This window comes from Oncorhynchus kisutch, linkage group LG2 (genome assembly GCF_002021735.2).
Source record: "Oncorhynchus kisutch isolate 150728-3 linkage group LG2, Okis_V2, whole genome shotgun sequence".
Taxonomy (NCBI): Eukaryota; Metazoa; Chordata; class Actinopteri; order Salmoniformes; family Salmonidae; genus Oncorhynchus; species Oncorhynchus kisutch.
In genome coordinates, this window is record NC_034175.2 from 17,592,752 (window position 1) to 17,658,284 (window position 65,533).

The 65,533-nt window shown below is 42.2% G+C and overlaps 1 protein-coding gene and 1 long non-coding RNA gene across 3 annotated transcripts; both read right to left on the reverse strand.

Annotated features, from left to right (window-relative positions):
* Positions 1-5,638: 5,638 nt before the first annotated feature.
* LOC109908340 (fucolectin-6) lies at positions 5,639-25,917 on the reverse strand. Of its 2 annotated transcripts, XM_031789254.1 has the most exons (7): positions 25,798-25,917; positions 22,164-22,350; positions 21,487-21,563; positions 14,037-14,331; positions 13,561-13,715; positions 10,044-10,326; positions 5,639-9,454 (listed from the first exon to the last, which is right to left on the reverse strand). In XM_031789254.1, the coding sequence occupies exons 3-7, from the start codon at positions 21,560-21,562 to the stop codon at positions 9,283-9,285; spliced, it is 981 nt and encodes a 326-aa protein (XP_031645114.1). In that variant the 5' UTR covers position 21,563; positions 22,164-22,350; positions 25,798-25,917; the 3' UTR covers positions 5,639-9,282. The 2 variants fall into 2 exon arrangements, with proteins under 2 accessions (XP_031645114.1, XP_020362574.2); XM_020506985.2 differs by lacking the exon at positions 22,164-22,350 and having other exon boundaries at positions 25,798-25,902.
* Positions 25,918-42,520: 16,603 nt separating this feature from the next.
* LOC116353485 (uncharacterized) lies at positions 42,521-58,095 on the reverse strand. The gene is made up of 3 exons (XR_004202919.1): positions 57,951-58,095; positions 52,740-52,816; positions 42,521-43,064 (listed from the first exon to the last, which is right to left on the reverse strand). It is a non-coding gene; the product is annotated as an uncharacterized LOC116353485 (long non-coding RNA).
* Positions 58,096-65,533: the final 7,438 nt, after the last annotated feature.

A 65,533-nucleotide genomic window follows, 5' to 3' on the forward strand; every position in this document is an offset into this window, starting at 1 on the left:
GAAGAAGAAGAAATCGACAACTTTAAAATGGGGACAGCCCTCTGGTGCTGTCCATGCTCTCACAGAAGTGGCCATTGCAAAGAAAGGGGATGAGCTCTCTAGTACATCTCTATGAATTTACCCCAATTCTAATCCATCATATACCCACCAAGCACGGGTTGAAGCAGCCCAGGCGGATGATGTCCCTCCATCCCGTGGCACTGGAACGTGACAGAGTCCCCAGCCCATATTTACTTTCTATCTCTTTTGACTTTTAATTTGTTTATACCTTCCGGAAACCTGCCTCACCCAATGTGATACGGAATCGCTATTATTTTTTTATTTATTTTTAGAACACACTCAAGAACCTCCAGAAGCTAACCAGCTAACTAGCTACAAGCTATTTAGTCATTGTTAGTTTTTTTTACCTGGATAACACTTGCCAGGCCAGCTTAACTGCCCCATCCACCGCTGCCCCCTGGACACTGATCTCTTGGCTACATAGCTGATGCACGCTGGACTGTCCATTAATCACGGTACTCCATTCTGCTTGTTTGTTCTATCTGTTGGCCCCGTTGCCTAGTCTACGCCATTTTACCTGCTGTTGTTGTGCTAGCTGATTAGCTGTTGTCTCACCTACTGTTTTAGCTAGCTTTCCCAATTCAACACCTGTGATTACTGTATGCCTCGCTGTATGTCTCTCTCAAATGTCAATATGCCTTGTATACTGTTGTTCAGGTTAGTTATCATTGTTTTAGTTCACAATGGAGCCCCTAGTTCCACTCTTCACGCCCCTGATAACTCCTTTGTCCCACCTCCCACACATGCGGTGACCTCACCCATTACTACCAGCATGTCCAGAGATACAACCTCCCTCATCATCACCCAGTGCCTGGGCTTACCTCCGCTGTACCCGCACCCCACCATACCCCTGTCTGCGCATTATGCCCTGAATATATTCTACCATGCCCAGAAACCTGCTCCTCTTATTCTCTGTCCCCAACGCTCTAGGCGACCAGTTTTGATAGCCTTTAGCCGCACCCTCATACTACTCCTTCTCTGTTCCGCGGGTGATGTGGAGGTAAACCCAGGCCCTGCATGTCCCCAGGCACCCTCATTTGTTGACTTCTGTGATCGAAAAAGCCTTGGTTTCATGCATGTCAACATCAGAAGCCTCCTCCCTAAGTTTGTTTTACTCACTGCTTTAGCACACTCTGCTAACCCTGATGTCCTTGCTGTGTCTGAATCCTGGCTCAGGAAGGCCACCAACAATTCAGAGATTTCCATACCCAACTATAACATCTTCCGTCAAGATAGAACTGCCAAAGGGGGCGGAGTTGCAGTTTACTGCAGAGATAGCCTGCAAAGTAATGTCATACTTTCCAGGTCCATACCCAAACAGTTCGAACTACTAATTTTGAAAATTACTCTCTCCAGAAATAAGTCTCTCACGGTTGCCGCCTGCTACCGACCCCCCTCAGCTCCCAGCTGTGCCCTGGACACCATTTGTGAATTGATCGCCCCCCATCTAGCTTCAGAGTTTGTTCTGTTAGGTGACCTAAACTGGGATATGCTTAACACCTCGCCAGTCCCACAATCTAAGCTAGATGCCCTCAATCTCACACAAATCATCAAGGAACCCACCAGGTACAACCCTAACTCTGTAAACAAGGGCACCCTCATAGACGTCATCCTGACCAACTGGCCCTCCAAATACACCTCCGCTGTCTTCAACCAGGATCTCAGCGATCACTGCCTCATTGCCTGTATCCGCTACGGAGCCGCAGTCAAACGACCACCCCTCATCACTGTCAAACGCTCCCTAAAACACTTCTGTGAGCAGGCCTTTCTAATCGACCTGGCCCGGGTATCCTGGAAGGACATCGACCTCATCCCGTCAGTTGAGGATGCCTGGTCATTCTTTAAAAGTAACTTCCTCACCATTTTAGATAAGCATGCTCCGTTCAAAAAATGCAGAACTAAGAACAGATACAGCCCTTGGTTCACCCCAGACCTGACTGCCCTCGACCAGCACAAAAACATCCTGTGGCGGACTGCAATAGCATCGAATAGTCCCCGTGATATGCAACTGTTCAGGGAAGTCCGGAACCAATACACGCAGTCAGTCAGGAAAGCTAAGGCCAGCTTCTTCAGGCAGAAGTTTGCATCCTGTAGCTCCAACTCCAAAAAGTTCTGGGACACCGTGAAGTCCATGGAGAACAAGAGCACCTCCTCCCAGCTGCCCACTGCACTGAGGCTAGGTAACACGGTCACCACTGATAAATCCATGATTATCGAAAACTTCAATAAGCATTTCTCAACGGCTGGCCATGCCTTCCGCCTGGCTACTTCAACCTCGGCCAACAGCTCCGCCCCCCCCCCGCAGCTCCTCGCCCAAGCCTCTCCAGGTTCTCCTTTAACCAAATCCAGATAGCAGATGTTCTGAAAGAGCTGCAAAACCTGGACCCGTACAAATCAGCTGGGCTTGACAATCTGGACCCTCTATTTCTGAAACTATCTGCCACCATTGTCGCAACCCCTATTACCAGCCTGTTCAACCTCTCTTTCATATCGTCTGAGATCCCCAAGGATTGGAAAGCTGCCGCAGTCATCCCCCTCTTCAAAGGGGGAGACACCCTGGACCCAAACTGTTACAGACCTATATCCATCCTGCCCTGCCTATCTAAGGTCTTCGAAAGCCAAGTCAACAAACAGGTCACTGACCATCTCGAATCCCACCGCACCTTCTCCGCTGTGCAATCTGGTTTCCGAGCCGGTCACGGGTGCACCTCAGCCACACTCAAGGTACTCAACGATATCATAACCGCCATCGATAAAAGACAGTACTGTGCAGCCGTCTTCATCGACCTTGCCAAGGCTTTCGACTCTGTCAATCACCATATTCTTATCGGCAGACTCAGGAGCCTCGGTTTTTCGGATGACTGCCTTGCCTGGTTCACCAATTACTTTGCAGACAGAGTTCAGTGCGTCAAATCGGAGGGCATGCTGTCTGGTCCTCTGGCAGTCTCTATGGGGGTGCCACAGGGTTCAATTCTCGGGCCGACTCTTTTCTCTGTGTATATCAATGATGTTGCTCTTGCTGCGGGCGATTCCCTGATCCACCTCTACGCAGACGACACCATTCTATATACCTTCGGCCCGTCTTTGGACACTGTGCTATCTAACCTCCAAACAAGCTTCAATGCCATACAACACTCCTTCCGTGGCCTCCAACTGCTCTTAAACGCTAGTAAAACCAAATGCATGCTTTTCAACCGGTCGCTGCCTGCACCCGCATGCCCGACTAGCATCACCACCCTGGATGGTTCCGACCTAGAATATGTGGACGTCTACAAGTACCTAGGTGTCTGGCTAGACTGCAAACTCTCCTTCCAGACTCATATCAAACATCTCCAATCGAAAATCAAATCAAGAGTCGGCTTTCTATTCCGCAACAAAGCCTCCTTCACTCACGCCGACAAGCTTACCCTAGTAAAACTGACTATCCTACCGATCCTCGACTTCGGCGATGTCATCTACAAAATGGCTTCCAACACTCTACTCAGCAAACTGGATGCAGTCTATCACAGTGCCATCCGTTTCGTCACTAAAGCACCTTATACCACCCACCTCTGCGACTTGTATGCTCTAGTCGGCTGGCCCTCGCTACATATTCGTCGCCAGACCCACTGGCTCCAGGTCATCTACAAGTCCATGCTAGGTAAAGCTCCGCCTTATCTCAGCTCACTGGTCACGATGGCAACACCCATCCGTAGCACGCGCTCCAGCAGGTGTATCTCACTGATCATCCCTAAAGCCAACACCTCATTTGGCCGCCTTTCGTTCCAGTACTCTGCTGCCTGTGACTGGAACGAATTGCAAAAATCGCTGAAGTTGGAGACTTTTATCTCCCTCACCAACTTCAAACATCAGCTATCTGAGCGGCTAACCGATCGCTGCAGCTGTACATAGTCTATTGGTAAATAGCCCACCCTTTCTCACCTACCTCATCCCCATACTGTTTTTATTTATTTACTTTTCTGCTCTTTTGCACACCAATATCTCTACCTGTACATGACCATCTGATCATTCATCACTCCAGTGTTAATCTGCAAAATTGTAATTATTTGCCTACCTCCTCATGCCTTTTGCACACATTGTATATAGACTCCCCCTTTGGTTTCTACTGTGTTATTGACTTGTTAATTGTTTACTCCATGTGTAACTCTTTGTTGTCTGCTCACACTGCTATGCTTTATCTTGGCCAGGTCGCAGTTGCAAATGAGAACTTGTTCTCAACTAGCCTACCTGGTTAAATAAAGGTGAAATAAAAAAATAAAAAAATAAAATATGGATGAGATCACAGCACACCTGCCAGGTAGATTAGGAGTCATTCATACAATAGCCTACAGGATTTATGTATCCTTTATTTAGGTGATCCCATTGGTTCTGAAATAGTACTGCTACAGTAACTACTCAGTAGCAGTGTGGCAATTATAGTAGTACTTTAGTACTGTGTTAGTAGTACTCTTTGGTTGCATTGTGCTTTTCATGTACTAGTACTTTAGTAGAACTGAGTTGTGAGTCGTTTATTGTAAACATATTTGCTCACTTAGGGTTACTGTTGCCATTGTTCTTCAGGTAGCAATAAATGAGGAAAATCCAGAGAAGTGGGGTTCCCACAAGGAAAAACCCTATTTTAGGTTTAGTGGTTAGGTTCAGGGACACAGTTAGGATTCGAATTAGGGTTATGGGTTAGATTTAGGAGTTAGGTTTAGGGAAAGTAGGAGTTTGAATGGGAATACATTGTTTGGTCCCCACAAGGATAGTAAAACAAACGTGTATGTGTGCGCCCATGTTTGTGCATGCACACGTGTGTAGATGACCAAGATTGGGGCTCTGCTTGGCATGTCCACCGCCTACATTGTCCAACTGAAGAACTACTCATCTGAGCTGGACATGGAGGAGAACACGGACATCCTTCTGCTCAGTGCAGTGGACCACATCCTGCAATATGTGAACCTGTACTTCCAGGAGAGTGCAGCAACAGAGCCTAAAATGGTTTCTTTAAAACAAAACTGTAAAATGCAGTATAACATAAATATGCATTACATATGCTTATCATGTTATATTCATTGTTTTAACTATTGTTACCTTGTTAGTCATTGACAGCAGTCTCGCATTGAGAAAAACTAATATGTAGGAGATATTTCAGGCCTGTGTATATGCTGTCTAATAAGGTTTAACCTGTTTTGTCTACTAGACGTACTCTCACAGTGTTATGGGTCACTGGCTACATGTACACTGAGTGGACAAACTAGGAACACCTTCCCAATAATGAGTTTCACCCCCTTTCCCCCTCAAAACAGCCTCAATTCGTTGGGGCATGGACTCTCCAATAATTTCATATGTTTATGGTTCTTCAAAACTTGTTCGCAATGTGCCATGATATGAGGCCGGTAAGTAAGAAAGTTGCATGCAATAAAATAATCTTCAGTAATCCCGACCATAACTTCGGGCCCTAATAGAAGATAAGGTTACAACTTCAGAGGGAACAGACTGTGGCAAAGGGAGGATTGTTGTTCAAAGGATTAAGGCATATTGCCCGATTATTGACCTATTTACATACCAGAAACACAAACAACCAAATACACAAATACACAATGGAAACATTCCAGATTTATTAATTAAGTTTATTCATGAATTTGGTCCCACTTTAAATGACGTGCAGCTTATAAAGGCTTCCTAAAACCTTCATAAACACTACAGAAATGTGTTACACATCATCTATAACCGTATGCCATGCTTTATAAAGGGTTCATAACTGTGGCATAAATGTTCGTCATAACCACCAATGTCTAAGGGGACAAAACCCACTATGTTGAAAATGATACAAACCTGTGCTTTATAAAGGGTGGCATGAGCACCGCTTAATAAAGAGCTTATAAATCATATTCAATTGTGGCTTCACAAAGCATTTATAACCCTGTCATACATCTTGGTAGAGCATTGCAATGGCAGGATATTGGGTTCGATTCGATTCAACACCCTATAATACGTAAAAATGTATTCACGTATGACTGTAAGTCGCTTTGGATAAAAGTGTCTGCAAAATGTTATATATTATATTTCACTAAAACATTTCTAGATTGGCCCATCCTCTTTCCCTCTTGGGTGCATAGTCAATATTGGACTTGACTTCAGCTTCCCCCAACATGCTGTGCTGCAGGAGAACACAGACTCTAAAGTGCAGTCATGCAAAGCAAAAAACCTTGGTAGGGCCTTTTACAATCGTTAGTCTGTTTGTTGTAGTTGCCTACTTCTTTTTCCACACCAAATTCCGTTTTCTTGGTTTTGTTTTTCCGGGTTTCAGATTTTCCCCATTCTTTCTAGTTTTCCCCCAGTGTTTTCACACTTTCTTAATAGAAAAACAACATTTAATTTTCTGTGTTCACAACAATTCTTAAACCACATCAGACTTTTGAGGTCTGTGAAAAATCAAAGAAACGTATATTTGTAAGTGTAGTTGCTCTTTAATTCAGTGAGCATGCTCTGCACTGTTGTTTTGTTAGCAGGTTTTCTGTAGTGCAGTAAGCACACATGATGTGATCTGGCCGCCAATGGAATGGGTGGAGTAAAAGGCCGGCCACATTCCGTATTATTTTGAGCCCCATGAAATGACACCATATATACAGTTTTCTGATGTATCAAATACTTATGTCATGCAATAAGATGCAAATGAATTACTTAAAAATCATACAATGTGATTTTCTGGATTTTTATTTTAGATTCCATCTCTCACAGTTGAAGTGTACCTACAGACCTCTACGTGCTTTGTAAGTAGGAAAACCTGCAAAATCGTCAGTGTATCAAATACTTGTTCTCCCCACTGTACATTCATTCTACAGACCCTATTGAGTATTCCCTGCAATACTTGTACTGCTGCACCCAGAATAGTTATTGCTCTAAGCCAATATCTATTCTATATATGGTGATTTGCATTGGGAGCATTTATTTGACCTTGGAACATGTTTTAAAACCCAAATTTAATACATATGTCACTTAAAAATCTATGTTTAATGTTTAGACAATTATTTTTCATATATCATGAATGTGTTTTTGAGACTTTTCTGCTATTACGTGGGGGACTTTATTTGGAACATTTCCAAAATTCTGTGACACGGAAGTACTTTTTTAGTGTTGCTGATGAGACGCAGATGATGTTCTCAAATCCAAAAACAAGTAAGTTAACCTTTATTTATTGTGATTTAAATGTGTTGGTAGTAGTTAAGTGTTGAGTTAGATTACATACTGTAGCTACCTCAATCATTATTTCAAATCATTTCGGTGACTTCACAGCAAATACTAGCTAGACAAAATTTAGTTAGCTAGCAGGCTCAGCTAAATACATATATATCCCCTACATACATACATGTCTTATAGCTGTATTGTAACAATAGGAATTGAATGGAGTTTCCCATCTTCCCGTTTAGAGTTTCTTGTGCAGCACAGGAATGCCCTTATCTAGATGGTGTGACAAACGACCTTTCCTAACAGACCTGCTCACTTTGTTGTTCATTTAGGTTGGAACCAACACCCAGTACCTCCAGCAAGAAGGGAGGCAAGAACCGTTCTCCTGCCAGCTCAGGGACAAGCTGGACTATTCACAGCCCTGTGTAATGTTCAATGTAATGGCATTGCTGGACTGTTTGAAATGTCATGTATTTGTATTGTTTTGAAAATGTACAAATAACAAAAAACATTTCTTTAATGTTTTCTTGTTTTATCATTTAATGCCAATTCCCTAAGTGTTAATACAGTTGTGTTAACATCATTAAGCCATTATGCATGTGTTAGGAATGACCAAAGGTGTCTGACCTTATATTAAGTACAGCGTCATATGATATAAGGCATTTATGCATGTGTCATAAATGACCAAAGTAGACAGACTTTAAATGAAGTACAGCGTCATGCGAAGGTGTCTCATTTCAAACGAAGTATTACTGGACACTACGTGAAGTGTTAATAAGTAGGCGATTAACGTTCCTCTGATTTATTAAGTTTCTCTCATGATCCACAGGTTACAGTAGGGTGTGAGAGGTATTAAATGGGTTGATGGACCTGCAAAGCTTGTGTTTATGTGTCAGAACCAAGATGATTTGGAGTAGTCCAACCTGAGACTACCGCACCAGATATTCCTCTTCTGTTCCCATGCTGGGGACCAGGGCTTGATTACAACATGTTACAATGGTGGCCACATTTTGTGGCTGATCTTTCAGTGGGGAAATGGGTGAATGTGTCAAAGACTTGACAGGGCCCAGCACCGTCCGTATGGCTCGTTTTTGTTGTTTTCATGTTTGTGTACTGAGGAACATGTAACTTGGTTCCAGAAGAAAGACACTTTCAATTTCTTTAGATTGGGGACTTTCATCAAGGTAAGGGTTTCTTGGTGTAATGTTGTTCTCAGGCTATTGCTCACACAGCACATTGACGCCTGGGATATCAACCATTCAAAATTGGGCATAGTGGGAGTGACTATACAATTCTATAGCAGTGACCTTACTGAGTAAAGTATTTGTCATTGTCACTACTTAACAAAAAAAAAGTCATAATTTTGGCTAAACCCTGCCCATTTCCACACTTTTATCTTGTTAAAATGTGATTTGAAACCTAACCCTGACTAATGAAGGCCAAGTTTGATGCATTGGTCCATCAGACCTTCTGAGCATTTGGGCGAAAGGGAACGAGATTAGGTGTAATGTGACTAAGATGACATCCCTTTAGAGCTTTTTCCATCAGCACATCACCCTTTATAAAGCACAAGTTTATATCATAATTTGACTTAGTGGGTTATATCACATTTGATATAGATGATTATGTCACACAGTTATGCCACATTTATGAACCCTTTATAAAGCATGACATATGGTTATAGATGCTTTGTAAACATTTCTGTACTGCTTATGAAGGCATTATTAAGGCTTTATGAAGCCTTTATAATCTGAATGTCATTTAAAGCGGGACCATTCATTCTAACATAATAGCATTACTTTACAGCATTACATGCATTTCATGGTATGAATGATAACTGTCTAACCAATAATTAGGCTACATAATAATTCATGAAAGTTGTTCTTAAAAAGTGTTACAAAAAGTGATCGTCAATTTATACCCAAACATCCAAAAACAGTGTGCAAGACGAACTTACAGAATAGTGATAGTATACTAAAAAGTTGAATTGTTTTCGTAAGACAATACATTCCCCAAACATTGCAGGGTGCTGTTAAGAATTAATGATCTGATTTAGTTACATGTAGGCCCAGTCCCATCCAGGGGTGATCCGTACACCTCCACCTCACACAAGGTCAGGTACTCCTTCCTCCCTGGAATGACCACGATGACATATCGACCCTCCATGCCCGGACACTGGAAGGTGCTTGAATTGCCAGCTGGGATAGAGGAGATCACAGCACACCTGCAGGATCAAACAGAAACAAACTACTATAGCAACTTCTGATCAATTTCAAATTGATATCTAGCCACTATCTCTAGCCGCCCGTCTGCAGTTCAAACAATAAAAAAGCAGCCACCCCGCTATTGTTTTGGTAAAAAGCTGAGGGATGAGGCTGCATTCATGTGACCTCTTTCCAATTCCTATGGATGCAAGGACTGACCAACCATGATATCAAAAGGATAGTTTTCACAATGTTTTGAGACAACACAGTATTTATTTCAATCTACATTGTTTAAAATATTGGAGTAAAACAAGTTTATATTTTGGGTTCTGATGAACGTTGAACTAAGTGCATGAGGTATTTATGAGCTACATATTTCAAGAATCAATTGGTATAAAATCGTTCATTTAAAAGTCCAAAAATGGATGTACCAAACGCAGATTACCCCTTTAAGGTACCCGGTAAGTAAAGTAGGCAGGATAAATGTATTAATATGGTCATAGCTCCACCTAGCTTTCTGATAGGTTAGGCTGGTTTTCCATCGTTTTCTTGCATTAACTAATCTTTAAAACGTATAAAAAGGACCTCAACTCTCCTACAGTAATTCACCTAGGATTATTGATGCCGTTGTCTTTCAGGGAATCTCCAATGCGAATCTCAGCTCCATTGAGTCTGCTGGGAACACCGTCGACTGTGTTGGTGATGATGATGGAGAACACTTTGTAGGTCTTCAGAAGGTCCACCCTCCACCAGGCGTTGATGTCCTGTAGAGTGTGGGTGCAGGACCCTCCTATCCAAATAGCGTTGCGATTCCCGTCAATAGCATTGCCTGGAATGCCAAACTCATTCAAAGACGACTGGGTGGCCTTTCCATATAGAGCTACATTATCTCCTGCACAAAATAGAGCATAATGCGCATTAACTATCATCTTATCAAACAATTGTTGGAACTTGTGTAAGCATATTCATGCACTGTAATCGTAGAGATTAATGTTTAGACTACAATTACAGAGAATATAACAAAAGTTGTACTCATAACACACTGTTCATAATCTATATATACATATATATATACACACTACTAGTCAAAAGTTTGGACACACCTACTCATTCAAGGGTTTTTCTTAATTTTTTACTATTTTCTACATTGTAGAATAATAGTGAAGACATCAAACTATGAAATAACACATATGGAATCATGTAGTAACCAAAAAAGTGTTAAATAAATCCAAATATATTTTAGATTTTAAATTCTTCAAAGTAGCCACCTTTTGCCTTGATGACAGCTTTGCATTCTCTCCACCAGCTACATGACGTAGTCACCTGGAATTATTTTCCCGTCTTGAAGGAGTTCCTACATATGCTGAGCACTTGATATCTGCTTTTCCTTCACTCTGTGGTCCAACTCATCTCAAACCATCTCAATTGTGTCTAGGTCGGGTGATTGTGGAGGCCAGGTCATCTCATGCAGCACTCCGTCACTTTCCTTTTTGGTCAAATAGCCCTCACACAGCCTGGAGGTGTGTTTTTGGGTCATTGTCCTGTTGAAAAACAAATGATAGTCCCACAAGAGCAAACCAGATGGGATGGCGTATCGCTGCAGAATTCTGTGGTAGACATGCTGGTTAAGTGTGCCTTGAATTCTAAATAAATCACAGACAGTGTCACCAGAAAAGCACCCCCACACCATCACACCTCCTCCTCCATGCTTCACGGTGGGAACTACACATGCAGAGATCATCCGTTCACCTACTATGAGTCTCACAAAGACACAGCGTATGGAACCAAAAATCTCACATTTGGACTCATCAGACCAAAGGACAGAATTCCACCGGTCTAATGTCCATTGCTCTTGTTTCTTGGCCAAGCAAGTCTCTTCTTCTTATTGGTGTCCTTTAGTAGTGGTTTCTTTGCAGCAATTCGACCATGAAGGCCTGATTCACTCAGTCTCCTCTGAACAGTTGATGTTGAGATGTGTCTGTTACTTGAACTCTGTGAAGCATTTAATTAGGCTGCAATTTCTGAGGTAACTCTAATTAACTTATCCTCTGCAACAGAGTTAACTCTGGGTCTTCCTTTCCTGTAGCGGTCCTCATGAGAGCCAGTTTCATCATAGCGCTTGATGGTTTTTGTGACTCCCCTTGAAAAAACATTTTCCGTATTGACTGACCTTCATGTCTTAAAAGTAATGATGGATTGTCGTTTCTCTTTACTTATTTGAGCTGTTATTGCCATAATATGGACTTGGTATTTAAGCAAATAGGGCTATCTTCTGTATACCACCCCTACCTTGTCACAACACAACTGATCGGCTCAAACGCATTAAGAAGGAAAGAAATTCCACAAAATAACCTGGTGACTACCTCATGAAGCTGGTTGAGAGAATGCCAAGAGTGTGCAAAGCTGTCATCAAGGCAAACAGTTGCTACTTTGAAGAATACCAAATATAAAATCTATTTTTATTTAACACCTTTTGGTTACTACATGATTCCATATGTTGTTTCATAGTTTTGATGTCTTCTCTATTATTCTACAATGTAGAAAATAGTACAAATAAAGAAAAACCCTGGAATGAGTTGGTGTGTCATGAGCTGGCGAACACCCAGAGAAATTATTGTATGTAGAGGTGCTGACTAACGGCGAATAAACTATAAGCTCTAAAAAATAATAAAGAGAGTCACACACTCTGTTTGTAGCATATTGAATATATTAGGCAATTGTTATCATACGTGTTGAGCCACTGAGGTATCAGGCAGCAGCGGTGAGAGAGGCACTGATTTAGTTGAGGGATCTAACCAAAGACCCTATGATAAAGATTGAGGCCCAGTCCTTGTCAGAGGACCGCTTCAGCATCTGTACAGTGGTGTGGTATGACATCTTGAGACAGATCCAACATGTGAGCAAGCTGATCCCAGTATGCATGTGGATGTTGCAGTCATTCTTCTCAGAAAGACAGAGGTCTCAGCAACTGCAGGGCAACAGGCTTTATGACTGCACAAACGTCAGCCAAGGATATTTGCGAGGGTATGAATGGATATTTGCGAGGGTATGGCTGTTCTACAACAAAAAAGGCTGAGGTCCATAAAGCGGCACTTTTCATACAAATCATTTGATGAGCCTTTGAGTGATGCCCTGAAGAAGCTGGTGGTGACATTTTTCAATGTTGTTGTTGATGCTGGAACCTCAGTCCTTCAGGAAAGTTTTTCCACATAAGAAAATGTGGGAGAGAAGTTTGGAGTGCTGTCATCCTTCCAAAGTCTCTCAAATGAGGAGTTGACATAGCAATGTGAGGCCCTTAGTATGACAATGCACTATAACGAACACTCAGACTTGGATGGCAGAGAGCTTGCACAGGAACTGAAGAACTTGCCTGACTTCCCATCGAAGACCATGACCCTGTTTAAGTTGCTGATATTTATACACGAAAGGGAGCTCTCAGAAATGTATCCACATTTTTGGACTGCTCTCATATTTTGTCTTACTCTTCCAGTGACCGTAGCTGAAGCAGAGAGGATCTTTTCAAAGCAGAAGCTCATCAACTCCTACTTGAGGTCCACCATGCCACAGGAACACCTTAGTGGCCTTCATGTCATCATTATTAACCATGCAATTGTTGGGCAGATTTCTTATGAGGATGTAATTAATGACTTTGCATCAAGGAAGGCAAGAAAGGTCAGGGTTTAGATGGCAGTTGTGCAATTTAGTTTGTGTGTTTCTTGTTTGAAGTGCAATAGTGTAATAATCAGGTTCTCTTCTTTATAAGTGTATAATTCTATTTGTATATTTGTGTGATAAAGGATTTGTGCAATATAGTTTTATTTGTGTGTTTTTTGTTAGCAATAGGGTAATAGTGTAATAATTTGATTATCTTTTTTAAAATGTATTTATATACTACAATTTGTTTATTTGTCTTTGTTGCCTCTTTTTGATATTATTGAGTCTTATTTTTGTAAATAGTTTAATATTTATATAGTTTTAAATTGTATGATTATGTATTTGTGTTGTTCCAAATGTCTGAATAAAAATGACAGTTAAGGTGAAGGGAAGGTTCGCCCAGGGAACCATACAAGCTAGAACCGCCACTGTTGGTACAGTATATATAAAATATATGAATATAAGTTCTGACCAGTTGGGGCAAGGTATCCGTAAACCTCCACTTCACAGAGTGTCAGAAGTCTATTCTGGCCTGGTAGAACCACAATCACATAACGTCCTTCGAAACTTGGGTCAAAAGCAAGGGTGAGAGAACTGCCGGCTGGAACAGAGGGAATTGTTTTAACCCTGGAGAGAGAAATGGGTTTTACTGACCACTGTCAAGATACTGCATCATATGCTATCTAACGTTATTTAAACTAAAGTAACAAGGCACGGGAAATGATATGCTGATATCTATAACTGTGCCTGTGGTCTGGTGGTAACCTGTGAGTAGGGTTGAAACTTTTCACCAGCATTGCTTGTTTCTATCTGTCTTGCCTGCATGGGTTTTTATGTACAGTATGTCCACTATGTATATTCTGGTCACTCTAATTGAGTTCTTCATGGACATAAACAGTAACAACACATTGTAAATACAATTTCAAAAACCACAGTATCTTGACTCACAGAGGGTTATGAATGCCATTGTCCACTAAAGAATTTCCTATTCGTATCTCAGCCCCGTTAAGCCTCTCAGGAACAGCATCCCCTCTGTTGGTGACAGTGATGGAGGTGACTATGTAGGTATCAAGCAGGTCCACTCTCCACCAGGGGTTAGTGGTTTCGTCAGTGGCAGTGCAGGACCCATGATGGAAATGTGAATCGCGGTTCCCATCAATGGCATTGGAGGCATGACTCCAACCGTGCCATGGGTTCTCGATGAGGTCTGACTGTGTTGCTTTTCCACGCAAGGCAAGATTTCCTGCAGGGAAACACATCATTGAGTGAGTATAGAGGAGCAATTTAAAGATGCAGTCAAAACAGAATAAACATGTGTTCTAATCTGCTGATAGTCCTCTTTAGCAAAAAAAACCAAATGTTTGTATATATTGTTAATTTATTAACCAGATTGCTAGCTTAATGATGACGGAAGTGAGTGCTACGGGGCGGTAGTCGTTTAGCTCAGTTACCTTAGCTTTCTTGGGAACAGGAAAAATGGTGGCCCTCTTGAAGCATGTGTGAACAACAGACTGAGATAGGGATTGATTCAATATGTCCGTAAACACGCCAGCCAGCTGGTCTGCGCATGCTCTGAGGGCGCGGCTGGGGTTGCCGTCTGGGCCTGCAGCCTTGCGAGGGTTAACACGTTTAAATGTTTTCCTCACATCGTGTCAGTGGCACTGTATTGTCCTCAAAGCGGGCCAAAAAGTTATTTAGTCTTCCTGGGAGCAAGACATCCTGGTTCGTGACGGGGCTGGTTTTCTTTTTGTAATCCGTGATTGACTGTAGACCCTGCCACATACCTCTTGTGTCTGAGCCATTGAATTGAGATTCTACTTTGTCTCTATACTGACGCTTAGCTTGTTTGATTGCCTTGCGGAGGGAATAGCTACACTGTTTGTATTCGGTCATGTTTCCGGTCACCTTGCCCTGATTAAAAGCAGTGGTTTGCGCTTTCAGTTTCACGCGAATGCTGCCATCAATCCACGGTTTCTGGTTTGGGAATGTTTTAATCGTTGCTATGGGAACGACATCTTCAACGCAGGTTCTAATGAACTCGCTCACCGAATCAGCGTATTCGTCAATGTTGTTGTTTGTTGCAATACGAAACATATCCCAGTCCACGTGATGGAAGCAGTCTTGGAGTGTGGAATCAGATTGGTCGGACCAGCATTGAACAGACCTCAGTGCGGGAGCTTCTTGTTTTAGTTTCTGTCTGTACGCAGGGAGCAACAAAATGGAGTCGTGGTCAGCTTTTCCGAAAGGAGAGCGGGGCAGGGCCTTATATGCGTGCGGAAGTTAGAATAGCAATGATCCAAGGTTTTTCCAGCCCTGGTTGCGCAATCGATATGCTGATACAATTTGGGGAGTCTTGTTTTCAGATTAGCCTTGTTAAAATCCCCAGCTACAATGAATGCAGCCTCAGGATATATGGATTCCAGTTTGCAAAGAGTCAAATAAAGTTCGTTCAGAGCCATCGATGTGTCTGCTTGGGGGGAATATATACGGCTGTGATTATAATCGAAGAGAATTCCCTTGGTAGATAATGCGGTCGACATTTTATTGTGAGGAATTCTTAATCAGGTGAACAGAAGGACTTGAGTTCCTGTATGTTGTTGTGACCACACCACGTCTCGTTAACCATGAATCATACGCCCCCGCCCCTCTTCTTACCAGAAAGATGTTTGTTTCTGTCGGCGCGATGAGTGGAGAAACCAGCTGGCTGCACCGACTCCGATAGCGTCTCTCCAGTGAGCCATGTTTCCGTGAAGCAAAGAACGTTACAGTCTCTGATGTCCCTCTGGAATGCTACCCTTGCTCGGATTTCATCAACCTTGTTGTCAAGAGACTGGACATTGGCGAGAAATATGCTAGGGAGTGGTGCACGATGTGCCTGTCTCTGGAGTCTGACCAGAAGACCGCTTCGTTTCCCTCGTTTCCCTCTTTTTCGAAGTCCTTTTTTTGGGTCGCCGGCTGGGATCCATTCCGTTGTCCTGGGTGAAAGGCAGAACACAGGATCCGCTTTGCGAAAGTCATATTCTTGGTCGTACTGATGGTGAGTTGATGCTGCTCTTATATTCAGTAGTTCTTCTCGACTGTATGTAATGAAACCTAAGATGACCTGGGGTACCAATGTAAGAAATAACACGTAAAAAAAATGGGTAGTTTCCTAGGAACGCGACGCGAGGCGGCCATCTCTGTCGGCGCCGGAAGTTGGAGTCTGCTGTTTCTGAAGTTGGCAACCCCAGCATGGGCAGCATGGGCATACTGTACCCACTGTACCCAGCACCCTGTTGGTCCCTTGTTGGTCCCTTACCATTTTTCCTCAGGACATATTTTTTTATCTGAATAACTAGATATAATTTATATTGAATGTAGGCTGTTGTACATAGCCTGAGGGTGCTTCAGCAGCCCCTAAAACAGCTGAATAAAAAATATATAAAGATGTATTTTTTTCACAAAGTAGTGCACTGGGCCTTTACAACTCTTGCATTTAATATTGCAGCAACTCAAAACTAAAATTGTCCCAGTAATCAAAATAACATAAAATACATATTTTCCAGACATTGTAGTTAGGTTAAATTTTTGGTTCTGAATGAAAGGTGGAAATATGTATTTTCCGGACAATGAAATCAGGTTCATTTTTAGTTCTAAATTAAAGTTGAAAATATGTAGTTTATAGACGTCTATGTTTGGACCAAGTCAAGGCCGGTCCAGACTGGACAAAACCTGAACCAAACAGTAATCTATGATTGGTTTAGATTTAGTCCGGACCCGACCAAAAATCTATGTCCATGGACGTTGAAATCAAAGCTGGCCTGTACCAAAAAAGGCTGCCGTCCTGTATTTAGGAAATGTTGTTTGTTGTGGCGTACAAGCAGGTCAGCCACAAAGGGGAGAATTGTCGTGAACTGGTGACAACTCCCTCTGCTGGACGTGCCAGGTCTAGGTGTTAGGTTAGGCTCAACACTGGAGCCCCACAAGGGTGTGTGCTCAGCCCCCTCATGTACTCCCTGTTCACCCACGACTGCGTGGCCATGCATGCCTCCAACTCAATCATCAAGTTTGCAGATCACACAACAGTAATGGGCTTGATTACCAACAACGACGAGACAACCTACAGGAAGGAGGTGAGGGCACTCGGAGTGTGGTGTCAGGAAAACAACCTCTTCTTCATTATCAACGAAACAAAGGAGATGATCATGGACTTCAGGAAACAGCAGAGGGAGCACCCCCCCCCCCTCCTATCCACATCGAAGGGGCAGCAGTGGAGAAAGTGGAATGCTTTAAGTCCCTAGGTGTACACATAAACAACAAACTGAAATGGTCCACCCACACAGACAGTGTGGTGAAGAAGGCGCAACAGTGCCTCTTCAACCTCAGGAGGCTGAAGAAATGTGTTTTGTCACCCAAAACCCTCACTAACTTTACAGATCCACATTCGAGAGCATCCTGTCGGGCTGTATCACAGCCTGCTACGGCAACTGCTCCGCCCTCAACCGCAAGGCTCTCCAGGGAGGGGTGCAGTCTGCACAACGCATCACCGGGGGCAAAGTACCTGCCCTCCATGACACCTATAGCACCCGATGTCACAGGAAGGCAAAAAAGATCATCAAAGACAACAACCACCCGAGCCACTGCCTGTTCACACCGCTACCGGCCAGAAGGCGAGGTCAGTACAAGCTGGGACCAAGAGACTGAAGAACAGCTTCTATCTCAGGGCCATCAGACTGCTAAACAGCAAACACTAACTCAGAAAGGCTGCTGCCTACATGGAGACCCAATCGCTGGCCACTTTAACAAATTGATCACTAGTCACTTTAAACAATGCCACTTTAAATAATGCCACTTTAATAATGTTTACATATCTTACATTACTCATATCATATGTATATACTGTATTTTATACCATCTATTGCACCTTGTCCTTGCCCGCTCGGCAATCACTCATCATGTACATATTCCCATTCAACCCTTTTAGATTTGTGTGTATTAGGTAGTTGGGGAACTGTTAGATTACTTGTTAGATAATACTGTACTGTCGGAACCAGAAGCACAAGCATTTGGCTACACTCTCATTAACATCTGCTAACCATGTGTATGTGACAAATAAAATTTGATTTGATTTATTAACGGACCAGTACAGCCCTCTGCAGTGCGGGAAACTTTTTTTCTCTCATAAAGGTAGTTCACTTGGCCTTTACTAGTCCTGCATTAGCGGCCCGATACAGATTTCTGCAGTGCTGTGAGAAATTATTTTAGCTATATCAATTAGCTACATAATGTAACTCCTAGGGTGTATTGGCAATTTTTTAAGATGATAACACTATATATTTTTTTTACATTTTGACATTTGTTCCAGTGATTCTTGTAGTAGTTCAACAACATTTGAGTGGTTTCCAGGTTGTTAGGAGGTGTTTCCAGGCCATTTCTGACACTTTAGGCAGCTTGGTTATGAAATATAATAGCACATTGTTGAAGACTAGTCCACTACTTACAAATACACAAGATTTGGCTACAAAAAATGAACAATAATATCACATTTCCAAAATCTTATTCTGTATTGGCGGCCATATTGGATTATGTAAAAAATAAATAAATTGTGGTTTTGTGCCCCACTTTTTGGGCACCTCTTCTAATATCAGCAAGGCAACAGTAACCATGTCTTCCCCCACAAAGGATGCAATGCAAATTGAGCCAATTGAGATATCGTGTGTGACAAACAAATGTAATTTATCTTGTATGACCACAGATTATCCCTTATATTGACCAGATACTCAAGTGACCCCTATGAAAATAAATGTCTTCAAAAATGGAAGGCTGTTAGCTTTCATACCAGTATCTTTAGCTAATCAACTCCCTGTACTCCATTTCATGTGCCAAAGAAAAAATGCCACCTAGTGCAGAAAAATGATATTGGTCCTATTTATCCTCCTCATTTCGCTCTCAATGACTATATCTCCCTCCTTGGGGCAATGATCTCTATGGCATGACGCTTCATTCACCAAAGTTTCGTCATAATCGGCCCAATGTCTCTGAGATATGGACGGACAGACGGACAGATAGAGACCAATCCACAGTCCCCTCCCTGATTTCATTGTGAGGGACAAGTAATACATCCCAATGAGCATCTCTATTAAATTGTACGCTTTAATCGGCTCTGTAACGCTTTCATCACTTTCTGACGGTAAGGCCCTGGACAATGATCCTAGTACATACAGTACATTCGGAAAGTATTCAGACCACTTCACTTTTTCCACATTTTGTTACGTTACAGACAAAAATGTATAAAATAAAAAAAATCATCATCAATCTACACACAATACCCCATAATGACAAAGCGAAACTAGATTTCTGTTTAAAAACATAAGTATTGAAACAAAAGGGTTTCAATACTTATACATAAGTACCTGTCTGTACAGTTGAAAGTGCATGTTAGAGCAAAAATCAAGCCATGAGGTCGAAGGAATTGTCCGTAGAGCTCTGAGACAGGAATGTGTCAAGGCACAGATCTGGAGAAGGGTACCAAAACATCAAAGGGCCTCAAGAACACAATTGCCTCCATCATTCTTAAGTGGAAGAAGTTTGGAATCACCAAGACTCTTCCTAGAACTGGCCACCCGGCCAAACTGAGTATTCGGGTGAGAAGGGCCTTGGTCAGGGAGGTGACCAAGAAACTGATGGTTGCACTGACAGAGCTCAAGAATTGCTTTGTGGAGACGGAAGAACCTTCCAGAAAGACAACCATCTCTGCAGCACTCCAACTATCAGGCCTTTATGGTTGAGTGGCCAGACAGAAGCCACTCCTCAGTAAAAGGCACATGACAGTCCACTTGGAGTTTGCCAAAAGGCAACTAAAGGCCTTTCAGACCATGAGAAACAAGATTCGCTGGTCTGATGAAACCAAGATTGAACTTTTGGAGTAAACCAGGCACTGCCCATCACCTTGCCAATACCATCCCTATGGTGACACATGGTGGTGGCAGCATCATGCTGTGGGGATGTTTTTCAGAGGCAGGAAGACCCTGCCTCTGAAAAAATGAGGATCGAGGAAAAGATGAACGGAGCGAAGTACAGAGAGATCATTGATGAAAACCTGCTCCAGAGCGCTCAGGCCCTCAGACTGGGGTGAAGGTTCACTTCAGGACAAGGACCCTAAGCACACAGCCAAGACAATACAGGAGTTGCTTCGGTGTGCAGCGACGCTGTGCAGCGACGCTCCCCATCCAACCTGACAGAGCTTGAGAGGATCTGCAGAAAATAATGGGAGAAACTCCCCAAATATAGGTGTGCCAAACTTGTACTGTACAAGTGCCAAATGTGCTTCAATAAAGTACAGAGTAAACGGTCTGAATACTTATGTAATTGTAATATTTCAGTTTCTTAAGTTTAAAATATTTGCACAAATGTCTAAAAACCTGTTTTTGCTTTGTCATTATGGGGTATTGTGTGTAGATGAATTTAATCAATTTTAGAACGAGGCTGTAATGTAACAAATGTGGAAAACGTCAAGGGGTCTGAATACTTTCCGAAGACACTGTAAATTTGCCTGTTGATGTCATAAATACATTGAGATATAATATAGCCTCACTTTTCATAGTAAGAGATCTAGCCCTGTTAATCTAAAGGGCATAATATCTCAACATAATCTCAGAGCATTTCGTATTATTCTGTATGTAAATTCGTGACAATTAGTTTAGTATGATATGTTACGTTTCGTATGGTATGTATTCATTTGTGGATGTCCATCACCCATTTCATATGATATGTTACAATTCGTATTATATGTTACGGATTTGCAAAACGTACAATACGTTACAAATTTGCAAAACGTATTATATGTTACAAATTTGATAAATGTATGTGATATGTTATGAATTTGCAAAATGTATGATATGTTACGAATTTGCAAAGCATATATTACGTTTTCAAATTCTAGCTAGGTGGCTAACATTAGCTAGCTCGCTGACATTAGCTAGACTAGGGTTTAGGGTTAAGGTTATAGTTTAGGAGTTAGGTTAAAGGGTTAAGGTTAGGGTTACGGGATGTGTTAGCTAAAAGGTTAGGGTTTGGAGAAGGGTTAGCTAATGTGCAAAGTATTTGCAAAGTTGCTAAAAAGTAGTATGTTGAAAAGTTGCTAATTAGCTAAAATGCTAGAGTTGTCCATTAAGAGATTCGAACGCGCAAGCTTTGGCTTGTTAGACGTTCATGTTATACACCCATCCATCCACCACAACCAACCACCCTACTTTCGTTTTTGCGATACATAACCGTGTCTTATGCAAACATACCAAACATAACATATCATACTAAATGGAGTGTCTCAGATTTATGTACAGAATAATACGAAATGCTCTGTGACCAGCTCGGTATCTATCTAGTTAACAGGAGGAAAGGGAATAAAAAATGTGATTACTTGGGACTGTAGGGCCAATAGAGCATGCCAGTCCCAGGAGAGTCAACAAGAGGAACATCGTGGTCGATCTCATCATCCTGGAGGAAGAGCCCAGAGCAAGTCAACAGGTCTGATAGGAACCAGTCCACAGAAACATTGGCACAAACACTGAAACAATCTGTTAGGCTGCAATTCAATCACAATTTATATTTTTTATCAATTCAGCTCACATGAACAAAGAAAAACATTTCAAATATTGTTTTACTCACTTCGTAAGAAGAACAATAAACACAAAGAGAGTGCATTTTGGGTAGTGTCATTTAAAAAATGTTTTACTGTTCTTTTAAACTCATTTTAACACTGTTATAAAGAGCAAATGTTCAACTTCAAAATGTATATAATATTTTTACATTTCTAGCCTGTCATCTATGTGTAACAGGGCTGATGTGTTTTGCTCAACCCTCTCAGTTTTCCATGTCTTTATTAATAAAAAAGTAATCACCACATTAAAACGAAATGGCGCCGGAGCAGAAGGCAGATGTTTTATGTGCCCCCAACTGATTGTTTTTTGTTTGTTTATCTGTGTTGTTTGTAACTTATTGTTTTACTATTTTTGTACATAATGTAGCATAATTTGTACATAATGTACATAATTTGACCGAAAATAACTTCTAGATATCAGCACTGCGATTACTCACCACGGACTAGCAGGATCCTTTTTTTTCTTTCATGATATACGGCTCCCTCGGGAACAGGCCCCGACCCCAGTGATCTGCGTGAAGAGGAGGCGGAGAAAGAGAGGCCGGAGGGCGGGCTGCCTTCTGAGGAGTAGGATGTGATCGCATAAACCCCCACTCCCCTCAATTCTGCTTGCAAACATGCAATCTTTGGACAATAAAATGGGCGAGTTATTGGGAAGATTAAACTACCAACGGGACATTAAAACGTGTAACATCTTATGCTTCACGGAGTCGTGGCTGAACGACTACAATAACGACGTACAGCTGGCTGGTTACGCGATGTACCGGCAGGAAAGAACAGCGTCGTCTGGTAAGACAAGGGGCGGCGGTCTGTGTATTTTTGTTAACAACAGCTGGTACATGATATCTAAGGAAGTCTTGAGCCATTGCTCACCTGAGGTAGAGTTTCTCATGATAAGCTGCAGACTACATTACCTACCAAGAGAGTTCTCATCTATATTCTTTGTAGCTTTTTTTACCTCCTTTTCCTCCCCAATTTCGTAGTATCCAATTGTCAGTAGTTAACTGTCTTGTCTCATCGCTACAACTCCCGTACAGGCTAGGGAGAGACGAAGGTCGAGAGCTATGCATCCTCCAAAACACAACCCAACCAAGCCGCACTGCTTCTTAACACAGCGCTCATCCAACCCAGAAGCCAGCCGCACCAATGTGTCGGAGGAAACACCTTGCACCTAGCGACCACACTAAAAGACTGTGTGATCACGCTCTCCGCAGCCAATATGAGTAAAACCTTTAGACAGGTCAACATTCAGGCCGCAGAGCCAGACGGATTACCCTGACATGTACTGCGAGCATGTGCTGACCAACTGGTTGGCCAGCAGCATACCACCCTGCATCCCACTGCTGGCTTGCTTCTGTAGCTAAGCAGGGTTGGACCTGGTCAGTCCCTGGATAGGATACCAGATTCTGCTGGAAGTGGTGTTGGAGGGACAGTAGGAGGTACTCTTTCCTCTGGTCTAAAAAAATTATAATCCCAATGCCCCAGGGTGGTGATTGGGGACACTGCCCTGTGTAGGGTGCCGTCTTTTGTATGGGACATTAAACGGGTGTCCTGACTCTCTGAGGTCATTAAAGATCCCATGGCACTTATTGTAAGAGTAGGGGTGTTAACCCCGGTGTCCTGGCTAAATTCCCAAGCTGTCCCTCATACCATAATGGTCACCTGATCATTCCCAGCTTACAATTGGCTCATTCATCCCCTTCCTCTCGCCTATAACTATTCCCCAGGTCGTTGCTGTAAATGAGAACGTGTTCTCAGTCAACTTACCTGGTAAAATAACGGAAAAATAAAAATAAACTAAAAACTAGCAAGTGTCTTCACTGATATTTTCAACCTCTCCCTGTCCGAGTCTGTAATACCAACATGTTTTAAGCAGACCACCATAGTGCCTGTGCCCAAGAACACTAAGATAACCTGCCTAAATGACTACCGACCCGTAGCACTCACATCTGTAGCCATGAAGTGCTTTGAAAGGCTGGTCATGGCTCACATCAACACCATCATCCCAGAAACCCTAGTCCCACTCCAATTTGCGTACCGCCCCAGCAGTCTCTATTGCACTCCACACTGCCTTTTCCCACCTGGACAAAAGGAACACCTATATGAGAATGCTATTCATTGACTACAGCTCAGCGTTCAACAACATCAATAAACTCATCAATAAGCTAAGGACCCTGGGACTAAACACCTCTCTCTGCAACTGGATCCTGGACCTCCTGACGGGCCGCCCCCAGTTGGTAAGGGTAGGTAACAACACATCCGCCACGCTGATCCTTAACACTGGAGCCCCTCAGGGGTGCGTGCTCAGCCCCCTCCTGTACTCCCTGTTCACTCATGACTGCACAGCCTTGCACGACTCCAACACCATCATTAAATTTGCTGACGACACAACAGTGGTAGGCTTGATCACCGACAACAATGAGACCGCCCATAGGGAGGTCAGAGACCTGGCCGTGTGGTGCCAGGACAACAACCTCTCCCTCAACATGATCAAGACAAAGGAGTTGATTGTGGACTTCAGGAATAAGAGTACAGAGCATGCCTCCATTCTCACAGGGCTGCAGTGGAGCAGGTTGAGATCTTGGAGAGCTTGGAGTTCCTTGGTGTCCACATCACCAACAAACTAATATGGTCCAAGCACACCATGACAGTCGTGAAGCGGGCACGACAGAACCTATTCCCCCTCAGGAGACTGAACAGATTTGGCATGGCTCCTCAGATCCTCAAAAGGTTCTACAGCTGCACCACCGAGAGCTTCCTGACTGGTTTCCTGGTATGGCAACTGCTCGGCCTCCGACCACAAGGCACTACAGAGGGTAGTGCGACCGGCCCAGTACATCACTGGGGCCAAGCTTCCTGCCATCCAGGACCTCTATACCAGGCGGTGTCAGAGGAAGGCCCTGAAAATTGTCAAAGTCTCCAACAACCCTAACCATAGACTGTTCTCTCTGCTACCACACGGCAAGCGGTACCGTAGCGCCAAGTCTAGGTCAAGGAGGCATCTATACAGCTTCTACCCCCAAGCCATAAGACTCCTGAACATCTAGTCATATGTCTACCCAGACTATCCACATTGCCCCCCCTCCCTACACACCACTGCCATTCTATTTTGTCATCTATTCATAGTCACTTTAATTAACTCTACCTACATGTACATACTACCTCAACTAACCGGTGCCCCCGTACATTGACTCTGTACCGCCACCCCCCTGTATATATTATGTTTTACTGCTCCTCTTTAATTACTTGTTACTTTTATCTCTTATTATTATCCGGATTTAAAAAAAATGCTCTGTCGGTTAGGGGCTCGTAAGTGAGCGTTTCACTGTAAGGTCTACTACACCTGTTGTATTCGGCGCATGTGACTAATAACATTTGATTTGATTTGATTTGAAAGTTCAATTCCCTTAACAGGGTTGACCTTGAAAATGAGAGTCAAATGTAAATTAATCATTATTCTCGTGAAATTAATAATAGTCTTCGGAAATTATATTGTCAAAGCAACAAAGTAACAAGGGCTTTACAATGATAGCATTTTCAGGTTAAAATCTTCCTCAGAAAAGGGACATGTCAAAATGCTGATTTTAGACTGCTTAGAAATAATTTATTCATATATTGAATTTTCCATGCAATCTTTAAAGGGCACTTATTTTATTATAACAGTCTTTTACATTTCTGCACAATTTCTACTTAATAAGGAACGTAATTCAAGAGAGTATAGTATTAGCGGAGAGAACAATGAGAGGTGCTGCGTTACTCTTAGCATTATCCTTTCTTGACCTTGCTACTTTTTAAAAATAGAATACAAGTCTTTCAGTATAAAATACAGTCCAGCTTGCTGTCTCTTTGCAATCACAGCCTCCTTGCAAACACAATAGCATACATTTAAGTAAAGGATTGGATTATGGGAACATCACGCCCATCTGAATTCAACCCACTGCTGAATTAAGACATTATTATTATGAAATAACTGTTATTTAAATCAACAGTTAATGTGTGGTTGTGTAAGGCAGAACATATAACGTAATAGAAGACAATTCCAAATAGTATGAGATTGTAATATCCTCTTACCTTAAAATAAACAAGGTCACTGTTGATGCTGATGTAGGTAAAAGCTCTGTAGACAACTGAATCTGACTGATTCATTTATACACCAGTCACAAAGTCAATGACCCTGCCAACCCCCCTCGTCTCCAAGGACATCCTCCTAACAATTTACCATACCATGATAACTAGTCACCGGCACTACTGTTCCATAGTTTGACTTCCAGCCCCACATCAGTGCGATAAGACAGGTCACAACCATCTCCAGTTAATCATCAACAGGGCTGCTTGTATCATGACCGGGCATTCATGGAGGGAACACAACAGATACTTCTGTAAAATGCTGGAATCTAACCACTGACGGACAGGATCCTTTTCAACATCCTAGTGACATTTCTTTGGGACCATTATAGACATCCTGACAACTGATACACTGAATGTCCTGAGAACGTCCTAAATACTCATCTAGTCCTCATTGACGTCCCAGGACCATAGAGGGAACTAGAGAAAAGCAGACTAAAAGAACTAGAAGACTACAAGAACGGCTCTGGCTGCACAAGGACACCATGTGGGAGAGCTTCTGGCAGGTATTGGAGGACTTTATGCTCAAGGGGACTTTGTTGTTTGCTATGAGTGGGTTTATTTATTTTTGTGTGAAACATTTGCTTTCGGTGGATCCTTGCTGCGACCTGCCTGCTGGCCTACGGTGACGACTGTAAACCATGATGTATTAATATACATGTTAAAAATATACTTTTTCCCTCTGCTTCACTGCTCAACTCACTTTTCCACCCTGTGACATAATCATTGAGATAAATAACTAAAACATGATTCCAACTTATGGCGAAATACAGACAGTATAACTGATTGATCAGGATATCGTGATATGGAAGGGAATAACAGGAAACATCTACACATATTTAACGTGTTACAGAGTAGTTGTATACTTTGCTACTTATAGAATCTCAAGAGCATGTACAAAAGCAGGCAACATATTGCTTGTACACTTACTCCACATCAGATATTTTACTGCAGTTGATGACTACATTCAATTAGATAAAAGTAAACTAAAAGTGTCTTATTATAAAATTACTTCAATGTTTACTCATGGTCCTGGTACAATTACAATCCACACTCTTATACATGACCAAGTGAATGTGTATACAGTATGTGTGTGTGTGTGTGTGTGTGTGTGTGTGCATGCTTGTGTGCGTGCGCAGGTGACTTAGCTAAATGTCTTGGTTTTGAGAATTTAAAAACATAGGTTTAGGCTATAATATTCCAATCCAAATATCTTTGATAACTGCATTCTAGGTGAAACCAAGAAATGCTTCCGAAACGTTGGTGTTGTGTTACACTTTACCTTCTCTGAATACATTAACATACAATACAGTACAATGATAGGAGACATTACAGTACGGTTTCAATAAAACAGATGTAAATTAATGTACTCAATATAACAACATTTACAGTGTGACATTAGAATGAATTTTAACATGGATTTATCCTACACATACACTCTTAGAAGAAAAGGAGCTATCTAGAACATTAAAGGGTTCTTCGGCTGTCCCCGTAGGAGAACACATTGAAGAACCCTTTTTGTTTCCAGGTAGAACTATTTTGGGTTCAATGTGAACCCTTTTAGGTTCCATGTAGAACCCTGTTCCACATGGAACCCAAATGGGATGGGTTCTACCAGGAACTTAAAAGGGTTCTCCTATGGGTACAGATGAAGAACCCTTTTGGAACCCTTTTTTTCTAAGAGTGTGGAGAATGTTACCTACAATATAACTTAGGGTGGCAGGTAGCCTAGTGGTTAGAGCGTTGTGCCAGTAACCAAAGGGTTGCTGAACCGAATCTCTGAGCTGACAAGCTAAACATCTGTCATTCAAATCAAAAATCAAATCAAATGTTATTTGTCACATACACATGGTTAGCAGATGTTAATGCGAGTGTAGCGAAATGCTTGTGCTTCTAGTTCCGACAATGCAGTAATAACGAACAAGTAACCTAACTAACAATTCCAAAAAACTACTGTCTTATACACAGTGTAAGGGGATAAAGAATATGTACATAAGGATATATGAATGAGTGATGGTACAGAGCAGCATAGGCAAGATACAGTAGATGATATCGAGTACAGTATATACATATGAGATGAGTATGTAAACAAAGTGGCATAGTTAAAGTGGCTAGTGATACATGTATTACATAAGGATGCAGTCGATGATATAGAGTACAGTATATACGTATGCATATGAGATGAATAATGTAGGGTAAGCAACATTATATAAGGTAGCATTGTTTAAAGTGGCTAGTGATATATTTACATCATTTCCCATCAATTCCCATTATTAAAGTGGCTGGAGTTGAGTCAGTGTCATTGACAGTGTGTTGGCAGCAGCCACTCAATGTTAGTGGTGGCTGTTTAACAGTCTGATGGCCTTGAGATAGAAGCTGTTTTTCAGTCTCTCGGTCCCAGCTTTGATGCACCTGTACTGACCTCGCCTTCTGGATGACAGCGGGGTGAACAGGCAGTGGCTCGGGTGGTTGATGTCCTTGATGATCTTTATGGCCTTCCTGTAGCATCGGGTGGTGTAGGTGTCCTGGAGGGCAGGTAGTTTTCCCCCGGTGATGCGTTGTGCAGACCTCACTACCCTCTGGAGAGCCTTACGGTTGAGGGCGGTGCAGTTGCCGTACCAGGCGGTCATACAGCCCGCCAGGATGCTCTCGATTGTGCATCTGTAGAAGTTTGTGAGTGCTTTTGGTGACAAGCCGAATTTCTTCAGCCTCCTGAGGTTGAAGAGGCGCTGCTGCGCCTTCTTCACGATGCTGTCTGTGTGAGTGGACCAATTCAGTTTGTCTGTGATGTGTATGCCGAGGAACTTAAAACTTGCTACCCTCTCCACTACTGTTCCATCGATGTGTTCCCTCTGCTGTTTCCTGAAGTCCACAATCATCTCCTTAGTTTTGTTGACGTTGAGTGTGAGGTTATTTTCCTGACACCACACTCCGAGGGCCCTCACCTCCTCCCTGTAGGCCATCTCGTCGTTGTTGGTAATCAAGCCTACCACTGTTGTGTCGTCCGCAAACTTGATGATTGAGTTGGAGGCGTGCGTGGCCACGCAGTCGTGGGTGAACAGGGAGTACAGGAGAGGGCTCAGAACGCACCCTTGTGGGGCCCCAGTGTTGAGGATCAGCGGGGTGGAGATGTTTTTGCCTACCCTCACCACCTGGGGGCGGCCCGTCAGGAAGTCCAGTACCCAGTTGCACAGGGCGGGGTCGAGACCCAGGGTCTCGAGCTTGATGACGAGCTTGGAGGGTACTATGGTGTTGAATGCCGAGCTGTAGTCGATGAACAGCATTCTCACATAGGTATTCCTCTTGTCCAGATGGGTTAGGGCAGTGTGCAGTGTGGTTGAGATTGCATCGTCTGTGGACCTATTTGGGCGGTAAGCAAATTGGAGTGGGTCTAGGGTGTCAGGTAGGGTGGAGGTGATATGGTCCTTGACTAGTCTCTCAAAGCACTTCATGATGACGGATGTGAGTGCTACGGGGCGGTAGTCGTTTAGCTCAGTTACCTTAGCTTTCTTGGGAACAGGAACAATGGTGGCCCTCTTGAAGCATGTGGGAACAGCAGACTGGTATAGGGATTGATTGAATATGTCCCTAAACACACCGGCCAGCTGGTCTGCGCATGCTCTGAGGGCGCGGCTGGGGATGCCGTCTGGGCCTGCAGCCTTGCGAGGGTTAACACGTTTAAATGTCTTACTCACCTCGGCTGCAGTGAAGGAGAGACCGCATGTTTTCGTTGCAGGCCGTGTCAGTGGCACTGTATTGTCCTCAAAGCGGGCAAAAAAGTTATTTAGTCTGCCTGGGAGCAAGACATCCTGGTCCGTGACTGGGCTGGATTTCTTCCTGTAGTCCGTGATTGACTGTAGACCCTGCCACATGCCTCTTGTGTCTGAGCCGTTGAATTGAGATTCTACTTTGTCTCTGTACTGGCGCTTAGCTTGTTTGATAGCCTTGCGGAGGGAATAGCTGCACTGTTTGTATTCGGTCATGGTACCAGACACCTTGCCCTGATTAAAAGCAGTGGTTCGCGCTTTCAGTTTCACACGAATGCTGCCATCAATCCACGGTTTCTGGTTAGGGAATGTTTTAATCGTTGCTATGGGAACGACATCTTCAACGCACGTTCTAATGAACTCGCACACCGAATCAGCGTATTCGTCAATGTTGTTATCTGACGCAATACGAAACATCTCCCAGTCCACGTGATGGAAGCAGTCTTGGAGTGTGGAGTCAGCTTGGTCGGACCAGCGTTGGACAGACCTCAGCGTGGGAGCCTCTTGTTTTAGTTTCTGTCTGTAGGCAGGGATCAACAAAATGGAGTCGTGGTCAGCTTTTCCGAAAGGAGAGCGGGGCAGGGCCTTATATGCGTCGCGGAAGTTAGAGTAACAATGATCCAAGGTCTTTCCACCCCTGGTTGCGCAATCGATATGCTGATAAAATTTAGGGAGTCTTGTTTTCAGATTAGCCTTGTTAAAATCCCCAGCTACAATGAATGCAGCCTCCGGATAAATCGTTTCCAGTTTGCAGAGAGTTAAATAAAGTTTGTTCAGAGCCATCGATGTGTCTGCTTGGGGGGGGATATATACGGCTGTGATTATAATCGAAGAGAATTCTCTTGGTAGATAATTTTTTTAAATTTTTTTTATTTCACCTTTATTTAACCAGGTAGGCTAGTTGAGAACAAGTTCTCATTTGCAACTGCGACCTGGCCAAGATAAAGCATAGCAGTGTGAGCATACAACAAAGAGTTACACATGGAGTAAACAATTAACAAGTCAATAACACAGTAGAAAACGAAGGGGGGGTCTATATACAATGTGTGCAAAAGGCATGAGGAGGTAGGCAAATAATTACAATTTTGCAGATTAACACTGGAGTGATAAAAGATCAGATGGTCATGTACAGGTAGAGATATTGGTGTGCAGAAGAACAGAAAAGTAAATAAATAAAAACAGTACGGGGATGAGGTAGGTGAAAAGGGTGGGCTATTTACCAATAGACTATGTACAGCTGCAGCGATCGGTTAGCTGCTCAGAGAGCTGATGTTTGAATAATAGCTGATGTTTGAATAATGCGGTCTACATTTGATTGTGAGGAATTCTAAATCAGGTGAACAGAAGGATTTGAGTTCCTGTATGTTTCTTTCATCACACCATGTCACGTTGGCCATAAGGCATACGCCCCCGCCCCTCTTCTTACCAGAAAGATGTTTGTTTCTGTCGGCGCAATGCGTGGAGAAACCCGTTGGCTGCACCGCTTCGGATAGCGTCTCTCCAGTGAGCCATGTTTCCGTGAAGCAGAGAACGTTACAGTCTCTGATGTCCCTCTGGAATGCTACCCTTGCTCGGATTTCATCAACCTTGTTGTCAAGAGACTGGACATTGGCAAGAAGAATGCTAGGGAGTGGTGCACGGTGTGCCCGTCTCCGGAGTCTGACCAGAAGACCGCCTCGTTTCCCTCTCTTTCGGAGTCGTTTTTTTGGGTCGCTGCATAGGATCCACTCCGTAGTCCTGTTTGTAAGGCAAAACACAGGATCCGCGTCGCGGAAAACATATTCTTGGTCGTACTGATGGTGAGTTGACGCTGATCTTATATTCAGTAGTTCTTCTTGACTGTATGTAATGAAACCTAAGATGACTTGGGGTATTAATGTAAGAAATAACACGTAAAAAAACTAAAAACTGCATAATTTCCTAGGAACGCGAAGCGAGGCGGCCATCTCTGTCGGCGCCGGACAGAGAGTATTCTACCCCTGAACAAGGCAGTTAACCCACTGTTCCCCGGTAGGCCGTCATTGTAAATATGAATTTGTTCTTAACTGACTTGCCTAGTTAAATCATATAAAAATATATAAGTTGCAGTCTACTGCAGAGATAGCCTGCAAAGTAATGTCATACTTTCCAGGTCCATACCCAAACCGTTCGAACTACTAATTTAAAAAATTACTCTCTCCAAAAATACAGTGGGGCAAAAAAGTATTTAGTCAGCCACAAATTGTGCAAGTTCTCCCACTTAAAAAGATGAGGCCTGTAATTTTCATCATAGGTACAGTTAAACTATGACAGACAAAATGAAAAAAAAAATCCAGAAAATCACATTGTAGGATTTTTAATGAATTTATTTGCAAATTATGGTGGAAAATAAGTATTTGGTCAATAACAAAAGTTTATCTCAATACTTTGTTATATACCCTTTGTTGGCAATGACAGAGGTCAAACATTTTCTGTAAGTCTTCACAAGGTTTTCACACTGGTATTTTGGTCCATTCCTACATGCAGATCTCCTCTAGATCGGTGATGTTTGGGGCTGTTGCTGGGCAACACGGACTTTCAACTCCCTCCAAAGATTTTCTAGGGGTAGAGATCTGAAGACTGGCTAGGCCACTCCAGGACCTTGAAATGCTTCTTACGATGCCACTCTTTCGTTGCCTGGGCGGTGTGTTTGGGATCATTGTCATGCTGAAAGACCCAGCCATGTTTCTTCTTCAATGCCCTTGCTGATGGAAGGAGGTTTTCACTCAAAATCTCACTGTATATGGCCCCATTCATTCATTCTTTTTTGTGATGTTCATGATGTTTCCACCCCCATGCTTCACAGTAGGTATGGTGTTCTTTGGATGCAACTCAGCATTCTTTGTCCTTGTTGGAGGAAATTATAGTTGAAATGATTAATAATGTATACATTTCAATTAGAACCATTTATTCTAATACTATTATGTTATGGTATGAAATGTATGGGTTCTTGGTTAAGCTGTTACTGAAAATGTAAGTAAAACGAATTAATTGTCTGTACCTTGCGGGAAGTTTAAGGGAGAGGGATGATATATATTTTCTGACAGATAAGAATGGTCCTTGATATTCCATTAGTGGAGGAGAAGATATCTTTTAGACAGATTGGAATGTTTGGTTTATGAGGGGAGTAGAAGACATCTCCAGACCTGAAGACACTGCGCTATTGTGTGGATCGGAGAGGGTGGGGGAAACTGATGATGTCATTTTATGTTGTCTCTTTAAAATGTAAGGTTCTTTGTATTTTGCTTCAGTACTCTCTTGCAATAAACGCTGTTACCTGACTTTTAAGACTGGTCTCGATCTATTTCATGCATAATTAATGAATTTACGACTCATTAATGAAATAGAGAGAGTGCGAATTTGATTTTGGCTACAAAACATATAGGAATTTAGAATTCCTCTAACAATTGGTCCTTCGATCCCGGATCTAAATACCCCTCCCTGTTATCTGGAGGTAGTACGCTGAAAATCGTGCACGGACGAGTTTTTGACTCGTTTTACTAAAAAGACCTGACCACTGAATTGTGGTTAAAATTCAGGCCTGAGTACTACCACTACCTCAGGAAGGGTGACTAGATACAACGAACAGTGCTTTTCCCAGCCGGCAGCAGGTAAAGTAGCCTTTATTCTCGAATTTGGGAGGGATTATTTAGGATATTTACAGTGCCTTGCGAAAGTATTCGGCCCCCTTGAACTTTGCGATCTTTTGCCACATTTCAGGCTTCAAACATAAAGATATAAAACTGTATTTTTTTGTGAAGAATCAACAACAAGTGGGACACAATCATGAAGTGGAACGACATTTATTGGATATTTCAAACTTTTTTAACAAATCAAAAACTGAAAAATTGGGCGTGCAAAATTATTCAGCCCCCTTAAGTTAATACTTTGTAGCGCCACCTTTTGCTGCGATTACAGCTGTAAGTCGCTTGGGGTATGTCTCTATCAGTTTTGCACATCGAGAGACTGACATTTTTTCCCATTCCTCCTTGCAAAACAGCTCGAGCTCAGTGAGGTTGGATGGAGAGCATTTGTGAACAGCAGTTTTCTTTCCACAGATTCTCGATTGGATTCAGGTCTGGATTTTGCTTTATGTTTTGGATCATTGTCTTGTTGGAAGACAAATCTCCGTCCCAGTCTCAGGTCTTTTGCAGACTCCATCAGGTTTTCTTCCAGAATGGTCCTGTATTTGGCTCCATCCATCTTCCCATCTATTTTAACCATCTTCCCTGTCCCTGCTGAAGAAAAGCAGGCCCAAACCATGATGCTGCCACCACCATGTTTGACAGTGGGGATGGTGTGTTCAGGGTGATGAGCTGTGTTGCTTTTACGCCAAACATAACGTTTTGCATTGTTGCCAAAAAGTTCCATTTTGGTTTCATCTGACCAGAGCACCTTCTTCCACATGTTTGGTGTGTCTCCCAGGTGACTTGTGGCAAACCTTAAACAACACTTTTTATGGATATCTTTAAGAAATGGCTTTCTTCTTGCCACTCTTCCATAAAGGCCAGATTTGTGCAATATACGACTGATTGTTGTCCTATGGACAGAGTCTCCCACCTCAGCTGTAGATCACTGCAGTTCATCCAGAGTGATCATGGGCCTCTTGGCTGCATCTCTGATCAGTCTTCTCCTTGTATGAGCTGAAAGTTTAGAGGGACGGCCAGGTCTTGGTAGATTTGCAGTGGTCTGATACTCCTTCCATTTCAATATTATCGCTTGCACAGTGCTCCTTGGGATGTTTAAAGCTTGGGAAATCTATTTGTATCCAAATCCGGCTTTAAACTTCTTCACAACAGTATCTCGGACCTGCCTGGTGTGTTCCTTGTTCTTCATGATGCTCTCTGCGCTTTTAACGGACCTCTGAGACTATCACAGTGCAGGTGCATTTATACGGAGACTTGATTACACACAGGTGGATTGTATTTATCATCATTAGTCATTTAGGTCAACATTGGATCATTCAGAGATCCTCACTGAACTTCTGGAGAGAGTTTGCTGCACTGAAAGTAAAGGGGCTGAATAATTTTGCACGCCCAATTTTTCAGTTTTTGATTTGTTAATTTTTTAAAAAATATCCAATAAATGTCGTTCCACTTCATGATTGTGTCCCACTTGCTGTTGATTCTTCACAAAAAAATACAGTTTTATATCTTTATGTTTGAAGCCTGAAATGTGGCAAAAGGTCGCAAAGTTCAAGGGGGCCTAATACTTTCGCAAGGCACTGTATTGATTAAAATGTTATGAAGGAGTTGAATTTGATTAATAATAGGTGCTTGAATATTCTGAACAAATAAAATGGGTTTCTACCGGGGGTATTAACCAAAATCGATAGGAAGGAAGCAGGTCCGAAATTGACCTGTGGTAAGGTGCTCTACCATCAAATAAACTAGAGCTTAATAAATCCTGGTCTTGCAAGCCAGAAGGTTATTAAGGAGTGATATAGTACGCATTGGAGAATAGGACGCTTGTTCCGTACAAATAGGATGGCCAATAATTCAATAAACATACCTAAATAAAGTTTTTACCTAATAGTCTATCTGTATATGGGAAGTAGTCTGACTATGAAAAGTAGCAGATAGATATATTAAAACAGGTGAGGATAAATTAGGCTTGGTGAGAAGGCAGGGTAATTCTAGTCGAACAGAATAATTGAACCTGTACAATGCTGAATGAAATTAATATCAAAAGATAAGTGATTAGTCTAGAGTAGTGAGATATGAGACATTAACGTTGAAAATCCCAGAAGAATATCATGTGGGTGAAATGAGATGTCCGATCAAAAGTCTTCTATAGACGTGGTTCACAGGAGAGGTTAACTTAGTCTAGAGTAGTGAGATACGAGACATTAACGTTGAAAGTCCCAAAAGGAATATCCTATGGGTGAAATGTGATGTCCGATCAAAAGTCTTCTATGGACGCGGTTCACAGGATGGAAAATACATACTGATTATTTTTAAAGGAACACACACATAGGCAGACAGAAAAATACTAAAACTAAGTAACGGTAAATTACAAATTTATAGAACTGCACGCACATAGAATTTAAAATTATATAGAAAGGCATAGATAAGTGATTAGATACCATAGCCACTAGTAACGGCAAGGATTTAGAATGGGTGGGAATGCTTCAAAGAAAGCCCCAGAACTAACGGGAGACGAGCGTTATATGGAACAGAAAGACAAGAGAAACATCGATTTCGGTCTAAGATGGAGAAAGAAATACGATTTTGATGGCCGTCTAAATGTAGAAAAGCTGGAATCCCTTATAAAACAGATACATAAGGAATGTGGTAATAATGTGAAAAAGCAGAATAAACAAGGGTTGTACACAGCCAGGGTCTGGCTTTCGGAAGCCAGGAAAAGAGTGGCAGTATTAGAAGATAAAGTGCAGAACAGAGAGTGCAGGACGGGTGCGGATAGAAAGGGAACGTCAGATAAAGGGGGAAAAGGGGAGATAAAATGTTATAATTGTAAACAAAACGGACATTTCGCCAGGGAATGCGAGGCTCCATGTGGATATTGTAAAATAAAAAGGGCATCAGAGCCGCTATTGTAAACAAAAGCCACAGAGACAGGGGGGCAAAAAGGGAAAAAGTAGAGAGATGTCCAAAATCTGACTCGGATAGCGACGAGGACAAATCCGGACTAGAGACTGTTGCTACTAAAATAGTCAGGAAAAAAGTAGTGGACTGATACAACGAAAAGGACAGCGACTGTAGTAATAGCACTTCTGACCATAACAATTTAAACTAATTGTTTTGCAGAGAAAGTTATAGTCACTAGTATTGGTATAAGATATAAACTGGACGTTTTAAATAGTTTGTTTGGTTCAAATTGAAAGACTAATTCGTTCAATTTAAAATAAGAACGATGCGAATTTTGATGCAAGACGATGTCTGTTCTGTTGGGAATAATATATTGGGAATAGAGTCGTAATTAAAATGCTAAATCAAATTAATTCTGAATAATAACGGGGAAACAATTATGATAGATTTTATGCCCATCGAAATGTTTTTATAAAATTAGCGAATTTAGAGATATTGGTTGGTGTGGTAAATTATAATTCAGGATTTGAACAGATGTGATAAATTTAGGTTTGGTTAATCGAACAACAATTATTTACAATTCATTGAAAGTCGTTACGGATTGGGCCAAGGTTGAGCACTTGATGATGACGTCACTAGCGAGGCACTTTTGTCGCCAGGGACTGGGGGTAACGGAGAAAATTGTTTGTCTGTTAGTGTGTGTATTAGTGTTTCGAGTAACTTTTCAGAAGTTGATATAAATTACAAAATACATTTTTAACAGTAATTTGAGAGTTGCCAGGATAGTCTGGAAAGATGCTAAAAACTATCAGCTGATACCTAGGTAGGCATCAAGGTTTGTGGCGTTTGTTTGGATTGAACTAGGCTATGGGAGAGAGAGAGACTGGATGTATGAATCGTAAAACATCGTGGTAATGGATTCCATGGTTGTGATTCCAGGTTTGATTGTTTATGTAACACCAGTGAATTTGAGCACTTTCAATTGTGTGGAACCATGTTAGGGTATTTAAAGTTTGAAAAGCAACCTCTATAGAAAAACATAACTGCATATGTTTCGGGAAGTAAGCTAAGTTGAATTTGGTTATTCAAACTTTTCCCCTGATACGTAGACATGCGTGCCTAAGAAGGATTCTTCATTCCGGGACGGATGGAAGTTATCTAAAATAAGTCAATTAAAGGAGCCATGGGAGAATGCGAATGCGTATTTATTAAATATCGGGGATTAAATTACGGATTTCTTACACTGAGAAATGTACGACATTTGCGGCAGAGGGGAAAAAGTAATACAATAATGTTATCGGGTTAATTGTATCTAAGGGTAACATGTTCATTTAAGTAAACATATACATTGACGTTGTTTAAAACTTATGATCAATGATTTGAGTTAAAGGGGAATCATCATTAGGTTTAGTTTATAGTTCACTTTTCAGTTTCTGAATCGGAATTAGCATAGTGAATGCTAGTCAGGAGTGCTGTGTTCTTCTGGGAAAATTGATGTTTAGGTGTCTCAATTTTAGAGGTTTCCTGGGATTATAATCTTGGGGAGAATGAGGCCATAAACGACCAAATTAAAACAGGTCTGCAAGTATATACACATAAAACCATTGTTAGGACTATTTGTTTTAGTGCAAAGGTATTCTAAAGAGGCATGCTCACATATGGAACCTTATGAGTTGTTAGTTTGAGTTTTAATTATACAAGTGATTTTTTTTAATTTTATGACCTATTGATCTTATCGTGACTGTCTTCTGAGGTCTAATCAGCCTCAGGGGAGAGTCATTTGTATAATGAATGTGGTGATATTGAGTTACTAGTTTTAAGGTAAATTCATAATAATGGAGTCTTGGTTGGAGGGTTAGAATTATTGTTTGAACCACAAATGAGAAAGTGGTTCAGGATTCTGTTTTACAACATTAGCTGTGAAGTTTTTGAATGGGCTATTAATGATTTGGTATTGTAACAGAGAAAAAGTCATATTTATCATTGAGAATAAATAGGGGAAGATAAAATAGATTAAGCCAATAGGGCAGGGAATTACATAGAAAAATAAGTTGCAGTTTTTAGGGGTGATAAATTACTGTAGATAAGGTATTCCACACTTTGCAACACATATTAAATCCATGTTATTGTCAGATAGAATACTGAGGGTCCCCGAAGGAGAGGGCTTGTTAGTGTAGGAAGGATTTTAATATGGTTAGCATTTATTAGACTTTGTTTGATTATTATAAGTTTTTAAATAGTATTACATTTAACAGGGATATAGGACATCTGTGATGATTTAGGATTATTGTTAGGATTAAGATAGATTGATTAAGGAAATGTAAGGACTTTAGAGAAAAGCCGCTCATAGGCATGTTTCTTCTAAAATCAATGATTGTAGATGAAGTCAAACAGTTAGAAGCTTAGTGGAATTTGAGAGATATGAGAGAAAAGGGTTATCGGAATATATATATTTAAGAAAATATATAAGTAGCACAGATAAGTTTTTAAAGTAGATAAGAAACTTGACAGAGTATTGTTACAGGATTGACCAAGGGAGAATTGGACATGTGGAACATTTAAAAAGGGGCTCCTACATGATTATGTTAGACATTAGGATAATTTACTAATCTTACCTAAGTCATTGTTTAAGAGTAGGCAAGGTTGTTACCTGGGCAGAGCCAGGTAACAAAGGGGGGATGGGTAAATTGTGTTTTAGGATAGGATGTGACCTACGGGATAATTAACTGATAAAAAAATTTTTTTTGATAATAAACAGAACAAATGAGAAACTGTTTGTTAACCAAACCTGTATGTCCAAGATTTTAAGCACTACAGGTGAATTACAGGTGAAGTCACTCAATCCAGTCCCTGAGGCCTGTTGGGGGGCCCATACCAAGGACTCCTGGTGACAGCTAGCAGAAAGAACTACCCGGATTCATATCACACTGCGGGAGGGTAAGACACATTGACACTTTCGAACAATAACAGAGTTCGAGAGGAGAACTGGAATTAACAGAATTCTGGGGGCCATCTCTCAAATGAAAAATACCTTACCTGTCCTTTCCTCACTGTTCTTGTTCATAGAAGTGAAAATGTGTCTGACTCTTGATAATGATGTGTTTTCTGGAAGAGGGTGGGGCTTTATAGGTGAGCTGTCCATCCTAAGCTGTATGGTTGGAGATCTTATTCCTACAACATGAACCCGAGAAGGCTAGAGGGTAATATTGACATAATTAAACGAGAAATTAGTATTAACCAAGCATAAGAGATCACTTGATCTGGATAAACAGGAAGTGAGAGTAGGATAGAGAGGGATGTCTCAGTGGAGTTCTATGTAAACCAAGTGGTGTCTGACTCCTTGGCAGTTCAGGACTAAGAGTAGCTATGATGGAAGACATATATGTATATGTAGTATATGTAGTATATGTAGTAGTATATGTAGTTCATGGAAACAAGTTATAGCTCACATCATGTGAGAAGGCTACATAAATCTACATACCCAGCATGGAAGGAGATGGAGTTTAGTGAAAGTAAGGGTTTCAGTTGATAACCTAGTGCATTCCAGGTAGAAAAAGTTAGAGCAGCTGGTTGCTCTATAGGCAGCAGAATACAAGCATAGTCCCTGACAAAGCAGATACTGACTGTGGAGTTGTCCAGAGCCAAGAGCCGGTGTGGATAGTTCAGAAATGGAATTATTCACCTAAGGGAACAGCCTGTATAGTAAAGCTATTCATGAAAGCAGGAAAGCCAGATAACAACAGTTGTGTGGATTTGCACTATTTATATCCACATGTTCCTCTGAAATCTAGGCTTCCTCCTTTCACAGTGACAAGAGCAGATTATTACTGTCTGGCCCGGTATAGTGCTTATGGGAAATATGTAGGGGAAGTCAGTACCTGCAAGGTGACAGAGAATATTACTACTGATGGGGTGATGAGTGATTTGGCAGACTGGTTGAGATCTGGGGATTTCAGTAAGATAAGGAGGCTCAGGGCTCACATCTGTTGAATGTGTGGGAGAATGACAGGATGGCGGAGTATTACTGGCTAATTGAACAGAGGTATGTGTACTGAAACATTTTGAGAATGCCTTTTACGCTCATTCAACACCATGACATGGTGTTGACTAAACGGGAGAAAAGAAGTACTCCGACTGGGTCTTTTGATGATAGGGTTTGTATTAATAACATTGTGGATCCAAGGGTGGCAGATGAGATCAAAGCTATAAATTAGATCCTGGCAGGATTAGAGTCAAGTATTTTTTGGTGGTCCACTCTCAATGAGAATGTGGATTGGATTGATTATATCTCATGTCATTTTATGTTGTCTCTTTAAAATGTAAGGTTCTTTGTATTTTGCTTCAGTACTCTCTTGCAATAAACGCTGTTACCTGACTTTTAAGACTGGTCTCGATCTATTTCATGCACAATTAATGAAATAGAGAGAGTGCGAATTTGATTTTGGCTACAAAACATATAGGAATTTAGAATTCCTCTAACAGTCCTCCAAACACGACGAGTTGAGGTTTTACTAAAAAGTTCTATTTTGGTTTCATCTGACCATATGACATTCTCCCAATCTTCTTCTGGATCATCCAAAAGCTCTCTAGCAAACTTCAGACGGGCCTGGACATGTACTGGCTTAAGCAGGGGGACACGTCTGGCACTGCAGGATTTGAGTCCCTGGCGGCGTAGTGTGTTACTGATGGTAGGCTTCAATCTCACACAAATCATCAAGGAACCCACCAGGTACAACCCTAAATCTGTAAACAAGGGCACCCTCATAGACGTTATCCTGACCAACTGGCCCTCCAAATACACCTCCGCTGTCTTCAAACAGGATCTCAGCGATCACTGCCTCATTGCCTGTATCTGCTACGGGTCCGCAGTCAAACGACCACCAATCATCACTGTCAAATGCTCCCTAAAACACTTCTGTGAGCAGGCCTTTCTAATCGACCTGGCCCGATTTTTGAATTGCAAAAATCGCTGAAGTTGGAGACTTTTATCTCCCTCACCAACTTTAAACATCTGCCATCTGAGCAGCTAACCGATCACTGCAGCTGTACATAGTACATCGGTATATAGCCCACCCAATTTACCTACCTCTTCCCCATACTGTTTTTATTTATTTACTGTTCTGCTCTTTTGCACACCAGTATCCCTACCTGCACATGACCATCTGATCATTTATCACTCCAGCGTTAATCTGCAAAATTGTAATTATTCGCCCACCTCCTCATGCCTTTTGCACACAATGTATATAGACTCTTTTTTTTCTTTTTTTCTACTGTGTTATTGACTTGTTTATTGTTTACTCAATATGTAACTCTGTGTTGTTGTCTGTTCACACTGCTATGCTATCTTGGCCAGGTCGCAGTTGTAAATGAGAACTTGTTCTCAACTAGCCTACCTGGTTAAATAAAAAATAAAAAATCTATCACGTCCAGAAAACAGTGTGTGCTCCAGATTACATTTTGGTAATAAGTGCTCTGGATCTATCAGTGCAGTGGTGACCCATAGACCTCCACCTCACACAGGGTCAGGTGTTCACTTCTTCCTGGAATGACCACGTTGATGTATCGACCCTCCATCCCGTTACATTGGAAGGTGCTGGAGAAGCCAACTGGAAGAAGAGATCAATTAATAACACATTATTGACTCAAGCCACTGATATTTTGGGGTTTATACAAGCTAGTGACAAAAACATGTAAATTTCTGTACATTTTCAATTCAGGGTGTAACACAACAAAATGTGGAAAACGTACTTTCAAAGGCGCTGTATTCCTTCTCATGGCCACTGTTAATAACCCCATGGTGTTGCCTATGGTAGTATTACTTTCAAGGTAGTTTGGTAGTATTCACTTCAAGCCTACTTTCAGTGCTGATTTTTCATCTTTGAAATCTTGTTTTATTAAGTACAATTAAAATTACCATTACGTAAACAAATTAGCATCACTAGTATTATGTCAAAATAAGGTTAAAGGCATTCAATGGACTAGTGGTGGATTCTGTCATATTCTCCAACCTAACGTCCAGTGGAGTTTAAACGTATGTTGATGTATGCTTGATTTGGTCTGGTCCTCGTCTGGTCATCTGAGTAGCATTCAGCCGTATATTAATGCAGCTGGTAAATATTTGCTTATGTTTATGGTCCTTCAAACTTTGTTCACCATGTCTTATGATATGAGGGCAGCAAGCAATAAAGTCATCTGCAGTAATTCCGACCACAATTGAATAATTTAGAGTAAAAGATAGGGATACAACTTTAGAGGGAACAGGCTATGGCAAAGAGTGGATTGTTGTACAGAGGCCAAAATTGACATATTTACAGACTACAAGCACAAACAACCAAATACATAATGGAAACATTCCAGATTCCAAGATTTCACCTTTAATTCATTTTAGCATAATAGCAATAGTATTACAGCATTATATGTATTTCTAAGTATGAATGAGAACCATCTAACCAATAATTAGGCAACAAAAAATGTATGAATATTTTTGTGTTACACAAAATGTTGGCCAATTTATACCCAAACTTCCAAAAACAGTGTGCAAGAAGAACTTCCAGAACAGGGGACCAAATTTGTTTTTGTTTACTGAAAGTAAATACACATTTTTGATAATTAACATACTGGAAGTATACTAAAAAACATTAATTGTTTTTCGTAAGACAATACATTCCCCAAACATTGCAGGGTGCTGTTAAGAGTTAACGATCTGATTTAGTTACATGTAGGCCCAGTCCCATCCAGGGGTGATCCGTACACCTCCACCTCACACAAGGTCAGGTACTCCTTCCTCCCTGGAATGACCACGATGACATATCGACCCTCCATGCCCGGACACTGGAAGGTGCTAGAAGTGCCAGCTGGGATAGAGGAGATCACAGCACACCTGCAGGATAAAACAGAAACAAACTACTATAGTACCTACTGAGAGCCACTTCTGTTCAATTCCAAATGGATATTAAGCCCCTATCTCAGGGTACTTAAAGTAGTTAAATAAAGGTTAAATAAGAAAGTGCCCTTCTGCCGGACACCCAACAATCGTTTTGGTCAAAAACTGAGGATGCAAGGACTGACCATTCATAATATCAAAATTAGAGTTTTAACAATGTTTTGAGGCTATAAAGTGTTTGTTTAAATGTAAATTGTTTACAAACATTGGAGACAAACTATTTTATATTTTGGGATCTTATGGGGTATGACAGTTGAACTAAGCTTATGAGGTATTTATGAGTTATATACTTATAAAATCAGCATTACTTTGGGTATGAATCGTTCATTTAAAAGTATAAAAATGTATGTCCCAATCACGGACTGCTCCTTTAACATAACCATTAAGTAAATTAGGCAGGATATAGTGCCTTCGGAAAGTATTCAGACCCCTTGACTTTTTCCATATTTTGGTAGGTTACAGCCTTATTTTAAAATGGATTCAATAGTTTTTTCCCTCATCAATCTACACACTCAATACCCCATAGTGACAAAGCAAAAACAGTATTTTAGAAATGTTAGCAAATGTTTACAAATTAAACTGAAATATCACATTTACATAAGTATTCCAACCCTTTACTTTGTTGAAGCACCTTTGGCAACGGTTACAGCCTTGAATCTTCTTGGGTATGATGCTACAAGCTTGGCATACCTGTATTTTGTGAGTTTCTCCCACAACTTTCTGCAGATCCTCTCAATCAGGTTGGATGAGCAGCGTTGCTGCACAGCTATTTTCAGGTCTCTCCAGAGATGTTCGGTCGGCTTCACGTCCGGGCTCTGGCTGGGCCACACAAGGACATTCAGAGACTTGTCCCGAAGGCACTCCTGTGTTGTCTTGGTTGTGTGTTTAGGGTTGTTGTCCTGTTGGAAGGTGAACATTCACCCCAGTCTGAGGCCCCGAGCACTCTGGAGCAGGTTTTAATCAAGGATCTCTGTACTTTGCTCCGTTCATCTTTACCTCGATTCTGACTACTCTTCCAGTTCCTTCCACTGAAAAACATCCCCACAGCACGGCTGCTGCCACCACCATTCTCCACCGTAGAGATGGTGCCAGGTTTCCTCCAGAAGTGATGTTTGACCAGAGAGTCTTGTTTCCCATGGTCTGAGAGTCTTTAGTGGCCTTTTGGCAAGCTCCAAGTGGGCTGTCATGTGCCTTTTACTGAGGAGTGGCTTCCGTCTGGCCACTCTACCATAAATGCCTGATTGGTGGAGTGCTGCAGAGATGGTTGTCCTTCTGGAAGGTTCTCATATCTCCACTCTGTTAGAGTGACCATCAGGTTCTTGGTCACCTCCCTGACCAATGCCCTTCTCCCCTGATTGCCGGGTTTGGCCGGGTGGCCAGCTCTAGGAAGAGTCTTGGTGGTTCCAAACTTCTTCCATTTAAGAATGATGGAGGCCATTTTTTGGTACCCTTCCCCAGATCTGTGCCTCGACAAAATCCTGTCTCGGAGCTCTACAGACAACTCTTTCGACCTCATGTAAATAAGGTATTTCTGTTTTTATTTGTATTAAATAAGCAAACATTTCTAAAAAAACAGTTTTTCATTTGTCATTATGGGGTATTGTGTGTAGATTGCAGAGGATGTTTTTTTATTTAATACATTTTAGAATAAGGCGGGGGAAAAATGTGGAAAAAGTCAAGGTGTCTGAATACATTCCGATGGCACTGTATTTATTTATATGGTTATAGCTCCACCTTGCCTGCTGATAGGCTTGGTTGGTTTTCCAAGCCTCATTGCTTCAACTAATCTTTAAAACATATATGACGCCAGATTAAAAACGTATAACTTTTCAATTAAAATTATTATACAAGTTATTGCAACCAAAATAATGTTATTTACAGTATATGGGGGATACAACTGTCATGACGTGGCCCTCTTTGGGTATAGCGAGTGCCTTCCCCTCTCTCCTCTCCTACACCCAGGTTCTGTTATCTCAGGTCATAAATTCCTGGAGGAGACTCTCTCCTCCTGGCCATGCAGAAAGAGACACATAACGAGAACAAAGTCACTTCTTCTACATCACAGAATTTGAGAACTGAACAATATCCATGTTTTGGAGAATGTGTAAACGGTCAGTGGAGAAGCCAGCTTACAACCCGATCCATATTGTTTCATGTTTGTGACCTCATGAAAGACAATACAGTCACATTACCACAACTCTATTTATACAGGTGCCTTCGTTATGAGGTGTGCGTCTAATTATTGTATAAAATGAATGAGTAAAGATGAAACTATTTGTGAAATGATGTAAGGTGATGTTGAACCGTTGATGTGAGAGAATTGTATTCCCTTTAAAGTTTAACTAAGTCATTGGCCTGCCCCCACGAGCACAGACATGATCTGGGTCATGGGACAGCCCTTTTCTACTGTTACGAATAAAAACCCCAACTGAAGAAATCCTCTTCAGACCACGCGTACCTCGGTCAGCTGAGGGGGCGAAGGTTGAGTAGAGACCACAAAAACCTCAGTATAAGCTAAGGTTGTAATGGTTGTTGAATTCTTAACCATACCATGTGGAGCATTGGCTACAAGGGTGGAAATGGTTAAACTCTGAGACTATCGATCCCGAAAGAATAAGAGCAACTCTTCGATACTAATTACTAGTCTGCAGCTTGAAATTATGTCAACCTGACATGCGAAGACCGACAACCGCCAAAACATCTATTCTATAAGAACATTTCTGATTGATACTCTGAAGTACCCATTCTAACCACGAAAGACTTCAGGGAAGCAGAGAGAGAGACGCTCGGATGAACTTTCCAACAGAAAGACAGACGATTCCAACAGAGATCACAACGACACACTGAGCGTAAATATATATTGATTACAATTATTCACGAATTAGTGAGAAAAGGATTAGAATTTCAATTAATATAATTATCAACTTTGTTGCGACAGCCTTTTCGATTTTCCCGCCCTTCTCAGTCCACACCCACTTCCCTTTGTCCACCAAGCCGTCATATCGGCGTAGCTCACCAGGGAACCTCCCTTATTTCCTTGTAACCATAACTGCTGTTTGTTTATACATTTCTGTGATTATTTAGATAGTTAGTAAATAAATGAATAACACAATTGATGTATGGAAGATTCATAGAAAAGGCTGGGTTCGTGCAGATAACCAACAATTTACGACATTTGGAATAAGACTAACGTGAGGTAAAGAATAATGAATTAATTAGAAGACTAATTGATTAGATATTAAAATATCTGAGTTATATTAGGAAAAGTCTAACTTGAAATCTGAAGATGTTCCTTTGTGCCCCGACTTCCTAGTTATTTACATTTACATGATTAGTTTAATCACGTAATAATAATTACAGAGAATAGATTTGATAAAATAACAGTCTTCACTTTAATGATGCCAAAGACACGACACAACCATACCAGCAATGCATATTTTGCTGCGAAGAGACAGAATCGTTAGAGTTTTGGGACACTGTAAAGTCCATGGAGAATAAGAGCACCTCCTCCCAGCAGCCCTACGATAATCAACCATTTCAATAAGCATTTTGCTACGGCTGGCCATGCTTTCCACCTGGCTAGCCCTACCCCGGCCAACAGCTCAGCACACCGGCCAACAGCTCAGCAACCCTACCCCAGTATCTCTACTTGCACATCATCATCTACACATCTATCACTCCAGTGTTAATGCTAAATTGTAATTATTTCACCTCAATGGCCTATTAATTGCCTTACCTCTGTACTCTTCTACTTTTGCGCACACTGTACATAGATTTTTCTATTGTGTTATTGACTGTACGTTTGTTTGTGTGTAACTCTGTGTTGTTTTTGCTGCTTTACTTTATCTTGACCAGGTCGCAATTGAAAATGAGAACTTGTTCTCAACTGGTCTACCTGGTTAAATAAAGGTGAAATTACAATTAAATTTTTTTGGTAGCAGGTCTAGAAATGGCTGAAGAATTGCTACGTATACCTGGAGCTAACTCTGCAGATAGCACTACAGGGTGATTTGAAAAGTCATAGTCAATCGATCAATAATATAAAAACCTTTGGCACTGTATATATATATATATATATGAACTCAGCAAAATAAGAAACGTTCCGTTTTCAGGACCCTGTCTTTCAAAGATAATTGAATTGTTCATAGATCCATAAACAATTAATGAACATGCACCTGTGGAACGGTCGTTAAGACACTAACAGCTTACAGACGGTAGGCAATTAAGGTCACAGTTATGAAAACTTAAGACACTAAAGAGGCCTTTCTACTGACTCTGAAAAACATCAAAAGAAAGATGCCCAGGGTTCCTGCTCATCTGCGTGAACGTGCCTTAGGCATGTTGCAAGGAGGCATGAGGACTGCAGATGTGGCCAGGGCAATAAATTGCAATGTCCATACTGTGAGATGCCTAAGACAGCGCTACAGGGACACAGGATGGACAGCTGATCGTCCTCACAGTGGCAGACCACGTGTAGCGACACCTGCACAGGATTGGTACATCCGAACATCACACCTGCGTGACAGGAACAGGAGGGCAACAACAACTGCCCGAGTTACACCAGGAACACACGATCCCTCGATCAGTGCTCAGACTGTCCGCAAAAGGCTGAGAAAGACTGGACTGGGGGCTTGTAGGCCTGTTGTAAAGCAGGTCCTCACCAGACATCACCGGCAACAACATCGCCTTTTGTCCCAAACCCACCATCGCTGGACCAGACAGGACTGGCAAACAGTGCTCTGACAAGTCACGGTTTTGTTTCACCAGAGGTGATGGTCAGATTCGCGTTTATCGTTGAAGGAATGAGCATTACCCCGAGGCCTGTACTCTGGAGCGGGATCGATTTGGAGGTGGAGGGTCCGTCATGGTCTGGGGCGGTGTGTCACAGCATCATCGGACTGAGCTTGTTGTTATTGCAGGCCATCTCCATGCTGTGCGTTACAGGGAAGACATCCTCCTCCCTCATGTGGTACCCTTCCTGCAGGTTCATCCTGACATGACCCTCCAGCATGACAATGCCACCAGTCAAACTGCTCATTCTGTGTGTGATTTCCTTGCAGACAAGAATGTCAGTGTTCTGCCATGGCCAGCGAAGAGACCGGATCTCAATCTCATTGAGCACGTCTGGGACCTGTTGGATCGGAGGGTGAGGGTGACGGGGCCTGGGCCTCAACCCCGCCCTATGCAATTTGGTCCGGGACTTTCTGACGGGGCACCCCTAGGTGGTGAAGGTAGAAAACAACATCTCCACCTCGCTGACCATCAACACTGGAGCCCCACAAGGGTGTGTGCTCAGCCCCCTCATGTACTCCCTGTTCACCCACGACTGCGTGGCCATGCATGCCTCCAACTCAATCATCAAGTTTGCAGATCACACAACAGTAATGGGCTTGATTACCAACAACGACGAGACAACCTACTGGAAGGAGGTGAGGGCACTCGGAGTGTGGTGTCAGGAAAACAACCTCTTCCTCATTATCAACGAAACAAAGGAGATGATCATGGACTTCAGGAAACAGCAGAGGGAGCACCCCCCCCCCCCTCCTATCCACATCGAAGGGGCAGCAGTGGAGAAAGTGGAATGCTTTAAGTCCCTAGGTGTACACATAAACAACAAACTGAAATGGTCCACCCACACAGACAGTGTGGTGAAGAAGGCGCAACAGTGCCTCTTCAACCTCAGGAGGCTGAAGAAATGTGTTTTGTCACCCAAAACCCTCACTAACTTTACAGATCCACATTCGAGAGCATCCTGTCGGGCTGTATCACAGCCTGCTACGGCAACTGCTCCGCCCTCAACCGCAAGGCTCTCCAGGGAGGGGTGCAGTCTGCACAACGCATCACCGGGGGCAAAGTACCTGCCCTCCATGACACCTATAGCACCCGATGTCACAGGAAGGCAAAAAAGATCATCAAAGACAACAACCACCCGAGCCACTGCCTGTTCACACCGCTACCGGCCAGAAGGCGAGGTCAGTACAAGCTGGGACCAAGAGACTGAAGAACAGCTTCTATCTCAGGGCCATCAGACTGCTAAACAGCAAACACTAACTCAGAAAGGCTGCTGCCTACATGGAGACCCAATCGCTGGCCACTTTAACAAATTGATCACTAGTCACTTTAAACAATGCCACTTTAAATAATGCCACTTTAATAATGTTTACATATCTTACATTACTCATATCATATGTATATACTGTATTTTATACCATCTATTGCACCTTGTCCTTGCCCGCTCGGCAATCACTCATCATGTACATATTCCCATTCAACCCTTTTAGATTTGTGTGTATTAGGTAGTTGGGGAACTGTTAGATTACTTGTTAGATAATACTGTACTGTCGGAACCAGAAGCACAAGCATTTGGCTACACTCTCATTAACATCTGCTAACCATGTGTATGTGACAAATAAAATTTGATTTGATTTATTAACGGACCAGTACAGCCCTCTGCAGTGCGGGAAACTTTTTTTTCTCTCATAAAGGTAGTTCACTTGGCCTTTACTAGTCCTGCATTAGCGGCCCGATACAGATTTCTGCAGTGCTGTGAGAAATTATTTTAGCTATATCAATTAGCTACATAATGTAACTCCTAGGGTGTATTGGCAATTTTTTAAGATGATAACACTATATATTTTTTTTACATTTTGACATTTGTTCCAGTGATTCTTGTAGTAGTTCAACAACATTTGAGTGGTTTCCAGGTTGTTAGGAGGTGTTTCCAGGCCATTTCTGACACTTTAGGCAGCTTGGTTATGAAATATAATAGCACATTGTTGAAGACTAGTCCACTACTTACAAATACACAAGATTTGGCTACAAAAAATGAACAATAATATCACATTTCCAAAATCTTATTCTGTATTGGCGGCCATATTGGATTATGTAAAAAATAAATAAATTGTGGTTTTGTGCCCCACTTTTTGGGCACCTCTTCTAATATCAGCAAGGCAACAGTAACCATGTCTTCCCCCACAAAGGATGCAATGCAAATTGAGCCAATTGAGATATCGTGTGTGACAAACAAATGTAATTTATCTTGTATGACCACAGATTATCCCTTATATTGACCAGATACTCAAGTGACCCCTATGAAAATAAATGTCTTCAAAAATGGAAGGCTGTTAGCTTTCATACCAGTATCTTTAGCTAATCAACTCCCTGTACTCCATTTCATGTGCCAAAGAAAAAATGCCACCTAGTGCAGAAAAATGATATTGGTCCTATTTATCCTCCTCATTTCGCTCTCAATGACTATATCTCCCTCCTTGGGGCAATGATCTCTATGGCATGACGCTTCATTCACCAAAGTTTCGTCATAATCGGCCCAATGTCTCTGAGATATGGACGGACAGACGGACAGATAGAGACCAATCCACAGTCCCCTCCCTGATTTCATTGTGAGGGACAAGTAATACATCCCAATGAGCATCTCTATTAAATTGTACGCTTTAATCGGCTCTGTAACGCTTTCATCACTTTCTGACGGTAAGGCCCTGGACAATGATCCTAGTACATACAGTACATTCGGAAAGTATTCAGACCACTTCACTTTTTCCACATTTTGTTACGTTACAGACAAAAATTTATAAAATAAAAAAAATCATCATCAATCTACACACAATACCCCATAATGACAAAGCGAAACTAGATTTCTGTTTAAAAACATAAGTATTGAAACAAAAGGGTTTCAATACTTATACATAAGTACCTGTCTGTACAGTTGAAAATGCATGTTAGAGCAAAAATCAAGCCATGAGGTCGAAGGAATTGTCCGTAGAGCTCTGAGACAGGAATGTGTCAAGGCACAGATCTGGAGAAGGGTACCAAAACATCAAAGGGCCTCAAGAACACAATTGCCTCCATCATTCTTAAGTGGAAGAAGTTTGGAATCACCAAGACTCTTCCTAGAACTGGCCACCCGGCCAAACTGAGTATTCGGGTGAGAAGGGCCTTGGTCAGGGAGGTGACCAAGAAACTGATGGTTGCACTGACAGAGCTCAAGAATTGCTTTGTGGAGACGGAAGAACCTTCCAGAAAGACAACCATCTCTGCAGCACTCCAACTATCAGGCCTTTATGGTTGAGTGGCCAGACAGAAGCCACTCCTCAGTAAAAGGCACATGACAGTCCACTTGGAGTTTGCCAAAAGGCAACTAAAGGCCTTTCAGACCATGAGAAACAAGATTCGCTGGTCTGATGAAACCAAGATTGAACTTTTGGAGTAAACCAGGCACTGCCCATCACCTTGCCAATACCATCCCTACGGTGACACATGGTGGTGGCAGCATCATGCTGTGGGGATGAGGAAAAGATGAACGGAGCGAAGTACAGAGAGATCATTGATGAAAACCTGCTCCAGAGCGCTCAGGCCCTCAGACTGGGGTGAAGGTTCACTTCAGGACAAGGACCCTAAGCACACAGCCAAGACAATACAGGAGTTGCTTCGGTGTGCAGCGACGCTGTGCAGCGACGCTCCCCATCCAACCTGACAGAGCTTGAGAGGATCTGCAGAAAATAATGGGAGAAACTCCCCAAATATAGGTGTGCCAAACTTGTACTGTACAAGTGCCAAATGTGCTTCAATAAAGTACAGAGTACTTATCTAAGTTTAAAATATTTGCACAAATGTCTAAAAACCTGTTTTTGCTTTGTCATTATGGGGTATTGTGTGTAGATGAATTTAATCAATTTTAGAACGAGGCTGTAATGTAACAAATGTGGAAAACGTCAAGGGGTCTGAATACTTTCCGAAGGCACTGTAAATTTGCCTGTTGGTGTCATAAATACATTGAGATATAATATAGCCTCACTTTTCATAGTAAGAGATCTAGCCCTGTTAATCTAAAGGGCATAATATCTCAACATAATCTCAGAGCATTTCGTATTATTCTGTATGTAAATTCGTGACAATTAGTTTAGTATGATATGTTACGTTTCGTATGGTATGTATTCATTTGTGGATGTCCATCACCCATTTCATATGATATGTTACAATTCGTATTATATGTTACGGATTTGCAAAACGTATTATATGTTACAAATTTGATAAATGTATGTGATATGTTATGAATTTGCAAAATGTATGTGATATGTTATGAATTTTTAAAACATATGTTACGTTTTCAAATACTAGCTAGGTGGCTAACATTAGCTAGCTCGCTGACATTAGCTAGACTAGGGTTTAGGGTTAAGGTTATAGTTTAAGAGTTAGGTTAAAGGGTTAAGGTTAGGGTTAGGGGATGTGTTAGCTAAAAGGTTAGGGTTTGGAGAAGGGTTAGCTAATGTGCAAAGTATTTGCAAAGTTGCTAAAAAGTAGTATGTTGAAAAGTTGCTAATTAGCTAAAATGCTAGAGTTGTCCATTAAGAGATTCGAACGCGCAAGCTTTGGCTTGTTAGACGTTCATGTTATACACCCATCCATCCACCACAACCAACCACCCTACTTTCGTTTTTGCGTTACATAACTGTGTCTTATTCAAACATACCAAACATAACATATCATAATAAATGGAGTGTCTCAGATTTATGTACAGAATAATACGAAGTGCTCTGTGACCAGCTCGGTTTCTATCTAGTTATCAGGAGGAAAGGGAATAAAAAATGTGATTACTTGGGACTGTAGGGCCAATAGAGCATGCCAGTCCCAGGAGAGTCAACAAGAGGAACATCGTGGTCGATCTCATCATCCTGGAGGAAGAGCCCAGAGCAAGTCAACAGGTCTGATAGGAACCAGTCCACAGAAACATTGGCACAAACACTGAAACAATCTGTTAGGCTGCAATTCAATCACAATTTATATTTTTTATCAATTCAGCTCACATGAACAAAGAAAAACATTTCAAATATTGTTTTACTCACTTCGTAAGAAGAACAATAAACACAAAGAGAGTGCATTTTGGGTAGTGTCATTTTAAAAATGTTTTACTGTTCTTTTAAACTCATTTTAACACTGTTTTAAAGAGCAAATGTTCAACTTCAAAATGTATATAATATTTTACCATTTCTAGCCTGTCATCTATGTGTAACAGGGCTGATGTGTTTTGCTCAACCCTCTCAGTTTTCCGCCATGTTTTTATTAATAAAAAAGTAATCACCACATTAAAACGAAATGGCGCCGGAGCAGAAGGCAGATGTTTTATGTGCCCCCAACTGATTGTTTTTTGTTTGTTTATCTGTGTTGTTTGTAACTTATTGTTTTACTATTTTTGTACGTAATGTAGCCGCTCCCCTCTCTTTTGACCGAAAATAACTTCTAGATATCAGGACTGCGATTACTCACCACGGACTAGCAGGATCCTTTTTTTTCTTTCATGATATACGGCTCCCTCGGGAACAGGCCCCGACCCCAGTGATCTGCGTGAAGAGGAGGCGGAGAAAGAGAGGCCGGAGGGCGGGCTGCCTTCTGAGGAGTAGGATGCGATCGCATAAACCCCCACTCCCCTCAATTCTGCTTGCAAACATGCAATATTTGGACAATCAAATGGGCGAGTTATTGGGAAGATTAAACTACCAACGGGACATTAAAACGTGTAACATCTTATGCTTCACGGAGTCGTGGCTGAACGACTACAATACCGACGTAGAGCTGGCTGGTTACGCGATGTACCGGCAGGAAAGAACAGCGTCGTCTGGTAAGACAAGGGGCGGCGGTCTGTGTATTTTTGTTAACAACGGCTGGTACATGATATCTAAGGAAGTCTTGAGCCATTGCTCACCTGAGGTAGAGTTTCTCATGATAAGCTGCAGACTACATTACCTACCAAGAGAGTTCTCATCTATATTCATTGTAGCTTTTTTTACCTCCTTTTCCTCCCCAATTTCGTAGTATCCAATTGTCAGTAGTTAACTGTCTTGTCTCATCGCTACAACTCCCGTACAGGCTAGGGAGAGACGAAGGTCGAGAGCTATGCATCCTCCAAAACACAACCCAACCAAGCCGCACTGCTTCTTAACACAGCGCTCATCCAACCCAGAAGCCAGCCGCACCAATGTGTCGGAGGAAACACCTTGCACCTAGCGACCTGGTCAGCGTGCACTGCGCCCGGCCCGCCACAGGAGTCACTAGTGCGCGATGAGACAAGGATATCCCTACCGGCCAAACCCTCCCTAACCCGGACGATGCAAGGCCAATTGTACGTCACCCCATGGACCTCCCGGTCGTGGCCGGCTGCGACAGAGCCTGGCCTTAGACCACTGCAACTTAAATCAGTTGTACCTCATTTCTATCAACATGTTAAATGTGCAACCAGAGGGAAAATAACTCTGGACCACCTATACTCCACACACAGAGACGCATACAAAGCTCTCCATCGCCCTCCATTTGTCAAATCTGACCATAATTCTATCCTCTTGATTCCTGCTTACAAGCACAAATTAAAGCAGGAAGCACCAGCGACTAGATCAATAAAAAGTGGTCAGATGAAGCAGATGCTAAGCTACAGGACTGTTTTGCTAGCACAGCCTTGAGTATGTTCCGGGATTCCTCCAATGGCATCTGTCATTGGCTTCATCAATAAGTGCATCGATGATGTCGTCCCCACAGTGAGCGTACGTACATACCCAAACCAGAAACCATGGATTACAGGCAGCATCTGCACTGAACTAAAGGCTAGAGCTGCCGCTTTCAAGGAGCGGGACTCTAACCCGGAAGCTTATAAGAAATCCCGCTATGCCCACCGACGAACCATCAAACAGGCAAAGGGTCAATACTGGACTAAGATCGAGTTGTGCTACACAGGCTCTGACGCTCGTCGGATGTGGCAGGGCCTGCAAACCATTACAGACTACTAAGGGGAGCACAGCTGAGAGCTGCCCAGTGACACAAGCCTACCGGACAAGCTAAACTACTTCTATGCTCGCTTCGAGGCAAATAACACTGAAACATGCATGAGAGCACCAGCTGTACCGGAAGACTGTGTGATCACGCTCTCCGCAGCCAATATGAGTAAAACCTTTAGACAGGTCAACATTCAGGCCGCAGAGCCAGACGGATTACCCTGACATGTACTGCGAGCATGTGCTGACCAACTGGTTGGCCAGCAGCATACCACCCTGCATCCCACTGCTGGCTTGGTTCTGTAGCTAAGCAGGGTTGGACCTGGTCAGTCCCTGGATAGGATACCAGATTCTGCTGGAAGTGGTGTTGGAGGGACAGTAGGAGGTACTCTTTCCTCTGGTCTAAAAAAATCATAATCCCAATGCCCCAGGGTGGTGATTGGGGACACTGCCCTGTGTAGGGTGCCGTCTTTTGTATGGGACGTTAAACGGGTGTCCTGACTCTCTGAGGTCATTAAAGATCCCATGGCACTTATCGTAAGAGTAGGGGTGTTAACCCCGGTGTCCTGGCTAAATTCCCAAGCTGTCCCTCATACCATAATGGTCACCTGATCATTCCCAGCTTACAATTGGCTCATTCATCCCCTTCCTCTCGCCTATAACTATTCCCCAGGTCGTTGCTGTAAATGAGAACGTGTTCTCAGTCAACTTACCTGGTAAAATAACGGAAAAATAAAAATAAACTAAAAACTAGCAAGTGTCTTCACTGATATTTTCAACCTCTCCCTGTCCGAGTCTGTAATACCAACATGTTTTAAGCAGACCACCATAGTGCCTGTGCCCAAGAACACTAAGATAACCTGCCTAAATGACTACCGACCCGTAGCACTCACATCTGTAGCCATGAAGTGCTTTGAAAGGCTGGTCATGGCTCACATCAACACCATCATCCCAGAAACCCTAGTCCCACTCCAATTTGTGTACCGCCCCAACAGATCCACAGATGATGCAGTTTCTATTGCACTCCACACTGCCTTTTCCCACCTGGACAAAAGGAACACCTATATGAGAATGCTATTCATTGACTACAGCTCAGCATTCAACAACATAGTGCCCTCAAAGCTCATCAATAAGCTAAGGACCCTGGGACTAAACACCTCTCTCTGCAACTGGATCCTGGACTTCCTGACGGGCCGCCCCCAGTTGGTAAGGGTAGGTAACAACACATCCGCCACGCTGATCCTTAACACTGGAGCCCCTCAGGGGTGCGTGCTCAGCCCCCTCCTGTACTCCCTGTTCACTCATGACTGCACAGCCAGGCACGACTCCAACACAATCATTAAATTTGCTGACGACACAACAGTGGTAGGCTTGATCACCGACAACAATGAGACCGCCCATAGGGAGGTCAGAGACCTGGCCGTGTGGTGCCAGGACAACAACCTCTCCCTCAACATGATCAAGACAAAGGAGTTGATTGTGGACTTCAGGAATAAGAGTACAGAGCACGCCGCCATTCTCATCGACAGGGCTGCAGTGGAGCAGGTTGAGATCTTGGAGAGCTTGGAGTTCCTTGGTGTCCACATCACCAACAAACTAATATGGTCCAAGCACACCGTGACAGTCGTGAAGCGGGCACGACAGAACCTATTCCCCATCAGGAGACTGAACAGATTTGGCATGGCTCCTTAGATCCTCAAAAGGTTCTACAGCTGCACCACCGAGAGCTTCATGACTGGTTGCCTGGTATGGCAACTGCTCGGCCTCCGACCACAAGGCACTACAGAGGGTAGTGCGACCGGCCCAGTACATCACTGGGGCCAAGCTTCCTGCCATCCAGGACCTCTATACCAGGCGGTGTCAGAGGAAGGCCCTGAAAATTGTCAAAGACTCCAGCAACCCTAACCATAGACTGTTCTCTCTGCTACCACACGGCAAGCGGTACCGTAGTGCCAAGTCTAGGTCCAAGAGGCATCTATACAGCTTCTACCCCCAAGATATAAGACTCCTGAACATCTAGTCATATGTCTACCCAGACTATCCACATTGCCCCCCCCCTCCCTACACACCACTGCCATTCTCTTTTGTCATCTATTCATAGTCACTTTAATTAACTCTACCTACATGTACATACTACCTCAACTAACCGGTGCCCCCGTACATTGACTCTGTACCGCCACCCCCCTGTATATATTATGTTTTACTGCTCCTCTTTAATTACTTGTTACTTTTATCTCTTATTCTTATCTGGATTTAAAAAAAATGCTCTGTCGGTTAGGGGCTCGTAAGTGAGCGTTTCACTGTAAGGTCTACTACACCTGTTGTATTCGGCGCATGTGACTAATCAAATTTGATTTGATTTGATTTGAAAGTTCAGTTCCCTTAACAGGGTTGACCTTGAAAATGAGAGTCAAACGTAAATGAATCATTATTCTCGTGAAATTAATAATAGTCTTCGGAAATTATATTGTCAAAGCAACAAAGTAACAAGGGCTTTACAATGATAGCATTTTCAGGTTAAAATCTTCCTCAGAAAAGGGACATGTCAAAATGCAGATTTTAGACTGCTTAGAAATAATTTATTCATATATTGAATTTTCCATGCAATCTTTAAAGGGCACTTATTTTATTATAACAGTCTTTTACATTTCAGCACAATTTCTACTTAATAAGGAACGTAATTCAAGAGAGTATAGTATTAGCGGAGAGAACAATGAGAGGTGCTGCGTTACTCTTAGCATTATCCTTTCGTGACCTTGCTACTTTAAAAAAATTGAATACAAGTCTTTCAGTATAAAATACAGTCCAGCTTGCTGTCTCTTTGCAATCACAGCCTCCTTGCAAACACAGTAGCATGCATTTAAGTAAAGGATTGGATTATGGGAACATCACGCCCATCTGAATTCAACCCACTGCTGAATTAAGACATTATTATTATGAAATAACTGTTATGTAAATCAACAGTTAATGTGTGGTTGTGTAAGGCAGAACATATAACGTAATCGAATACAATTCCAAATAGTATTAGATTGTAATATCCTCTTACCTTAAAAAAACAAGGTCACTGTTGATGCTGATGTAGGTAAAAGCTCTGTAGACAACTGAATCTGACTGATTCATTTATACACCAGTCACAAAGTCAATGACCCTGCCCACCCCCCTCGTCTCCAAGGACATCCTCCTAACAATTTACCATACCATGATAACTAGTCACCTGCACTACTGTGCCATAGTTTGACTTCCAGCCCCAAATCAGTGAGATAAGACAGGTCTCAACCATCTCCAGTTAATCATCAACAGGGCTGCTTGTATCATGACCGGGCATTCATGGAGGGAACACAACAGATACTTCTGTAAAATGCTGGAATCTAACCACTGACGGACAGGATCCTTTTCAACATCCTAGTGACGTTTCTTTGGGACCATTATAGACATCCTGACAACTGATACACTGAATGTCCTGAGAACGTCCTAAATACTAATCTAGTCCTCATTGACGTCCCAGGACCATAGAGGGAACTAAGACAAAAGCAGACTACAAGAACTAGAAGACTACAAGAACGGCTCTGGCTGCACAAGGACACCATGTGGGAGAGCTTCTGGCAGGTATTGGAGGACTTTATGCTCAAGGGGACTTTGTTGTTTGCTATGAGTGGGTTTATTTATTTTTGTGTGAAACATTTGCTTTCGGTGGATCCTTGCTGCGACCTGCCTGCTGGCCTACGGTGACGACTGTAAACCATGATGTATTAATATACATGTTAAAAATATACTTTTTCCCTCTGCTTCACTGCTCAACTCAATTTTCCACCATGTGACATAATCATTGAGATAAATAACTAAAACATGATTCCAACTTATGGCGAAATACAGACAGTATAACTGATTGATCAGGATATTGTGATATGGAAGGGAATAACAGGAAACATCTACACATGTTTAAAGTGTTACAGAGTAGTTGTATACTTTGCTACTTATAGAATCTCAAGAGCATGTACAAAAGCAGGCAACATATTGCTTGTATACTTACTCCACATCAGATATTTTACTGCAGTTGATGACTACATTCAATTAGATAAAAGTAAACTAAAAGTGTCTTATTATAAATTTACTTCAATGTTTACTTATGGTCCTGGTACAATTACAATCCACACTCTTATACATGACCAAGTGAATGTGTATACAGTATGTGTGTGTGTGTGTGTGTGTGTGTGCATGCTTGTGTGCGTGCGCAGGTGACTTAGCTAAATGTCTTGGTTTTGAGAATTTAAAAACATAGGTTTAGGCCATAATATTCCAATCCAAATATCTTTGATAACTGCATTCTAGGTGAAACCAAGAAATGCTTCGGAAACGTTGGTGCTGTGTTACACTTTACCTTCTCTGAATACATTAACATACAATACAGTACAATGATAGGAGACATTACAGTAAGTACGGTTTCAATAAAACAGATGTAAATTAATATACTCAATATAACAACATTTACAGTGTGACATTAGAATGAATTTTAACATGGATTTATCCTACACATACACTCTTAGAAGAAAAGGAGCTATCTAGAACATTAAAGGGTTCTTCGGCTGTCCCCGTAGGAGAACACATTGAAGAACCCTTTTTGTTTCCAGGTAGAACCCTTTTGGGTTCCATGTAGAACCCTGTTCCACATGGAACCCAAATGGGTTCTACCAGGAACTTAAAAGGGTTCTCCTATGGGTACAGCTGAAGAACCCTTTTGGAACCCTTTTTTTCTAAGAGTGTGGAGAATGTTACCTACAATATAACTTAGGGTGGCAGGTAGCCTAGTGGTTAGAGCGTTGTGCCAGTAACCAAAGGGTTGCTGAACCGAATCTCTGAGCTGACAAGCTAAAAATCTGTCATTCTACCCCTGAACAAGGCAGTTAACCCACTGTTCCCCGGTAGGCCGTCATTGTAAATATGAATTTGTTCTTAACTGACTTGCCTAGTTAAATCATAAAAAAATATATAAGTTGCAGTCTACTGCAGAGATAGCCTGCAAAGTAATGTCATACTTTCCAGGTCCGTACCCAAACAGTTTGAACTACTAATTTTAAAGATTTGTGGGGCAAAAAAGTATTTAGTCAGCCACCAATTGTGCAAGTTCTCCCACTTAAAAAGATGAAAGAGGCCTGTAATTTTCATCATAGGTACAGTTCAACTATGACAGACAAAATGAAAAATAAAATCCATAAAATCACATTGTAGGATTTTTTATGAATTTATTTGCAAATTATGGTGGAAAATAAGTATTTGGTCAATAACAAAAGTTTATCTCAATACTTTGTTATATACCCTTTGTTGGCAATGACAGAGGTCAAACATTTTCTGTAAGTCTTCACAAGGTTTTCACACTGGTATTTTGGTCCATTCCTACACGCAGATCTCCTCTAGATCAGTGATGTTTTGGGGCTGTTGCTGGGCAACACGGACTTTCAACTCCCTCCAAAGATTTTCTATGGGGTAGAGATCTGGAGACTGGCTAGGCCACTCCAGGACCTTGAAATGCTTCTTACGATGCCACTCTTTCGTTGCCCGGGCGGTGTGTTTGGGATCATTGTCATGCTGAAAGACCCAGCCATGTTTCATCTTCAATGCCCTTGCTGATGGAAGGAGGTTTTCACTCAAAATCTAACGATACATGGCCCCATTCATTCTTTCCTTTTCCTTTACGGATCAGTCGTCCTGGTCCCTTTGCAGAAAAACAGCCCCAAAGCATGATGTTTCCACCCCCATGCTTCACAGTAGGTATGGTGTTCTTTGGATGCAACTCAGCATTCTTTGTCCTCCAAACACGAGTTGAGATTTTACTAAAAAGTTATATTTTGGTTTCATCTGACCATATGACATTCTCCCAATCTTCTTCTGGATCATCCAAATGCTCTCTAACAAACTTCAGACGGGCCTGGACATGTACTGGCTTAAGCAGGGGGACACGTCTGGCACTGCAGGATTTGAGTCCCTGGCGGCGTAGTGTGTTACTGATGGTAGGCTTCAATCTCACACAAATCATCAAGGAACTCACCAGGTACAACCCTAAATCTGTAAACAAGGGCACCCTCATAGACGTTATCCTGACCAACTGGCCCTCCCAATACACCTCCGCTGTCTTCAACCAGGATCTCAGCGATCACTGCCTCATTGCCTGTATCTGCTACGAGTCCACAGTCAAACGACCACCAATCATCACTGTCAAACGCTCCCTAAGACACTTCTGTGAGCAGGCCTTTCTAATCGACCTGGCCCGGGTATCCTGGAAGGATATTGACCTCATCCCGTCAGTTGAGGATGCCTGGTCATTCTTTAAAAGTAACTTCCTCACCATCTTAGATAAGCATGCTTCGTTCAAAAAATGCAGAACTAAGAACAGATATAGCCCTTGGTTCACTCCAGACCTGACTGCCCTCGACCAGCACAAAAACTTCCTGTGGTGGACTGCAATAGCATCGAATAGTCCCCGCGATATGCAACTGTTCAGGGAAGTCAGGAACCAATACACGCAGTCAGTCAGGAAAGCAAAGGCCAGCTTTTTCAAGCAGAAATTTGCATCCTGTAGCTCTAACTCCAAAAAGTTCTGGGACACTGTAAAGTCCATGGAGAACAAGAGCACCTCCTCCCAGCTGCCCACTGCACTGAGGCTAGGTAACACGGTCACCACCGATAAATCCATGATAATCGAAAACTTCAACAAGCATTTCTCAACGGCTGGCCATGCCTTCTTCCTGGCTACTCCAACCTCGGCCAACAGCCCCCCCCGCAGCTACTCGCCCAAGCCTCCCCAGCTCATCCTTTACCCAAATCCAGATAGCAGATGTTCTGAAAGAGCTGCAAAACCTGGACCCGTACAAATCAGCTGGGCTTGACAATCTGGACCCTCTATTTCTGAAACTATCCACCGCCATTGTCGCAACCCCTATTACCAACCTCTCTTTCATATCGTCTGAGATCCGGAAGGATTGGAAAGCTGCCGCAGTCATCCCCCTCTTCAAATGGGGAGACACCCTGGACCCAAACTGTTACAGACCTATATCCATCCTGCCCTGCCTGTCTAAGGTCTATGAAAGCCAAGTCAACAAACAGATCACTGACCATCTCGAATCCCACCATACCTTCTCCACTGTGCAATCTGGTTTCCGAGCCGGTCACGGGTGCACCTCAGCCACGCTCAAGGTACTAAACGATATCATAACCGCCATCGATAAAAGACAGTACTGTGCAACCGTCTTCATCGACCTGGCCAAGGCTTTTGACTCTGTCAATCACCATATTCTTATCGGCAGACTCAGTAGCCTCGGTTTTTCGAATGACTGCCTTGCCTGGTTCAGTGTGTCAAATCGGAGGGCATGTTGTCCAGTCCTCTGGCAGTCTCTATGTGGGTGCCACAGGGTTCAATTCTCGGGCCGACTCTTTTCTCTGTATATATCAATGAAGTTGCTCTTGCTGTGGGCGATTCCCTGATCCACCTCTACGCAGACGACACCATTCTGTATACTTCTGGCCCTTCCTTGGACACTGTGCTATCTAACCTCCAAACAAGCTTCAACGCCATACAACACTCCTTCCATGGCCTCCAACTGCTCTTAAACGCTAGTAAAACCAAATGCATGCTTTTCAACCGTTCGCTGCCTGCACCCGCACGCCCGACTAGCATCACCACCCTGGATGGTTCCGACCTAGAATATGTGGACATCTATAAGTACCTAGGTGTCTGGCTAGACTGTAAACATTCCTTCCAGACTCATATCAAACATCTCCAATCTAAAATAAAATCTAGAGTCGGCTTTCTATTCCTCAACAAAGCCTCCTTCACTCACGCCGCCAAACTTACACTAGTAAAACTGACTATCCTACCGATCCTCGACTCTGGCGATGTCATCTACAAAATAGCTTCCAATACTCTACTCAGCAAACTGGAAGCAGTTTATCACAGTGCCATCCGTTTTGTTACTAAAGCACCTTATACCACCCACCACTGCTACCTGTATGCTCTAGTCGGCTGTCCCTCGCTACATATTCGTCGCCAGACCAACTGGCTCCAGGTCATCTACAAGTCCATGCTAGGTAAAGCTCCGCCTTATCTCAGTTCACTGGTCACGATGGCAACACCCACCCGTAGCACGCGCTCCAGCAGGTGTATCTCACTGATCATCCCTAAAGCCAACACCTCATTTGGCCGCCTTTCTTTCCAGTTCTCTGCTGCCTGTGACTGGAATGAATTGCAAAAATCACTGAAGTTGGAGACTTTTATCTCCCTCACCAACTTTAAACATCTGCCATCTGAGCAGCTAACCGATCGCTGCAGCTGTACATAGTACATCGGTATATAGCCCACCCAATTTACCTACCTCTTCCCCATACTGTTTTTATTTATTTACTGTTCTGCTCTTTTGCACACCAGTATCCCTACCTGCACATGACCATCACTCCAGCGTTAATCTGCAAAATTGTAATTATTCGCCCACCTCCTCTTGACTCTTTTTTTCTTTTTTTCTACTGTGTTATTGACTTGTTTATTGTTTACTCAATATGTAACTCTGTGTTGTTGTCTGTTCACACTGCTATGCTTTATCTTGGCCAGGTCGCAGTTGTAAATGAGAACTTGTTCTCAACTAGCCTACCTGGTTAAATAAAAAATAAAAAATCTATCACGTCCAGAAAACAGTGTGTACTCCAGATTACATTTTGGTAATAAGTGCTCTGGATCTATCAGTGCAGTGGTGACCCATAGACCTCCACCTCACACAGGGTCAGGTGTTCACTTCTTCCTGGAATGACCACGTTGATGTATCGACCCCTTACATCCCCTTACATTGGAAGGTGCTGGAGAAGCCAACTGGAAGAAGAGATCAATTAATAACACATTATTGACTCAATCCACTGATATTTTGGGGTTTATACAAGCTAGTGACAAAAACATATACATTTCTGTACATTTTCAATTCAGGGTGTAACACAACAAAATGTGGAAAACGTACTTTCAAAGGCGCTGTATTCCTTCTCATGGCCACTGTTAATAACCCCATGGTGTTACCTATGGTAGTATTACTTTCAAGGTAGTTTGGTAGTATTCACTTCAAGCCTACTTTCAAGTGCTGATTTTTCATCTTTGACCTCTTGTTTTATTAAGTACAATTAAAATTACCATTACCTAAACAAATTAGCATCACTAGTATTATGTCCAAATAAGGTTAAAGGCATTCAATGGACTAGTGGTGGATTCTGTCATATTCTCTAACCTAACTTCCAGTGGAGTTTAAACGTATGTTGATGTATGCTTGATTTGGTCTGGTCCTCGTCTGGTCATCTGAGTAGCATTCAGCCGTATGTTAATGCAGCTGGTAAATATTTGCTTATGTTTATGGTCTTTCAAACTTTGTTCACCATGTCTTATGATATGAGGGCAGTGTTGGGGAATAATCAGAATTAGTTGGTAACATAGGTAAGATGTTTTATATTCATCATATGTTTGTAAGTTACTTCTCATCAGAATGTTTATTTTTGTATAATACTGTGGCGGGGTTTGCAGTTATCTGGTCTCTGTCAAGAATAAGTTATTTGGGCCGGAGAGAGGGGAGAGGTCAAGCGTGTATCTCTTGGCTCCACAATGTCTGTGTGCCAGTCAATGTGTATCTGTGATCTTGTCAAGGAGGTGGATTTGATATATGCCTGTTGATATGGAAGATTTGTTTATGGTTCTGAGTTTGAGAAAAGACATAGTTTAGGAGACAAAGCTGAACGATAAATTATGGCCAAGGCTGTCTGGCTACGTGTGTCTTTGCTATAAAGGATCTCAGTTGCAATGTGTAAGGGACTCAGAGAATTCATTGATAGACACTGAATTGATCTGAGAGTCACAGGGTTGTGATGGAGCTCATATAATTAAAGATGGACTTTGTGATAACTAACTCTGACTTGTGTGTGGTTTGCTCTCCTGATTTGGTAAATACAGCAAGCAATAAAGTCATCTGCAGTAATTCCGACCACAATTGAATAATTTAGAGTAGAAGATAGGGATACAACTTTAGAGAGAACAGGCTATGGCAAAGAGTGGATTATTGTACAGAGGCCAAAATGGACCTATTTACAGACTACAAGCACAAACGATGGACAAAGGGGGTGCTGTTGGGGCTGTGTTTCTGGACCTAAGGAAGGCTTTTGATACTGTTAACCATGAGATTCTCATCACAAAATTGTCCAAGTTCAACTTTTCCCCTGATGCCTTGAGATGGATGAAATCATACCTTGAAGGCAGAACTCAGTGTGTCAGAGTGAGCAATGAGCTGTCACCCACTCGTAGCTATGATGTGGGCGTGCCCCAAGGGTCAATACTGGGGCCCCTCCTGTTCAGCCTGTACATTAATGATCTGCCTTCTGTCTGTACTGGGTCTGAAGTTCAAATGTATGCAGATGATACAGTGATATATGTGCATGCAAAGAGCAAACAACAAGCTGCACAAGAACTCACTACTGTAATGGTCCAGGTTACAAAGTGGCTCAGTGACTCGTGTTTGCATCTCAATGTGAAAAAAACTGTTTGCATGTTCTTCACAAAGAGGGCAACAGATGCTACTGAGCCAGATGTCTATGTGTCAGGGGAGAAGCTCCAGGTGG

Bases quoted from the DNA above. Each gene is read 5' to 3' on its own strand.
- LOC109908340 (XM_031789254.1), bottom strand. From the start codon at position 21,562: ATGATGAGATCGACCACGATGTTCCTCTTGTTGACTCTCCTGGGACTG. The intron at 14,332-21,486 runs GTAATCACATTT...GTTTCCCTGCAG, and splicing joins TATTGGCCCTACAGTCCCAA to GAAATCTTGCCTTGCGTGGA. The intron at 9,455-10,043 runs GTGAATTACTGT...TTGATCCTGCAG, and splicing joins AACGGCATCAATAATCCTAG to GTGTGCTGTGATCTCCTCTA.